The sequence below is a fragment of the Chlorocebus sabaeus genome, chromosome 8 (assembly GCF_047675955.1).
Source record: "Chlorocebus sabaeus isolate Y175 chromosome 8, mChlSab1.0.hap1, whole genome shotgun sequence".
In the NCBI taxonomy this organism is placed as follows: domain Eukaryota; kingdom Metazoa; phylum Chordata; class Mammalia; order Primates; family Cercopithecidae; genus Chlorocebus; species Chlorocebus sabaeus.
Window position 1 is genome coordinate 69,693,123 of NC_132911.1, and position 72,089 is coordinate 69,765,211.

At 40.6% G+C, this 72,089-nt stretch overlaps 1 long non-coding RNA gene across 1 annotated transcript; it reads right to left on the bottom strand.

Moving 5' to 3' along the window:
• Positions 1 to 22,177: 22,177 nt before the first annotated feature.
• Positions 22,178 to 58,757, bottom strand: LOC140712313 (uncharacterized). Its single transcript, XR_012093840.1, has 6 exons — positions 58,714 to 58,757; positions 30,355 to 30,491; positions 27,145 to 28,846; positions 26,313 to 26,332; positions 23,253 to 23,266; positions 22,178 to 22,801 (listed from the first exon to the last, which is right to left on the bottom strand). It is a non-coding gene; the product is annotated as an uncharacterized lncRNA (long non-coding RNA).
• Positions 58,758 to 72,089: the final 13,332 nt, after the last annotated feature.

Genomic DNA, 72,089 nt, shown 5'->3' on the forward strand with positions numbered 1-72,089 from the left:
TACCAGGATTTGTTTCAAGATTTAGGGCTCCTTTTAGCAGTTCCTGTAGTGGTGGCTTGGTAATGGAGAATTCTCTCAGCATTTGTTTGTCTGAAAAAGACTGTATCTTTCCTTCAAATATGATGCTTAGTTTCACTGGATACAAAATTCTTGGATGATAATTGTTCTGTTTGAGGAGGCTGAAGATAGGGCCCCAATCCCTTCTAGCTTATAGGGTTTCTGCCAAGAAATCTGCTCTTAATCTGATAGATTTTCCTTTAGAGGTTACCTGGTGCTTGTGTCTTACAGCTCTTAAGATTCTTTTCTTCATCTTAATTTTGGATAACCTGGTGACAATGTGCTTACATGAAGATCTTTTTGTGATGAATTTCCCAGTTGTTCTTTGTGCTTCTTGTATTTGGATGTCTAGGTCTCTAGCAAGGCCAGGGAAGTTTTCCTCAATTGTTCCCCCAAATAAGTTTTCTAAGCTTTCAGAATTTTCTTCTTCCTCAGGAACACCAATTATTCTTAGGTTTGGTCATTTAACATAATCCCAGATTTCTTGGAGGCTTTGTTTATATTTTCTGGGTTTTTTTCTTTTCTTTTTTCTTTTTTTTTTTTTTTTTTTTTTTTTGAGATGCTCTTGCTCTGTCACCCAGGCTGGAGTGCAGTGACATGATCTCGACTCACTGCAACCTCCACCTCCCAGGTTCAAGCAATTCTTCTGCCTCAGTCTCCCAAGTACCTGGGACTACAGGTGCACGCCCCCATGCCTGGGTAATTTTTGTATTTTTAGTAAAGATGGGATTTCACCATATTGGCCAGGTGGGTCTCAAACTCCTGGCCTCATGATCTGTCCGCCTCAGCCTCCCAAAGTGCTGGGATTACAGGTGTGAGCCACTGCACCTAGCCCCTGTTTATATTGTCTTATTCTTTTTTCTTTGTCTTTGTTGGATTGGGTTAATTCGAAGACCTTGTCTTTGAACTCTGAATTTCTTTCTTCTACTTGTTCAATTCTATTGCTGAGACATCCCAGAGCATTTCATATTGCTAAAAGTATGTCCAAAATTTCCTGAATTTTTTACTGTTTTATCTTTAAGTTATCTATTTCCTTCAATATTTCTCCCTTCACTTCTTTTATCATTTTTTGGATTTCCTTGCATTGGGCTTTGCCTTTCTCTGGTCCCTCCCTGATTAGCTTAATAGCTAACCTCCTGAATTTTTCTTTCTTTCTTTTTTTTTTTTTTTTTTTTCCCAGGTAAATCAGAGATTTCTTCTTGGTTTGGATCCATTGCTGGTGAACTAGTGTGATTTTTGGGGGGTGTTGAAGAGCCTTATTTTGTCATATTACCACAATTGGTTTTCTAGTTCCTTCTCATTTGGGTAGGCTCTGTCAGAGGGAAAGTCTAGGGCTGAAGGCTGTTGTTCAGATTCTTTCGTCTCACGAGGTGTTCCCTTGATGTAGTACTCTCTCCCTTGTCCTATGGATGTGGCTTCCTGTGAGCCTAACTGCAGTGATTGTTGTCTCTCTTCTGAGTCTAGTCACCCAGCAAGTCTACCCAGCTCCAGGCTGGTACTAGGGGTTGTCTGCACAGAGTCCTATGATGTGAACTGTCTATGGGTCTCTCAGCCATGGAAGCCCTCCTCCCAGCTGCGATGCCAGTGCCTGTTCCAGTGGAGGGGAGCGCACATGTAATGGACGCTGTGAGGTTTCTTAGCTTTGGTGGTTTAATGCTCCATTTTTGTGCTGATTGGCCTCCTGCCAGAAGATGGAACTTTCTAGAGAGCATCAGTTGTGGTAATATGAGGAGGAACCAGCGGTGGGCAGTGCCCTAAAACTCCTAAGATTATATGCTCTTTTTCTTCTGCTACCAGAGTGCGTAGGGAAGGACCATCAGGTGGGGGCAGGGCTAGCCATGTCTGAACTCAGACTCTACTTGGGCAGGTCTTGCTGGGGCAGCTGTGGGGGATGGGGCTGAGATTCGCAAGTCACTGGAGTTGTGTACCTAAGAGAATTATGACTGCCTCTGCTGAGTCATGCAGGTTGACAGGGAAGTGGGAGAAAGCCAGCAGTCACAGGCCTCATCCAGCTCCCACACAAACCAAAGGGCTGGTCTCACTCCCAACATGCTGCCCCCAGTCCATTTCCAGTTGTAGGGCAGACAGTGGAGAGCCATACAGGCTTGAAAACCTGCCCCAGGCTACCCTCCTCCCAGCTGCGAAAGAAAGGGCTTGGTTCTCCCCGGCCTGTGGAGTCTGCACACCAGATTTGCACTCTCCCCCGAGTTCTAGCCAGGAGGCTTCTCACCCCGTTCAAATTGTTAGAGTTCAGCTAGAGATTTCCTTCTCCCTGTGGAGTTTTACCCCCTGCTCCTCTCCTGTTGGATCCCTGTGGTGCCAGGCAGGAATGGGCTGCTTAGGGAGCCAGCGAGCTCTCAGGACCTTTCTGCTACTTCCTCTACCCCTGTATTTCACTCCACACTCCAAATTGACTCAGCTCCAGGTAAAGATGGAAAATTCTCCCGCTAACAGACCTTCAGCTTCTCCAGTGGGAGTGGGTGTTCAGGAGAGGAGGGTCTCCCTTTCCACTTCCACAGTTGGGGCACTCACAGTTTTGCGGGGTTTGTGGGGGAGTCTCCCGGGTCCTGCAGGAGCAGTCTGCTTCTTTCAGAGGGTTTGTGGGTCCCCTCAGATTGCTGATTTGTTCTTGCAGTTGATCTGGAGCTAAAATTGACAATGCGAGCCCCGCAAGCTGCTCTGTCTAGAGCTGCAATCTAGTCCTGCCTCCCGTCCGCCATGACGATCTGAACAGTCAGAAAAGAAAGCTGGTCTTAAATTTTTCTACAGGATTTATCTAATATATAATTCTATAAACATTTACAAATATATTAATAATTAAATTATTCACCCTACCGCTACTAATAGAATATTTGTTGGGATTTTAGTTCTTAAAATTAAATGCCTTCATTTATCCTTTCTTCCTTCTTTTCCTTCTTCACCATGTATTTACTTTAGCTGCATAGACAGTTTGGCAACAACCTTAGAACAAATGTGAATCTGGCGGGTATAAGAGAAAGTCACACAGTTTTGTGACCAAGCCCTACCTAAGACAAACCCATGAAAAAGAAATGAAATATACGTGAGGTGTACAGAAGGCTCCTAAAGAACCAGCCCATCTGCCTTTTCGGACACCCAGTCTCAGTTGCAAAATCACTGTGAGACTCATTGGTTCAGGGATGACAGTTTACTTGGCACTAGGCAGGATTCTGAGGACACAGTGCCTGCCTAGTAGAAGATCAGAGGCTGGACAGAAGACAGACATGGAACCAACAATTACAGAGCCATTTGACTAGAGTTGTAGTATGCACCAGATGCAGTGGCTATGAAAGAGTGTTCGCCCTTGAATTAAAAGGCTCTCTTATTCTGGTGTATTAACATGTACCGCATATAAATATTTGCTGGCAGGCTGGGTGCGGTGGCTCACGCCTGTAATTCCAGCACTTTGGGAGGCCAAGGCAGGAGGGTCATGAGGTCAAGAGATCGAGACCATTCTGGCCAACATGATGAAATCCCATCTCTACTAAAAAATACAAAAATTAGCTAGGTGTGGTGGCACATGCCTATAGTCCCAGCTACTCGGGAGGCTGAGGCAGGAGAATCGCTTGAACCTGGGAGGTAGAGGTTGCAGTGAGCTGAGATCGCACCACTGCACTCCAGCCTGGCGACAGAGTGAGATTCCGTCTCTAAATAAATAAATAAATAAATAAATAAATATTTGCTGGCATAACGTACAGATGACAAAAGATCCATATGATATACCCAGACCATCTTTTCCACCATTGTATCCCAGTGAGCTTTAACTTATCAAATCCTCACATCAGCGCCAAGTTGCAGATCACTACCATTCCATGTCCTCTAATATTTAATCTCATTACCTTTAGTTTCCAAACCAACATGGACTTTGTCAGACACCTTCCAGTTTAGGTTGAAGGTCATCACCTGGTCATTTAGATTGCTGTGTTCTCAATAAAATAGAGGCATATGGCTAATGTGTCCTTAATTGTGTTATTTTGTTGTGCTCTGTTACTATCACATCTCCTGAATTTTCTTCAGCCAATTGCTGTCAAGTGCATTTAATGTCTTCTATCTCATTTTAGCTCATTGCCAATATTTACCTCCCCATACAGTCAATATTCTGCTGTAGAAATATTTTACACTGGTACAAAGATTCACTCTGTGATAGTTTCTTGAAAGTGAAGTTATTCCTTTCTGGAAGGCCTGCACAGCCATTGGAAGAGCTGATTTCTTGTAGCTTTTCAGTGTACAGCAACATTCTTTATTCAGTATGTCACTGTTCCCATGTTACACTTAATTACATGATAATGTACACAGTGCCACTGTATTCTGGGAAAATAGGTTACTGTAGATGTCAGCAACAAGTGGCAGAGCCCACAGACAATGTCATTTACTCACCCTCCAGTCAATAAAAAATACACCTAAGATCTTAATAGAAAGATCTTAAGGTATGAATGAAAGATCCAAAATCTCTGTACTCATGTATAATGAGATGCTTTTTCCCTGAATGCACTATATTTCCTGTAGTTTCAAGTGTCCTCTTCCTTCTCACAAAATGGGGTAAGAACCATTTTTAATATCCTTGGTCTATAATACAATTGAAATGCTTCATATAGAAATTAGAAAACACTGTGATTGTACTTAGTGTATACTTTTCTAATTTTTTACATTATGAAATTGGTTATATGGTTTTACAAAATCAGTTGTATGGTTATATGGTTTTTTTTACCATAGAAACTGAACAGGTTACCTCGTACCTCCTGGACACAATTTACCTTTTTTTTATTTCTTTAATTTTTTTGAGTGTATTGTTTCCACACGTTTCAAACATTGGTTTTAAGATAGAATTTGTGATTTGAATCTTTTAGGTTAGATAACATCTATATTTTCAGTGAAAATCCTAAATGTACTAAGAAGTGAAGCATTTTTCAAAACTTGATATAGCTTACTCCAGATCATGATTTTTATAATTTTAGCTATTCAGGGAAAACAATACCAACTTACAAAAAAATAGCACAGCGTTTCATTATGAAATTTGTAGTGCATCAATACCAAATTTCTCCACTAAGATTTTTCAAAGGTGTGTAGGCACCAAATTTCTCCACAAAGGTTTTAAAGAGGATATTAGAAGTGGACTTAGAATGCAGGGTGGCAGCTGGTCAGACATGACAGACTTGAACAAATGTGCCAACAAAGCCCTTATGGTTTATTGGGTAATTATGGGAAGTGGCATTGGTGCCAGCCAATCAGATTCCTGGGCAGCTACTTCTAAACCCACTTACTCTTAAAGTAGATCATTAAAAATGCACTTTGGTGGAGAAGCTTTTCTCCTACTCAACATAAATAGTCTATTTGCAAAGTTAGTCATTTGGTCAAAATGCAGCACATCAGTGCTGGTACAGTGAACAACCACCTCTATATTACACAATCATCTTCCATTAAAAGCATTTCAGAGTGAAGCTTTCAAACATGAGAGAAACGAATGGACCTTCCACGGGCATGCCCCCATCCATTTCTGTCCATAAAACCACATATTGACACACAAAAGCAAGTTCATTCCATTTGTTTTCAGAGCTCTAAAAATTTCACTCCAGAGCTCCTATGTACAGTACAAGTTGAAACACATTTTTAAAATACCAAACAGAGGATAAATTTTTTAACTTGAAAAGACAAATGCTAATTCCTAGAAGCTGGTTAAGTCCATCTCCTCCTGCCAAACCACTAAACAAAGAGGTGATAACTGAAAAACCTTCCCCGCCACTAACCAAAAAAAAAAAAAAAAAATCACTCAAGAAGATTAGAACTTTTCTTTAATGACCTGGAGGTAAATATTCTTAAATACGCAATCATTCATTTCCCAAAACTTACAAAAACTGAGTTGGCTCCAAATACTGTCTTGGGGAAAAGGGGGAAACACATCAAGCATATCAAGAAGATTTTAGTCCAGGACTGGGAAATTATTTTAGAGTTACTATGGGATTTACATGGATTCAAATTTTATTTTCTAATATGATGCTTACCTTCATTTCCAGAAGTCAGTAGACATCTAATCCTGGAAGTCAAGCTTCCAACCAAATATTTTAGTCCCAGAAGAAGTATAGGCATGAAGGACTAGAAAGCTCTGCCAATAAAATCTGACTCATAACCAGGGGTGATGGTGATGTTCCAAATAGTTAATAACTAGGCACTGGCCAACCATTATGGATTCCGGATGTCACTGCCCTGGAGTAGGGTCTGAGATCCCTTTGTAGGGATTTCAAAGGAAGTCTTTGGATTAGGGGCCAAATTAGCCCGGGCAGCAGAGGGGGTACCCAGGGTCTCAAGAAAGGGACCATTTACTGATCAATTCAGACATTTTTCAATATTTTAACCATTAGTGTGGACATACCTGTGCATACTGGCTGCAAATCAGTTTTGCATCTACCTATATGGAAACATCCATTTTAAAAGGAGCATTTTAAAAGGATACTGGTGACTCACATTGAACATGTAGATGCGGGCCAGATGCAGTGGCTCACATCTGTAATCCCAGCATTTTGGGAGGCCGAGGTGGGAGGATTGCTTGAGCTCAGTAGTTCAAGACCAGCCTGGGCAATATAGCAAGACCCTGTTGCTACTTAAAAAAAAGAAGAAAGAAAGAAAGAAGAAAGAAAGAAAGAAAGAAAGAAAGAAAGAAAGAAAGAAAGAAAGAAAGAAAGAAAGAAAGAAAGAAAGAAAGAAAGAAAGAAAGAAAGAGAGAGAGAGAGAGAGAGAGGGAGGGAGGGAGGGGAGGGAGGGAGGGAGGGAGGGATAAAGAAAGAAGGAAGGAAGGAAGGAAGGGAGGGAGGGAGGGAGGGAAGGAGGGAGGGAGGGAGGGAGGTGAGGAAGAAGAAGGAAGCAGCAAAAAATTAAAAAAAGAAAAGAAGAGAAAATACAGATGCTGATCAAATACACCTGAGGTATTCCCCTCAGAACACAAGAAGGAAGGTGGGAGGGCAAGAAAGGAAAGAAAGGAAGAGACAAGTTCAGAAAGAGCCCTGACCTATCACAACAACTAAAGGATTTAGCACTGTGGACCTTAAGGAAAAGGAATCAACAGTGACTAGAGGGGAAATCTTCACCAAAAAGGGGCTCAAGGAGGTAAAAGGTAGCCTTTTCTCAAGCTGACAAGAATAACAAGTGTGCAGACCTCTGGGAGCAATGAAGTAGGTGCTGGTTTCCATCAGCATCTTAAATCCAATTTGAAACCATCATTCCGTCTTCAAAGTAACAGATGAAAAAGTTTACACTGAAGACAAAGCACCTGAAGTGGAATCACATCATCAACCTGAGACTGATGAGGCACTGCATGGATTTTCTATTACATTTCTACAGACTGAACATCTGTCTCAGAGTGAGCTTATTCAGCCTCAACCAAAAGCTTTCATATGCAGGCATAGTCATCATCACCTAAGGGCACTGAACTGAAAGATACTCTGAGGAGACAAGGCAGACCATCGGGAAATAGTTTTAACTCATGAAAGCTTATCCTGAATAAGAAAAACCACCCCAGATGAAGCAGCATGAGAAAGCAGCTATGGCCCAGCAACCAGGTTCTTTTAAAGGATGAGCCCCTTTACACCATTGCTGTGAGGAAAATGACCTTCCCCTTTCTGAAGCAAACCCAGGTACCAATGGGTAACTGACTTATTAAAAGCACAAAACACTATCATGGAGGCAGAAGAAAATTCATGTACTTCTATTTTCACACAATAGGCATCAGTAAATGTTGACCAAAAGAGTAAAAGAGCAAATATATCCAGCTCAATTTATTGTGTTATTCTGAAGGTAGGGAGTTACGACTTAAAATCCCTTCCCTGAAAACAGTGATGAGGGTAAGATCTACAGAAAATGGAGCAGGCAAAGATTCAGTATCAGCCCTGGCAGACCTTCCTTCCAGAAACCCTTAGGGAGGCCTCATAATATCCTGGAGCTCAACAGATTTGGGAAGCCATGACAGGATATATCACTCTCTTCCATTTTGAAGTGTCAGCTTTTTCTTTGGGCTCTTCTACAAAGAAACACAAATTGCAAATTACTACCTTCACCAAAACAGTTTCCCCTCAGCCTCACCATGAATAAGCAAATTGAATCCCATGTCTTAATTCTCCCCCAAGGAGATCTAAAGAAAATCTAAGCATCAAAGAAAAGACAATTTGAAGCAACCCTAACTTAAAGCTGTGCCTTCTTTCTCTGGGGAATTTTGATAGACAAGCTTCCAGATCTTAAGTTCTGAAACATTTTTGCAAATGATGTGGATGTGGAGGAAAATCTGTTGTGCTCTGTCATCTGCCCTTAAAGCTCTGCTTCTAGCCACTTGATCACAATCAGTCTCCTTGAGAGGCTGATAGACATATCTCAAAGCAGTGGCATGGTGCATTTCACAGAAAGCCTCTCCCTGGAAGGCAGAGCTCCTTGGAATGGTATCACTTTGGCCAGAAACCTTCATTTCCTGCAGTGCAGCATCCATCCAAGAAATGCTCTCTCCAGGACCAATATTGCCAAGAATAATACAGACAAACGTGTTGGCATTCACAAACTTTGAAGGTAGCCCAGAAACTGAGATGCTCAGCCCACTCACAACAGAAAAAGACATGCTCCCCTAATTTTTGGTCTAGATTAACTACCACATATCTGAGAGGTCTAGCTAGGCCACTATTGGTGAGAAAAGGCTGGCACAAGAAATAATACTTTCTTTGAGAAAAAAAAAGTGGCTCATACTTAGGAATTGGAGACTTGGACAAAATCAGATTCTACTTAGAAGTATACCTCTCAACGATGTCAACGATGGTGGTGTAGATCCTGCCAGTGTCTCTGTTCTACTTTGTGACTAAAGTGCAGCACTAAGGAAAAGGATCTCTAATAGGTCAACTGAAACTAATTGACTGCCCTCAGTCTAGATCCAGTGGAATTCATACATTTGATAAAGCTGACTTGAAGTTTATCTCAGCCAACTTCCAAATGCCCTTGGGCTACAGAGAATGGAAGTGTGACTGTCACGGTCCCCTTCCTGAACACCTGTCCCTCAGCCTTTTTAACAAGGAAAGGAAATATGCAGAAGCTACAAGAGTTTTGTTTTTTTGGTTTTTGTTTTGAGATGGAGTCTCTGTCACACAGGCTGGAGTACAGAGGTGCAATCTCCACTGTACTCTGCCTCCTCTGCCTCCCTGGTTCAAGCAATTCTCCTGCTTCAGCCTCCCGAGTAGCTGAGACTACAGGCGCACACCACCACACCCAGCTAATTTTTGTATTTTTAGTAAAGTTGGGGTTTCACCATGTCGGCCAAGGTGGTCTCAAACTCCTGACCTCAGGTGATCCACCCACCTCAGCCTCCCAAACTGTTGGGATTAGAGGTGTGAGCCACCACACCCAGCCTTACAAGAGATTTAAATATTGACAGGTACTGTTATACTCCCTCCAATTTTGTGCCAGGAAATCTTAGAATTTTCTAAATCCCTTTTCACCTTTCTAGGTAACCAGCAATCCCTAAAAATCCTAGATCTCTTTAGTGCTTACACACTCTTCTGGCTAAAATAACTTCTTACTATAAAAAGAGGGACCATTCTCTTACACGATAATTTTATTTCAGAACATTTCTGTATTTTATTCTATAAATATTCCCTAAGTTCTAAGTGCATTGATACACTGGGCTAATAGTTTAGCTTGTAAGCCTATTAGTAACTGAATTAATGCAATTTCATAAGGGACCAGTTTATATTCTAGAAATAATTCACTGTCCTGGACTACTTTAGGCAACTACATTCCCATGAACTAGGCTGAGCTTCATAAGCAAAATTTGCAGATGTTTTATAGCAAGGTTTGAGTTGAAGAAGAAGAGTGGCAGACACCCTGGAAAAAATAATGTTAGACATCGGAATCACAAGGCCATCAAGAGGCAGAGTAAAATTAAGAAAGATGGGCAAGGAGAAAATATCTAAATACCTTTTAAATGAGATTTGAAAAAGAGATGGTGGGGCAATGAGCTGTAAAGATAAGACAAAGGCAAACTTCCAGATTTCCAGATAAACAAGCAGACATCATTCACACCCAATGAACTAGTGATGCAGAGAGGCCATCAGACCTCACATGGAGCAATGCTTCCCCCTTGCACGTTAATTATAGGAGGAGGTCTAGTCCTTGTCTAGTGTATAGCTAGTTAGATTTCTAGTTTTCCATCTCACTGCTCTAAGGAATCATTTATGTTGGCTCAAGCCACCAGAGACTAATGGATATTCCCCACTCCATAAACCAGCCGCCACATTCACGTATTTCTATGGAGAGGCTGGGGAGGAGAACACGTATGTGTGGTTTTCTACATAACCAAAACTACCATCAACATTGATGGTGATACACTCCCATGTAAACCAAGTAGACACATATTTCTAAAATACTGGTCATCTTAATACGTAGGCAAATATTTGTCTGATTGGGTAGTGAGTTTTGTACAAAGCTGCACCAAGAATGAGAAAGAAACTCCAAGCTTCAGTGGGACAAATCCCTGTGTGACAGTAAATTTTTTAAAAACCTGCGTTGCTCTTTAGATCTGCTAAGGTTCCTAGAACAATGAAACATAACTGGCTTCCCAGGCCCCAGATTGGATTAGATAGTCAAAGAGATTGTTTGTGACTCCTTCTTCTACCAAAAATGCCAATTTTCAACCATATTACTATTTGCAGTAACTCCATCAAGGAAACTTTTTATTAATACTCAGACATTCTAATCTTAAAAGATTTCAAGTAACACCAAAGGAATAGACAGAGGAAAATAAGCAAAACAATCAGTTTATTTTCATCATGCTTAAAAATGTCTGAAAGAATATTGAAATTATGGATATGGTTTATTTTGACTTTGACCAGCTAAAAAGTTTAATCACTGATTAAAGCTGAGATATCATATTCAACCCAAGATACCAGGCACTCAATGACACTGTCTTCTATTTAATTAAGTAGACCATTCACATTTAAATATAAATAAAATAAAATATATTTATGAGAAAGCATGAAAAATTGAATTGAGAAAACATGAAAAATTGAATCATATTATTTTGAATTAACTCCCAAGTCCCATGAAATTAGCACCAGAATAAAAGGAATTCTTGGTAATTCTAGCTTTAATTTTAAAAAATTCACATTCCTGTCCTTGTGACTTTTTGGTTGATATGTATTTGTGGGTGGGGGGGGGTGTTTTGTTTATTTGTTTGGTTTTTCTGCCAGGACCTGGCTCTTTTGCCCAGGTTGGAGTGCAGTGTCACAGTCACATACTTCACTGCAGCCTCAGATTCCTGGGCTCAAGCAGTCCTCCCATGTCACTGTCCCAAGTAGCTGGGACTACAGGTATGTGCCAGCACATATGGATTATTTATTTATTTATTTATTTATTTATTTATTTATTTACTTTTTATAGACAGGGTCTTGCTATGTTGCCCAGGCTGGTCTCAAACTCCTGGCCTCAAATGATCCCTCGCCTTAGCTTCCCAAAGTGCCAGAATTACAGGCATGAACCACCACAGCTGTCCCTTGTTTGTCTTCTTTTGTGTGTTTTTTGTTGTTGTTGTTCTCTACTGAGCTTCAGAAAATTCAAAGATGATGATGGCTGAAAATTTTGCTCTGTAGCCTAGAACCTAGAGGTTGGCATAACCAAATTTACATGGCAAATATAAAAGTCCAGTTGCAGGGGCCCTCTGACATACTCAGGCTACTTTCGTAATTTCCAATTCAGGAATAGCAGGTTAATCTCAGTTTAAGACATTTAACTCACCTACTGTAGAGCAAACCTAAATGCTGTTATGAAATAAAATGAATCTAAACCATTTCTGTATCTGAATCAACATGAAAGGAGTTGTATCTGCCTGAACAAGTATCCTCTAAAATTCATGGAGAGTCATTTGCCCAACACTGTGGAGAAATCACCATTGTTTTGGGTGGTGAGTGGAAGTGACAGATGGCACTTAACCTTTCTGTTTTTAATAAAATTCTTTGTGAACAAGTCCTTATTTTTAAGGAGACATAATCTCTCCTTTTTCTTGTTTTTTTCCTAAAAACAATAAATGACAATTTCACTTTTTAGCCCCTCTCTAATTCTTAAAGAAAGCTGCAAGATGGAAACCGTGAGGATAAAAGCTCCATGGTAGCTGTGAAAAACAGCAATCTTGTAGCTACTGGAGGAAATAATGTGTGCTTGGAGCTCCCACAAAAGCTTCATCCCCAGACACTTGTTACTATTTGACCTTCTGAGAGCTGACTGAAAAGCTCCACTCTTGGGCTTGTCTTTATTTGACATGACTCAGAGCTCACTTTGTGCAAGCAGCCCTATCTACAAGACATTTGTCAAAAACAATCAATGCCAATGGTTTAACATTGTGGCTGCCTGAGGCAGCATGGCAACTGTGGCTAAAAAGAGGCTGACCAAGAAAACCTAAAAGGAAAAATCAGGAAATGAGATGCCCATAAAGACTTTGAAAAACCTAAAATATTCCTGAGAGTCAAGAAAGTCATGTAAATGAGCAGGGCTATGTGCATAAACCAGGACTGTGCACGTGCCCAGAAAGATGTAAGAAGACCATGATCTCTCACCCCTGCTGACCTTGAGGCCCTCCTCATGCAGAAAGTGAAGGCTAAGGTAGACTTGTAAATAACCTCTCATGGCATCAAGGGTGTTCTCCAACACAAACACAAATACACACACACACACACACACACACACACAAAGAGAGTTCTTCAGCAAAGGCTGAGAGCCTTATTGGCTCAAAGTAATTAAGTAAATCTCTGTCTAATCATTAGCTGATCACTAAGCTAATCAAGCAGAGACTTCAGTGGCCACGTATACCCTTATAGACTTTACACAGACTTTACAGAATACTAGCCCAGAAACATCACTTAATAAATAAACCAACAGGAACAACAAAAACTCTTGAGGGATGGGAGAGGAGTGAAGAGGAATGTGATTTCCAAAGCTGTCACATTATATAATTTTATTTGCCAGATTTCAACAACAACAACAAAAAAAACTACAAGATATGCAAAGAATAGGAAAGTATGACATATGTTTTTAACAATCCGTAATAGATGCTGTTCCTAAGGAAGCCCAGATGATGGACTTAATAGACCAAGAATTTAAAATACATTTTCCTGAATTACATGATAACAACGTAATTATAAGAGTTCTTAAAAGCAGGAGGGAGAACAAAAGAAGTGGTCAGAGTGATGCAATGTGAGAAGGACTCAATCTCCTGTTGTTGGCTTTGATGATGAAAGAAAGAAGCCAAAAGCCAAGGAATGTGGGCAGCCTCTAGAGGCTGAAAAAAATACAAGGAAATAGATTCTCCCATGAGCCCTGTCAGGCTGCTGACACTTTGATTACAGCCCAGTGAGACCTGTGTCAGATGCCTAACCTTCCGACCCACAGATGATAAATTCGTATTGTTTTACACCACTAAGTGTGTGGTAACCTGTTACAGCAACAACAGAAAACCTATTATGAATAAACCAGGCACAGAAAGACAAACATCACATGTTCTCACTCATGTGGGAGCTGAAAAAGCTGATCTCATGGAGGTTAAGAGTAGAATGATGGTTACCAGAGGCTGGGAAGGGTGTGAGTTGGTTAATGGGTACCAACATACAGTTAAATAAACGGCATAAATTCTATTCAATAGCACAGTAGGGTGACTATAGTTAACAATAATTTATTATATATTTCAAAATAGCTAGAAGATTTGAAATACTCCCAACTCAAAGGAATGACAAGCATTTGAGGTGATGGATATCCCAAATACCCTGATTTGATCACTACACATTACATGCATGTATCAAAAGATCATGTGCACCCCATTAATACATACAATCATTATGTATCAATAAAAAATTTTGAGTAAAAAGTAAAATTAATTTTGCTAATATATTTTATGGCAGGGCTCATACCTGTAATCCCAGCACTCTGGGAGGCTAAAGCAGGCAGATTACTTGAGCCCAGGAGTTTGAGACCAGCCTGGGCAACATGGTGAAATCCAGTCTCTACAAAAAATACAAAAATTAGCCAGACATGGTGGTGCACACCTGTGATCTCAGATACTTGGGAGGCTGAGGTGGGAGGATCACCTGAGTCAGGGAGGTTGAGGCCACAGGAAGCTATGATCTGTGCCACTGCATTCCAGCCTGGGCAACAGAGTGAGACCTCATCTCAAAAAATACATGTTTATTTTGTATTTTACCCAATATATCAAAAATATTATTTCAATAAGAAATTGATATAAAAATGATTAAAGCAATATTTTACATTTTTAAAAGCCAATCACAGCTTTTGTTTATGAGAGTGGGGCACTGATGTAACCAATACCTGAAAATGTGGAAGTGACTTTTGACTTGGGCGTGGACAAAGGCTGGAAACATTTTGAGGAGAACGATAGAAAAATGCTAGATTGCCATGAACAGACTGAGAGTCTGTTCAAGAAATAAGGACATTAATGATGCTGCTGATGAAGTCTGAGAAGGAAATAAGGGAGCATGGTAGAGAAAGCATACATCACCTTAGAAAGTTGCTCAGTAGGCTGGTCACAGTGGCTCATGCCTGTAATCCCAGCACTTTGGGAAGCGGAGGTGCGTGGATCATCTGAGGTCAGGAGTTCAAGATAGGCTTGGTTAACATGGTGAAACCCCATCTCTACAAAAATACAAAAAGTAGCCGGACATGATGGCGGGTGCCTGTAATCCCAGTTACTCAGGAGGTTGAGGCAGGAGAATCGCTTGAACCTGGCAGGCAATGGTTGCAGTGAGCCAAGATCACGCCATTGCACTCCAGCCTGGGTGACACAGCAAGACTCCATCTCAGAAAAAGAAAATAAAAGAAAGGAAAGGAAAAGAAAAGAAAAGGAAAGAGTCGCTCAGTAATCATTAACAGACTGTTGGTAGGTTTAGGGGAAAAACTGTTCAACAAAAATGTAACCAGTTAACCAGGACTTGCTGGTTTGGGGGATTCTCAGCCTTTCTGGATTGCAATTGATGCTAAAATTTAAGACTTTCACTGGCAGGAGAGGAAAAGGAGCTGAGTATGTGGATGCATAAACTTTTGCTAATACCTCAAAACCATCGAAAGGTCAAGGTATTTAGTCATATGTCACAAAAAAGATTAAGCGTGTGACTAATAAATCTCTTCAACCCTCTCATGAGAAGCCAAAAATAAAGATGAGACTGTCTAAGAAAAATTTTGAAGGACCCTCTTGTCTAATGGAGTGAGTCTCCAGTGCACGTGACGTATACTGGAGACCTACAAGGTTCTTGGGAATTTTAAATACGAGCAGAAACATTCCCATCTTGGATCTAAAAGGACAGATAGAGTAGAAAATGAAAGATGGTTGTTGGACAACCAAAAGTCTATAGGCAGGAAACTGGTAGAATGACTCAGTTGCAAAAATGTGCTACTTTTTCTGAAAAAAAAGAGGTAACTCAGAGCTGAGAGGCTAGAGAGTAGGACCCAAGCTACAGAGAGGATTCTCAGGCCTTGAAACCCAATAAAGTTTTCTCATTGAATTTTTTTTTTTTTTTTTTTTTTGAGACAGATTCTTGCTCTGTTGCCCAGGCTGGAGTGCAGTGGCTTGATCTCGGCCCACTGCAAGCTCCGCCTCCAGGGTTCAAGTGATTCTCCTGCCTCAGCCTCCCGAGTAGCTGGGACTATAGGCACCCACCGCGCATGTCTAATTTGTTGTATTTTTAGTAGAGACAGGGTTTCACGGTGTTAACCAGGAGGGTCTTGATCTCCTGACCTCATGATCCGCCCAACTTGTTGAATTTTTTAATTACTTGGGTCTACTGGCTCCTTTTTTTCATTTCATGGCTTCTGTTTTTGAACAGAAATGTCTAAAGCTGCTATCCTATGCCAGTCCCACTATTGCATCTTGTATGCAGATCATTTGTTTTCTGGTTTCACAGGTTGATAGATGGAGATTAATTTTGCCCCAGGATGGATTACACCAGAGCCTCACCCATACCTAATTTAGATTATTTAGATAATCAAATTTAGAATGGTTGAGCTAACAAGATGTAGATGAGATTGTGGAGTTTGGGGTGATGCTGTAATGCGTTGAGAATTAAAGACATATGTCTTCGCAAAAATGGGTGCAACATGTGTGAACTTTAGAAACAGTATGCTAAGTTAAAGAAGCCATACACAAAAAGTCACATAGTGTATAATTTCATTTTTGTGGAATTTCCAGCATATGCAAACACATAGAGATAGAAAGTAGATTGGTGGTTGCCAGGGACTAGGGGAAAGGAAATGACTGCTATGGCTATGGGGTTTCTTTTTGAGATTATGAAAATATTCTGGATTAGATAGAGATAATGGATGCACAGCTCTGTGAAAATACTGCAAACCATTGAATTGTATATTTAAAAGGACACACTTTTTTTTTTTTTTTTTTTGAGATGGAGTCTCACTCTGTTTCCAAGGCTCAAGTACAGTGGCACGTTCTCAGCTCACTACAACCTCTGCCTCCTGGGTTCAAGTGATTCTCCTGCCTCAGTCTCCGAAGTAGCTGGGACTACAGGCATGGGCCACCATGCCCAGCTAATTTTTGTACTTTTAGTAGAGACAGAGTTTCACTATATTGGTCAGGCTGGTCTTGAACTCCTGACCTCATGATCCGCCCTCCTTGGCCTCCCAGAGTGCTGGGATTACAGGCGTGAGCCACCGTGCCCAGCCAACATGTTTGAACAAAGCTGTTATTTTTTAAAAAGTTATTGCTTATCAAAATGTTCTTAGATGATCATAAAAACTTTTATTTCGAGAATAAAACTTTCATTATATCTTGCTAACAACTTCTAACCTTCATAAAGAAGGACGAAAAATATGAGATTTCATTTTGTTTCTTATCAGGCTTAAAATCTAATTTTTAGTTTGTGTATATTCAAAGCCATAAATATTGAGTTTTTCATTTTTATTTATTCATTCAAGAAACATTTGTTGAATGACTATTGTAAATTAGGCACGGGGCCATGCACAAAGATGCAGTGATAATCTTTGTCTTTAAGGAGGTTCATAAAGGATTTTTCTAAATAAACAGAAAGTAAACGTTAAGATGCCTTGAGATGGCTGGGCGCGGTGGCTCATGTCTGTAATCTCAGCACTTGGGAGGTGGAGGCGAGCGGATCACCTGAGCTCAGGAGTTCGAGACCAGCCAGACCAACATGGAGAAACCCTATCTCTACAAAACATACAAAATTAGCTGGGCATGGTGGCGCATACCTGTAATCCTAGCTACTCAGGAGGCTGAGGCAGAATTGCTTGAACCCGGGAGGCAGAGGCTGTGGTGAAGCGAGATCGCACCATTGCACTCCAGCCTGGGCAACAAGAGTCAAACTCAATCTCAAAAAAAAAAAAAAAAAAAAAGATGCCTTGAGGTATATGTGCAAACTGCCACTATCACATCGTCCTGCTTACCTTCATGTGTGCATATGTGCTCTAACTTCTCTCAGGTTTCTTCAAATTGCATCAGTTCCTTAAACCCAAGTTCATGTTTCATACAAAGTTATTTCTCCAGCAATTATTTCCCTCTCTCCTGCATCATCAGTGTTCCCTAGATGTTTCCTGCCAGATTATTTCCATCACCATGCAAACCTGCAGTTATTTCTCCTTTATTCTTTTAATTTCTTTTGACTTCAATTCTCTTTTTTAACTACTACTATTTTTCTTTCCTTCTATTTATAGTAAAACTTCTTGAAGTAGTTGTTGGTACTGTGAAAGTTGTCAGAATCAAAATGGAGTCACTTGTGTTACAAAAAAAAAGAAAAAAGAAAAAGAAAACCTGAAGAACAGCCAGGAAAGGTCGTGAAGGGAGAGTTCTTATGCACAAATGCCTGATAACAAAACTATCACAAAAGACTGAAAAAAAAACACAACCTTGTACAAAGTCCATCACAATCTTACACATAAAAAATACTTCTTTGAGGACATATGCCCAGCAATGGCCTGTCCAATACTGGGCTGACACCACCCATGCTATTGATCTTTGCAGCCAAAGATAATTATCTCAGAGCCATTATATAATCCTCCTCTTTTTTCTTTTGAAACGCTTTCTCTTTCTTTATCTCCCTGAATACACACGTAGTTTACTGTAGTATGCGTATGCATTGCAATGCCCATTCCCAAATAGACATTATTTTCTTTTAGAAAGTCACCCTCTCTGTTTGCTATTTCTGATGATAGTACTCTGTTTCTTCCTATTTCTCCACTCTCATTTTCTCTTGAGTACATTCTCTTGAGTACATATCAGTTTTCACTCCTACTGATTCACTGAAACTATTTAACATCACCAGTGATTCAAACACCACACGCTCTAGGTTTTACCCCTGCTTTTGACTGTTCCTTCTACATTTCTTTTGGAGATAAAAGATAAATAACAAGTGTTGGTGAGGATGTGGAGTAAAGGGAACACTGGTACGCTGTTAGTGGGAATGTAAATTAGTACAATCCTTATGGAAATCAGTAGGGAGGTTCCTCAAAAAATTGAAAACAGCACTATCATATGACCCAGCAATCCTACTACTAGGTATATGTTCAAAAACTATAAAAATCAGCATAGCAAAGAGATATCTGCACCCCTTTGTTCATTTCAGCATTATTCACAATAGCCGATATATGAAATCAGTCTAAATATCCATCAACAGATGAAAGAATAAACAAAATGTGGCACATATACACAATGGAGTACTAGTCAGCCTTCAAAAAGAAGGAAATCCTATCATCGGTGACAACACGGATAAACCTGACAGATATTATGTTAGGTGAAATAAGCCAGGCGCAGAAAGACAATTACTGCATTATCTTACTTATATGTGGACTCTAAAAATTCAAACTCATGGAAGCAGAGAATAGAATGATAGTTATCAGAGCCTGGGGGCTAGATGGATTAGGAAGATGTTAGTCAAACAATACAAAATTTCTGTTGAATGGGAGAAATAAACGCAGGAGATTTATTGTATGAATAATGACTATAATTCATAATAATGTATTATATACCTAAAAATTGCTAAGAGTAGATTTTAAATGTTCTCACCACAATAAATGAGAAACATGTGAGGTAATGGACTGTTAATTAGCTTGATTTAGCCTTTCCACAATGTATACATAAATTAAAACATCATGTAGTATACCATAAATATGTACAATTTTTATTTGTCAATTCAAAAATAAATGCAATTTAAAATTTAAAAAAATAAATAAATCTCTTTTGCCCCAGAGATTTTTTTTTTGTATTCAACTTTCCTGTTCTAAGGAAACTCTAGAGATTTCAATCTCCCCAATCTTGGAATGTTGGAAAGCCCCAGAGCTCCATTCTTGGTCTTATTCTCTCTCTATTCATTCTCTATTTTCTCTCATCTGGTCACATGATCTTAAATACATCCTTTTGCCCCAAATGTATATCTATAACCCGAACCTCTCCCCTGAACTCCAAACCTATATATCCAACTGCCTACTTGATATCAACAATTGATGCCTAATAAGCATCTCAAGGTCAGTATGTCCAAAATGAGCTCTTAAGATTCTTTCTAAAACAATTCCTTCACCTATAGTCTTCTGCATCTCATTGAAAGTAACTCTATCCTTCCAATCACTCTAGCTTAAAAACTCACCTCACCCTTTTTTTTTTTCCTCAACTCCTACATCTGGTCCCACCATCTGTGAATCCTATCAGTAGTACCTTCAAAATAAAATTAATCAAAAACTCAAGTATTTTTCATTACCCTCACTGTCCCCATTTTGATGCAACAATCGTCTCCCTTCTAGATTAGTTCAGTAACCTCCTAACTAGTCTCTCTCCTTCAGCCCCTGTCGAATCAGCCTTTCTTCAACCCAGACAGATCATATTACTTTCATGCTGGAAACCTGCAAAGTGATCCAGCTCGCTCAAAGTCTTTACCATTACTTAAAAGATCCTACATGGTATGGCTCTCCATTACCTCACGTGTCTCCTCTCCGCCACTCATCCTCCCTCCAACCACACTGGCCCTCTGCAGTTCCCTGAACCCCTCAGGCACATTTCCACATCAGGACCTCAATGCTTGCTGGATCCTCTACCTAGGATGTCCTTCTCCGAGACAGCTCCCTCACTTTATCCTTATCTTTATTCAAAATGTACCTTCTTAGTGAGGCTCCGCTGGCCACCTTATCATAGTTCAATATTCCCCAGCAATTTACATCTTTTTCCTCTTTGAGTTTTTGCAGTTATCACTAGAACTATATTTGACTCCTGTGTTTTATTCATCTTGTTTCTCCCTCACTAGAGTGTAAGCTCCATGGGGACAGAAATTTTGTCCATTTTGTTCACAGTGTACCCCCAATGCATGCATGAGAGAGTCAGGCTGTGTGCAAGTCACATAGTGCTCAGAAATGAGTTATTGAATGATTCATAAATGAAGGAATACAGATGTTTTTATGAAAACAATGAAGAGGGAGAACGGAGTTATCTTAAGGAAGAAAATGATAGCTTATTATTGGATACAATCATAATTTGTCTCTCATATTGTGAAGAATTCTACAACAATCTTGATTCCTACTGGTCTTTGAAGCTCCAACTCAAGTTTCATCTTTTTCATGAACTCTTCCATGATAGACTTAGTACTCAGGGATTCTTGCCCTTGCCCATCTCCTGAACCCTTACAGTCAGCATTAACCACTTACCACTTAAAGGTCTTGTATGGTACGTTAGCTGTACAAGTGTATGTGTGTGGGTACACTTGCAAATTCTTTTTCCCGCCCAACTGTCATCTCTTTGAGAACATGACCCTTATCTTATACTTCTATGTATCCCTCTCTTCCCTCCACTGAGAACTCTTGTAATTCTGTGTATGTCTTTTATCTGTTTTTAATGGATACGAGGGGAACCAGAGCATCAAGATGTTTTTAAAAGTCAAGATTCACCAGGGCTCAGAGTGCTGGACCCTCCTAGCAGTCTACCAGGAGATACCAGTCTGAATAACAGGGGAAGGTAAGAATGGCAACATTAGGATTGCAATTTTTCTCTTTCTTTTTTTCTTCCCCCCCCCCACCCCCGCCAATTATTATTCTTTTTTATTTTGGTAACATAACATAGATAAAATTTGCCATCTTAACTATTTTTAAGTACAGTTCAGTGGTATTAAGTGCATTCCCACGGTTGTGAACCATTATCCCCATCTCTTTCTTACATAAGCCTTTTTAGATGTCTGCTTCAGAAGCAAGTTAAAGATTTTCATATTCTTCCTTACATGGCACCACTACATCAGCGGCAACCCCTAAATTCCTGGGAGCCAAAGCTGCCCTTCATTTTTTGTTTTTGTGTTTGCTTGTCTGTTTTCTAAAGCTACCTCAGGACTTTAAGACACCATAATTACTGAAAAGGGATCCTGGCACTGGACATGCTAACTAGATAGGAATAGGCAAATATAGAAAACCATCAAAAAGTGTCAAGTAACAGCAAGCCTGGCAAATAACTTTTAAAACTGTCCCAAATAAAGTTAAAGATAACTTCAAGTAAGTTTACATTACCAAGAAAGCTTCACCGTAACAGTTTGTTTTCATTTCCCAAAGGTTATTTTATAAATTTATTACAAGTATTTCACAACAAGTAATTTTGTACAACAGAGGTTTTCCCCTCATCCTTGTCCCTTTAACAGTTGTCCTGTATGATGAGTTACCTCATTCTATGTTCCCAATAATTGCATGCCAGGTAAACCAAGTGAAGTTGCTGAACCATTATAATCAACCTCTTTACCTCTCCACTGGCTTCCAGCAAGCAGCATTTCCCCTTAATCTCCTATTCCTCTCCCTGTGAAACATTTTAATAGGTTTCTTTCGCTTTTTTGTTTCATTTTGTTTTGTTTTGTTTTGTTTTGTTTTTTTGAGACAGAGTCACTCTGTCACCCAGGCTGGAGTGCATTGGCGCGATCTCCGCTCACTGCAGCCTCCACCTCCTGGGTTCAAGCAATTCTCCTGCCTCAGCCTCCTGAGTAGCTGGGATTATAGGCGTGTGCCACCATGCCCGGCTAATTTTTATATTCTTAGCAGAGACAGGGTTTCACTATGTTGGCGGGTCTCGAACCCCTGACCTCAAGTGATCACTTGCCTCGGCCTCCCAAAGTGCTGGAATCACAGGCGTGAGCCAAGGCGCCTGGCCTCAATAGGTTTCTGTTTTTTTGTTTTTTGTTTTTTGTTTTTTGACGGAGTCTAGCTCTGTCATCAGGCTAGAGTGAAGTGGCATGATCTCGGCTCACTGCAACCTCCGCCTTCCAGGTTCAAGTGATTCTCCTGCCTCAGCCTCCTGAGTAGCTGGGATTACAGGTGCCCGCCACCACACCCAGCTAATTTTTGTATTTTTAGTGGAGACGGGGATTTCACCATGTTGGTCAGGCTGGTCTCGAACTCCTGACCTTGTGATCGGCCCACCTCAGCCTCCCAAAGTGCTGGGATTACAGGCAGGAGCCACCGCGCCCGGCCCTCAATAGGTCTTTTAAAAAACAAACTCATAAGTTATTTATTAAATACTTACACGTAAGTCCAGAAGAAGGCACTGGGAAAAGGTATTGCCTGTGTAGTTCAAATGTGCTGTCCAGGGCAGTCCTCCTCAGGAAGCCATATTTGCAGCACTTCAAAGCAAAGACTTTGAGCCATGCAGGCTTCAGTTCCCATTCTGATCCCTCCATGCATGAGCTGCACAACTTAGGAAAGACACCATATCTCTGAACTTCACCTCCAGACACTGGAAAATGGAGTGTAATAGCAGTAGTTACTTCTCATGATGTTTGTAAAGGTTAAATGCAATAGGTGCAACTGTAGCTCTAAGTTCTGTGCCCATACACAGTAAAATGTTTGATAAGAATTCATAAAGCATACTAATAAATAATGATGAGTATTATTATTATGGAAGAGAAAGAAAAAGGAGCAGCAATATAAAAATCAATCATTACTCTTGAAGTGGGGAGAATAAATTTTAAACTGCACCCCTTCACTAACAAACTGTGAGTAGGAAAAAAAACTGCTTAAAAATTTGATCACAGTCTGGGCAACACAGTGAGATTCTGTCTCTACAAAATATTTAAAAATTAGCCAGGTGTGGTGGTGCATGTCGGTAGTCCTACCTACTCAAGAGGCTAAGGTGGGAGGATCCCATGAGCCCAGGAGTTCAAAGTTGCAGTGAGCCATGATCATGCCACTGCACTCCAGCCTAGGCGACAGGGTGAGACTCTGTATCCAAAGGGGAAAACAAAAAGAAAAAAGATCATCAAGAATTTGATTTTCTTTCTCCAAAAATCAAAGCTTTTACCAGTTCTTCATATCGCATTTCCTGAGGACCAGGATAGAGAATAACCCAGCGACAGAGTTGCAAGCTATGAAAGGGGAGGCCTGGAGTTCATCTTGATTGGCAGGTTGAAATGAGCCTAGATTACTGAATGAAAGAGCAGGAATTTGGGGAGTTGCCTCTGGGTAACTCCAAGGATGCAGGGACCCTGGAAACTGAGGAGAGGGAGATGATGAGCTCTCCAGCTACTGAAGAAAGGCCAGCAATATTAAGACAGTTTAGGGCCCTTAGCCAGACTGTAGTCAGTAAAATGGGCCCCGTGATGGAAAGTGGTTAGTAAACTGTGTTTGGAGAAATCGTGTCTCCTGTCAACTTTGACTTCTTGTTCTGAGCTGTAATCATTCTATGATCCCTAGACCTTGTTCTTTTTTTTTTTTTTTTTTTTTTTTTTTGGAGACAGAGTCTGGCTCTGTTGCCCTGGCTGGAGTCCAGTGGCACAATCTTGACTCACTGCAACCTCTGCCTCCTGGGTTCAAGCAATTCTCCTGCCTCTGCCTCCTGAGTAGACGGTATTACAGGCACATGCCACCTTACCTAGCTAATTTTTTTTTTTTTTTTTTTAGTAGAGACGGTGTTTCACCATATTGGTCAGGCTGGTCTTGAACTCCTGGCCTCAGGAATTCAAGAACTCAGCCGCCCAAAGCGTTGGAATTACAGGCGTGAGCCACCATGCCCAGCCTAATTTTTGTATTTTTAGTAGAGATGAGGTTTCACCATATTGGCCAGACCGGTCTCAAACTCCTGACGTCAAGTGATCCTCCTGCCTCAGACTCCCAAAGTTCTGGGATTACAGGCATGAGCCACCACACCCAGCCCCTACAACCTTCGTAATAGTCTGTTGTGCACATTGCCTTGTCGGTGGTGCATGAGGCAATGGGGAAGCAGGTGCTGGGGCCGATCTGGGGTCATGTGGGCAGGGAAAAGCCAGGAGCCAAAGGGCAGGAGATTGGTGAGGAGAAAACGAAATAAAAGAGCTAATTTGAATTATGAGTTTGAAAGACAGGAGAGAATAGAAGCTCTAACAGGAATCCTAGAAAGTACTGGGGAGGGCACTAGACTGACAACATGTGATGGGATGAAAGCTTCAGTTACGCTGTTTGGAACAGATGTTAAAGAAAAATATGAAAGCTGGAGGACTCGGGGATACTATGATTACAATTGTTAATTCACATATCTTCTACTAACTTAAAATTTTATGTAACTGTTCACTTATATTTGGTCAGATCTAATTACAAAATGTTAGCTAAGAATCATCAGCTAGGAAGTTAAAATTTACAAGGGTATTTTACTTAAAACATGTGGACATGGTGATTATTTGATCAAAACTCTTACATTTAGATAAGTGCAAAAGTACAAATCAGTAACTATTTTAAAAGATCATATAATATATGGAAAGCATGCCAGGCATGGTGGCTCACACCTATAATCCCAGCCCTTGGGGAGGCTGAGGCTGGAGGATCACTTTAGCCCAGGAGTTCGAGACCAACTTGGGCAAGTCTCTACAAAATTTAAAAATTAGCCAGGCATGGTGGTGTGCACCTGTAGTCCCAGCTACTGAAGAGGCTGAGGCAGAAGGATCACTTGAGCCCAGGAATTCGAGGCAGTGAGTTGTGATCATGCCCCCACACTCCAGCCTGGGCAATAGAAAGACCTTGCCTCAAAAAAATAAAATAAAAACTAATATGTATCCATGTGTGTGTATATACATGTATTTTTATGTGTGTGTGTGTATGTGTGTGTGTGTGTATATATATATATATATATATATATATATAAAGAGAGAGAGAAAAAGCAAAATTCATGTAGGAATCAGCCTAAGCCAATGCAAGTTCCAGTTTTGCTGCTTTGTGTGTGTTGGAAAATTCACTTAAGTTGGCAAATTTCCATGAGTCTTATCTGTCAGTAAGGACAAGGAAGCCCCATTCTGTCAGGCTGGACATATACAACCCTCACACCTGACCCTACCATTCATTCATCAGTGGGCTCCCTCTATTACTGAAGCTGCCATCTCTCCAGCCCTCTTGGATTTTTTTGGACTCTCTAAAATCCTCTGTGGATTTTTTTTGGCTTGAACATTCCCTAAGAGTCTGGGCCTGGCTCATTCATTCAGTTTCTGCAGCTCCTTCACTCCACCCCTCCCCACTGCCTTGGACGTGGACTTCCTACTGCAGACACCATTCCTGCCACTGCACCTGCTCATGCCCAAGAAGCCCAGCCTCAGGAAGTAGACAAGATTTTGACAATAACACCCACCACTAGGTTCCCATCATAATCAAATGAAATCATGTCTACAGAAGTTTTGTATAAAAATAAGGCTTTAGAACATGATTTTGTATTAGTCGTCACAAAAAGATGCCTAAATACCCCATGTTTTATATTAAGTCCTTCCAGCTTGGATTTAAATATATATATGCTAATCTAGATAGTGTGCTTTCAGTTGCTATTTCTCTTGTGATGACATTCTCAACAGAATACTCCTTAACTGAGATTTTAGCACCTTAGTCCAGGACATAAGTTCTACTAGATGGTTCCAGGTGCCAAGTCATTTGGTAGCTGTAACTGAGCAACCCAGCATTCCTGGGGTTTGTGTAAAGTTGATGCACTGGGGTATTCTAAGTAAGAAACAGAATTTTGCCAATCACTGAAAGTTAAAATAGCTGAGTATAGTGGCTTATGCCTGTAATCCCAGCATTTTGAGAGGCTGAAGGAGGCGGATCACTTGAGCCTAAGAGTTTAAGACCAGTCTGGGAAACATGTCAAAACCCTGTCTCTATAAAAAACACAAAAATTATCAGTGCATGGTGGCACATGCCTATGGTCCCAGCTACTCAGGAGGCTGCATTAGGAGTATTATTTGAGCCCCGGGAGGCGGAGGCTATGGTGAACTGAGATCCCACCATTACACTCCTACCTGGGTGATAGAGTGAGACTCTGTCTCAAAAAAAAAAAAAAAAAAAAAAGGATTAAAATTATTTTAAGATTGTCAAGAAATTTAGTATTAAATTCATTACTGGAAAAAGAAATAGTCAACATAGCATTTGTAGAGGGCAATTGCAAGCACTTTCAGGAAACTAAGTCTATTCACACAGACTCTGGTTAGCCGGTTTCATTAAGGCTGTCTTTCCTACCCAAACACTGTCCCATCTGTCAATTACAGTCACTGGCTAACTCAGCCACAAAAGCTCCCTGTCATTTCTGGACAGGATTCCGACAGCTTCCAGAGCATCAATTCTGTCACTAACGCTTATTTCTCTCCAACCTACATAAGATTATATTAACTTAACCAGGCTAGAGACCTTCTTGTTCTGTTAAGATCAACCTTTAGGCCAGACCTGTCCTCGCTCTGAGTTTTTCTGCAGGGTCCACTTCAAGGCCTCTCCTTCCTGCTCCCTTTCAGCTGCCTCAGTCAGTGACTCAGTTCATGGTAGTCACGCTCAAGAACACACAAAAAAATGTTTCCCTCGGTTAACACTCCATTAGCTTTGGAGGTGAATGACTTTAGAGGTGTGCTTCTGCTAAATTATAACTGGCACATTCAGGTCAATTTCCCTCCTCTATCTATTCTGACATATTTCTCTCTGGGGCAGTAAGAACTGCCACTTCTGTCCCAGAACCACCCGCTGTGTAGACTTCCTCAGCCAGGTGACTGCCGGAGCTGCCCAGGTGGGGGAGCATTCCAAACTATCTCCCTTGAAGAACACTCATGCTTCCAACTGTCCCTCATGTATGTCATGAAAACTCACACAATACTGAAGGTGCGTCATGGTTATTTTCCACACAGAGGATACCCCGGAACCTTTTGCTGATTTCTGTAGAAATAACACAATATGCGTTAGTGTTTGCTAATAATAATTAAGCTCAGTGAACTAGTCCATGTAAGATATAATGCAAAATTGACTGGACTTGGAAACTAACTGGAAATGGAGGTGAGAGAGGTTTTACATAAGGTTGAGTAGAGTGAGGAGGCAGGTGGTAAAGCCTTTACATGAAAATGGAATTTCAGGAGTGGGAGCAGGATGGGAGAGGGATTGAAAGGTGGAGGAGCAGGGAATAGCAGGGAATGAAATTGATTTTAGATATGTTGTGTTTGAGATACCTACAAAATGAGAATTGAGATTTGAAATGTAAACGAAAGGTGGAGGCTGGAGAAACTGATTTGAGAATGATCATTGTAAGAGATTATTGCTGAAGCCAGGGAAGTAGTTAAGAATTGCAGAAAAAAGAAGACAGCGGAAGAAAAGAGAAAGCTAATCTGTAAGACATGTTGCCATGCTTCTTTTGTCTGTCCCCTTTTGGGCACACGTCTATTTATGGAAGAATGAGTAAGTGTTGTGACTAGAGAGAGCTTAGGATGGATGGAGAGACAGAGCACGATACAAGAACGAGACTGAGGAGGACACATTTCAGTTAAGGAAGTCCTTATTTTCTCAGCTTTATCATTAGAAGTTAAGCCATTCTCTTAACACCAACCAGGAATTCAGTAGTAAATTAATTCCCAGAATATGAATCAGTCAGCATAGCAATTGTGGAGAGAAATTGCAAGCACTTTATGCTAAATCTACTCTCATACCCAGTAAAGTACACAAGTCCTGCTAAAACTGGCTGCATCACCCAGGCCCCCACAAACTTATTTATTCACATTGGACAAGGAAGCTTAGTAATCTACTAGATAGATCCCGAAAACAAAACTCTATTCTATCTGTGGTTAGACAATAAAAACCCAATTTATTTTTTTCTACAAGATCTCAGAAAAGTCCACCTAAAATTTTGCATGCAAGCATTGATTTGTTCAATCAAAATCATTATTTTCCCCATGATAACAAAATCTAGATTAGAAATGTTAACTTTCACCTTAAAGTTATTCAACTGTACTCGATACTAGCACCAAAGAACGTGGTTTATACCTGCTATATGTCAATCATACTGTAAACTTCTAGAATTATAACAGTATTATGTCTAGGTTAAATCTGTACTTGTATTGCCCAATAAAAAACACAGATTACTGGTTCAGTTTCTGCTTCATCTCACTGGACACTCAAGGATCTCCCACATGGGACTTTTTGCCGAGCCCTACAACAATTTGGTAGAGTCTCACTGAAAATTGCTATTCTGTGCATCTCCTTTTGTTAATATGACTATAACAGAAGAGAAGAGAATGAAATACAGGCCCATGCCAGGCGCAGTGGCTCACGTCTGTTATCCCAGGACTTTGGGAGACTGAGGCGAGTGGATCACCTAAGGTCAGGAGTTCAAGTCCAGCCTGGCCAACATGGTGAAACCCCATCTCTACTAAAAATAAAAAATTAGCCAGACATGGTGGTGGGCTCCTGTAATCTCAGCTACTCAGGAGGCTGAGGTGAGAGGATCACTTGAGCCCAGGAGGCTGAGGTTGAAGTGAACCGAGATTGTGCCACTGCATTCCAGCCTGGGTGACAAAGTGAGACCCTGCCTCAAAAAAAAAGAAAAGAAAAGAAATACAGGCATCAGATATATCATCTTCTCTCTCCTTGAATCTGATCCACTCACATTCCCAGATATTCTTATTGGGCTGGTTTGTTGTTAATAGTTTCAGGCTCAGCTGTTTAGCATAGAGACTCCCAAACACAACTCTTTTTTTTTCTCTCTCTCACACAACTTGACGATGGACAGTCCTGAAAGTCAACAGCTCTGCTCCCTGAGATCATCCAGGGACCCACATTCTTTCTACCTTCTTGTCCCCACTGTATCCAAAAGCTGCTGTTTACATCCCCATTTTCAAAGCTAGCTAACCACCACCACGGCCTGCAAAAGATGGAAGTAGAAAGTGGAGGTAGCACATTTCACTTCTGCTCACCCCCCACTGGCCAGAGGTTGGGAAATATGCTCACTGAAATTAATAGGTATATAGGGGTTTTTTAACTGAAGGAAGAAGGAGAGAATGGACTTTGGGAGACAATGAGCAGTCTCTACAGCAGCTAGTTCAGATTTAGGCTTAGAAATGCCAGGCTCAGCTGGGCACGGTGGCTCACACCTGTAATCCCAGCACTTTTGGAGGCCAAGTTGGGTGGTTCACTTGAGCCCAGGAATTCGAGACCAGACTGGGCAACATGGCGAAACCCCATCTCTACAAAAAATACAAAACTTATCTGGGCACGGTGACACACACCTGTAGCCCCAAGTGAGAATCGCACCTCAGCCCCCTTACCCCTAAGAACAGGGGCCTGAGTACAGAGGACAGGGGTCCAAGTACAGGGGTCAGCGGGCCAAATACAGAAGTCAAGGGGCCGAGTACAGGGTTCAGGGGGCCAAGTACAGTGGTCAGGGGGCCGAGGTGCAAGGATCACTTGAGCCCTGGAGGCAGAGGTTACAGTGAGCTAAGATTGCACCACTGTACTCCAGCCTGGGTGACAGAGTGAGAACCTGTCTCAAAATAAAAAGAAAATGCCAGGCTCACCCAGTCAGATCACAAAGACATAGACATTTTTCATATGAGATCTCTGAGAAGCCTCAGCTATGGGTGCAGTATTAATCATGTCTCCAGGAAATATATTATGTCTCAGGTATTGTGCCAAACACTTTATATACATGAGCCCATATAACCCTCACAGCAAACATGTGATATGGATACCACCGTTCTCATTTTAGGGATATGAAAAAATGTATTTAGAGTAGTAAGGCAACTTTCCCAAGCTCAGACAGCTACGTGGCAGCATCAGTGGATAGGGTAGAGGCAGAAATAAACTAGACAATTGGGCAAAGCTTCAAGCTAATAGGAATGGGATTGAAAGTAAGGATCCATGAGGTACTGGAGTGTGGACCAGGAACCAAGGACAATGGCAGAAGTTCATTCAGCTTGGATGACCCATGATGCTAGGATTAAATAAATAAGCCCTAGACTGCTTCTCACTAGGACACTGAGCAAGGGATGTGCTTACCCTGGGGCCCACCAAACCCTGAATCTAGTAGTAACTCACCTCTTTTGCCCCAGCTCACTGGGTGGGGAAACTCCTGTATGATGCTATAATTAGTTTCCTCGTTTCAGGACCGGGAAGGGACTCTGCCCCTATTCAATCATTCAGCACATGTATTGGGTGTCATCCTTTGATCAGACCTTGGGAATGTAGAGGTAAACAAGAACAAAATCATTCCTTCTCTCACAGGATGCATGGAAGATAAAGCAAACACTAGATATTGTGCCCACAATAATGGGTAGCAAATGTTGTGGTAGGGAAAATGCCAACTGATGAGGGCCATGGCCTTCCTGATGTGAAGAGAGAGGTGCCCTCCAACAGGAGGGAGGGGCCCATTCACAACCAGGAGGGAGAAGCCCATTCATAACCAGGAGGGAGGGGTCCATTCACAACCAGGAGGGAGGGATCCTTTCACAACCAGGAGGGAGAAGCCCATTCATCACCAGGAGAGAGGGGCCCATTCACAACCAGAAGGGAGGGGCACTTCATCAGGACGGAGGGGCCATTTATAACAAGGGGGGGTGCGTTCATCCACAACCAGAGGGAAGGCCCATTTTTTCCAGAGAACTAAAGGAGAATGGTTTAAGCAACTGGCCAGGAAGACTGTGAAGACTGAGAACAAGGATGAGCTGACATAATAACCAGAGAAGTACTCTGTTGTATAGTCCACAGAACACAAGCACTGCTGCTTTAAGTCACTGTTCTATGGTTGCAAAAAGAAGATGACATAAGAGTTTTTAAAAGGACTCAATAATCAAATTATTGTACCGTTGACTTTCTTCTTGAAACTTCATTTCCAAAATCCTCACTCTGATTTATTTTAATTTGATCTTTTATCAAGGACTATCTTTTTCTGGCGACCCTTGCCTCCCTGGTATTGATGCTTTCATTTAATCCCTTCGCCTTCACTGATCTGATTCCTTTCCCCTATCACTTTTTCCTGGGACAACAAGTGCCTATGACAGACAACATCATCTAAGTAAACAGCTGCTACAAAATGTTAGTGGCAATCACTACTGCTAATGAAAGTAAACTACGAGAATATTTGTATCATCAGTCTAACTGTCAGAGACGTTTGAACAAGAGCAACTCTTGTTTGAATAGGGGCTGGATAAAATAAGGCTGAGACCTACTGGGCTACATCCCCAGAGGGTTAAACATCCTAAGTCACAGGATAAGATAGGAGGTCGGCACAAGATACAGGTCATGAAGACCTTCTGATAAAACAGGTTGCAGTAAAGAAGCTGGCCAAAACCCACCAAAAGCAAGATGGCGATGAGAGTGACCTCTGTTCTCCTCACTGCTACACTCCCACTAGCACCATGACAGTTTACAAATGCCATGGCAACATCAAGAAGTTACCCTATATGACCTAAAAAGGGAGGCATAAATAATCCACTCCTCATTTAACATATAATAAAGAAATAACCATAAAAATGGTCAACCTGGGCCGGACACAGTGGGTCACACCTGTAATCCCAGCACGTTGGGAGGCTGAGGAGGGTGGACCACCTGAGGTCAGCAGTTTCAGACCAGCCTGGCCAACACAGTGAAACCTCATCTCTACTAAAAATACAAAAATTAGCCAGGCATGGTGGTAGATGCCTGTAATCCCAGCTACTCAGGAGGCTGAGGCAGGAGAATCACTCGAACTCAGGAGGTGGAGGTTGCAGGGAGCCGAGATCACACCACTGAACTCCAGCCTGGTGACGGAGCGACACTCTGTCTCAAAAAAAAAAAAAAAAAAAAAAAAAGGGCAACCTGCAGCACTCAAGCTGCTCTGCGTACGGAGTACCCATTCTTTTATTCCTTTACTTTCTTCATAAACTTACTTTCACTTTATGGACTTGCCTGAAATTCTTTCTCGCATGAGATCCAATAACCCTCTCCTGGGGTCTGGACTGACACCTTTTTCCGGTGACACAACTATAACACTCCTTGAACACTTTCAGTTTAAAGTATCTTTCCCACATGTTCTTAGGATCAGAAACATACATTATTGTAAAGGAGAATTAAGTGACATAATGAACAGTGTTGGTGTCATTACCCACAGGAGCTAAGATTGCAGACTGTTAGGTAAAGAATGGGGAAGGCAGCCAGGCACGGTGGCTCACTCCTATAATCCCAACACTTTGGGAGGCCAAAGCGGATGGATCATTTGAGGTCAGGAATTCAAGACCAGCCTGGCCAACATGGCGAAACCCCATCTCTACTAAAAATACAAAACATTAGCCTAACGTGGTGGCGGGTGCCTGTAATCTCAGCTATTCAGGAGACTGAGACAGCAGAATCGCTTGTACCCAGGAGGCAGAGGTCGCAGTGAGCTGAGATGGCGCCACTGCACTCTAGCCTGGGCAACAGAGCAAGACTCCATCTTCGAAAAAAAAAAAGAAGAAGAAGAACGGGGAAGGCTACACAGTGTGTGTCCTGGAGCGTGGACCCTCATTATTGAGTAGGTCCAGAATTAACTCAGTTCAAAGAGCAATGACAGAACAGAAAAAATCCCTTGGCAAAAAGTGAAACACAGCAAAAAAAATTAAGAAACTGTATTTGCAGCTTCAGAGGGTGCTAAGATTTGAATATTTGTCACCTCCAAAAACTCATGTTAAAATTTAATCTCCAATTGTCAGTTTTATCAGGTTGGGCTTTTATCATGATTAAGCCATGAGGGGTCTGCTCTCATGAATGGACTTGTCCATTCATGGATTAATGGGCATCGTGGGAGTAGGACTAGTGGCTTTACAGGAAGAAGAGAGACAAGAACCAGCACTCTCAACCCCTCACCATGTGATGCTATGCACCACCTTGAGACTCTGCACAGAGTCCCCACAAGCAGAAAGCCCTCACCAGATGTAGCCCCTTCACCTTGGACTTCTCAGGCTCCATAATTGTAAGAAATAAATTTCTTTAGTTTGTAATTTACCCAGTCTCAGGTATTCTGTTATAAGCAACAGAAAATGGGCTAAAACAGAGGAGTAAGTTCTCCATTTTGGGGTACTTTATACCTCAGACTGTGTTGCTGTATACACCGCAAATACTTCATCCCACAAGTACTTGTTGAATACCTACTACGTACCACACCATCTGATGGGTACTGAAAATAACACAGAAACATATGCAGTTCTTGCCATGTGGACAGGTAGACATTCAAATAAATCTATGATCATAAACTGTGATAAAGGCTATGGAGGAAAGTTAAAGAGTTTGATGAACAGTTTGAAATGACAGTAATTTAGATTAAGAAGCCAGGGAAAGCATCTTTGGAGAAAATATTGAAGCCCAAAATAAATAGGAACAGGCCAGCAAAGTGACAGGAAGTGAGAATGGCGGAGAGCACTGAACACAGATGAACACAGAATTAGACGATCTGGGCTCCCGCAGAGGGGAGCAAGGCTCCTGTATTCTGCAGCATCTTGGCTCGCTGGGCTGCAGCAACCCAAGAGGGCTATAAAAGATCCTTTTCTAGGCCGGGCACAGTGGCTCACACCTGTAATCCCAGCACTTTGGGAGGCCAAGGCTGGTGGATTACCTGAGGTCAGGAGTTCGAGACCAGCCTGGCCAACACAGGGAAACCTCGTCTCTACTAAAAATAAAAAATAAAAAAAATTAGCTGGGCATGGTGGCGCATGCCTGTAGTCACAGGTACTCCGGAGGCTGAGGCAGGAGAATCGCTTGAACCTGAGAGAGGGAGGTTGCAGTGAGCCACGATCGCACCACTGCTCTCCAGTCTGGACGACAGAGCAAGACTCTATCTCAAAAAAAAAAAAAAAAAAAATTAGCTGGGCATGGTGGCATGCGCCTGTAGGCCTAGCTACTCAGGAGGCTGAGGCAGGAGAAACGCTTGTACCCAGGAGATGGAGGTTGCAGTGAGCCGAGAGCACGCCGCTGCACTCCAGCCTGGGCAACAGAGTGAGACTCCGTCTCAAAAGGAAAAAAGATCCAGGGTTGACCTTCTCAACCCAGGTCACCAGACCTTCAGAGGTAGGTTGTTCTCTGCCTTTAGAGCCAAGATAGGAGGGAAGAAGCTACAGACAGTTTGAATTCTGACTGTGAGGTTGTCACTAAGTCAATTCTTGAACTCTCAGGTAGAATTAATCGTTAGATATTCTGACTTCCCATAATGTTTTGACTACATTTTTCTGTCTCACTGCTGCTATATTATAATTACATCTTTACACATTTTTCCCCATTTTAGCTTTTGAGGTTATAGAGCACAGAAATATGTTACTTCTATTTATACCCCTGGAGTCTAGCACACTGCCTGGAAAAGAGTAACTGCTCTATAGATGTAAAATAAATAAATGCATGAAAAAACACATTAATTCATCAATCAGTTGTTAGTCTCTATAGAATTTTTTTATAATTTGAGTTGATATAGGTTTACATACATTATGTATTTTTATGTGAAAGTGTCTAAAGATAACAGTTTAATAAGAAATAGCTTTTATTGAATGTTTCTCAAAATCTTAATGAAAGAAAAGAAAATGGAAAAATATGCTGACCCAACAATTGGGTATGCTACTGGTTATTTTCTTTTTTTTTTTTTTTTTTTTTTTTTTTTTTTTGAGATGGAGTCTCGCTCTGTCGCCCTGGCGGGAGTGCAGTGGCCGGATCTCGGCTCACTGCAAGCTCCGCCTCCCGGGTTCACGCCATTCTCCTGCCTCAGCCTCCCAAGTAGCTGGGACTACAGGCGCCCGCCACTTCGCCCGGCTATTTTTTTGTATTTTTTAGTAGAGACGGGGTTTCACCGTGTTAGCCAGGATGGTCTTGATCTCCTGACCTCGTGATCCGCCCGTCTCGGCCTCCCAAAGTGCTGGGAGGTTATTTTCTTAAAGAAATGTCAGTGCAGACCGGGCACGGTGGCTCATGCCTGTAATCCCAGCACTTTCGGAGGCCAAGGCAGGTGGATCACTTGAGGCCAGGAGTTTGAGACCAGCCTGGCCAACATGGTGAAACCCCGTCTCCACTAAAAATACAAAAATTAGCCGGGCGTGATGGTGTACGCTTGTAATTCCAGCTACTCAGGAGGCTGAGGCAGTGGGAGGTGGAGGTTGCAGTGAGCTGAGATTGTGCCACTGCACTCCAGTCTGGGCGACAGAGCTAGACTGTGTCTCAAGAAAAAAAAGAAAAGAAAAGAAATGTCAGTGGATTATGAAGGTAAGTCAACTGAAGTTACAGAGCCCTCCACATCACCACCTGACTCCAAAAATAAGTGCATCCAGCTGCAAAAAAGCAAGTCAGCACTGAGTTCTTCTGTGCACTCATTGAAAATCTGATGATTTTGACAAGGAAAAGACTTATATTCCAAACTAATAGCCTATGAATGCAATTATTCACAAAACGTCCTATTTGGAATCATTACATTTTGCACAACAATGCCAGCCACCCACAGTTGCTGAGACACACCACCGACAATGGCTGGATATCAAGTGTAATAGGACCAGACGCAGGAAACAAATTAAAATGTGTGTCTTTGTCGAATGATACTGTTTCAAGGAGTGTAAGTGACATGGCAATTAATGTCTGTGAACAGCTGGTTTTAAAGATTAAAGAAAGTGATTATTTTGCCCAGGCAATGGACAGATACACCTAAATGTGCTGAGATGCTGGCATTTTAAGTCACTTTTCTGTGAAATACTATGGATAAAAGCATGCTGTTTAGAAAAATTTAGTCCAGTATTACAACAGAAGACCATTTTGAAATATTTCAAGAGACAACCGAAAATTTCCATATGCCAACTGGGAATTGTGTATTGCTGTTTATATGGTTCGGAGACTAACTACAGACTTCTCAAAGCAGGAAATTATTTGATTACAAAGAATGATTCAGATCCTTTTTTTTTTTCTTTTTTTTTTTTCTTTTTTTTTTTTGAGATAGTCTTGCTCTGTCACCCAGGCTGGAGTGCAGTGATGTGATCTCGGTTCACTGCAGCCTCCACCTCCCAGGTTCAAGCAGTTATCATACCTCAGCCTCCTGAGTAGCTGGAACTACAGGTACATGCCACCACACATGGCTAATTTTTGTATTTTTAGTAGAGACAGGGTTTTGCCATGTTGGCCAGGCTGGTCTCGAACTCCTGGCCTCAAGTCATCCACCCGCGTCGGCCTCCCAAAGTGCTGGGATTACAGGCATGAGCCACCACACTCGGCAGATTCAGATTCCTATTGGTTTTTAAAAGGGAGAGAGAGAGACAGAGAGAAAACATGTTTCCCCATAGCGGGAGGACTATCATCAGTTTTAACAGGAGCAACCCTCAAAATGGCTATGTAATAAAGAAGTGCCAAGGCCATGAGTATAAAGAATATCCAAGTCCAATTATCAGTATCTCTTTAAACCAAAATGTCTCCACAAGCAAACTGGCATAGTAAGCATAGTGATCAAACCCACATAGTATAGTCACAACATCCCAAGGGACACATCCTGTGAACTTCCATATCTTAAGAACATTCTAGAACAGTAGCACAGACTAGCAATTGATTGTGGGGGTTTTGGGGTGTTTTTTTTTTTTTTTTTTTTTTTTAAGACGGAGCTTTGTTCTTGTCTCCCAGGCTGGAGTAGAATGGCGCGATCTTGGCTCACTGCAACTTCTGCCTCCAGGGTTCAAGCCACTCTCCTGCCTCAGCCTCCCGAGTAGCTGGGATTACAGCCACCCACCACCACGCCTGGCTGATTTTTCGTATTTCTTAGTAGAGATGGGGTTTCACCATGTTGGCAGACTGGTCTCAAACTCCTGACCTCAGGTGATTCACCCGCTTCGGACTGTGTTTTAAAGGATAGTTTTCACAAAGCAGTCATACTCCTGTCACTTAAGAGGTTTATTCCTTGGAAAATGAGGTAAATTCATTCACATACCAAATATGTATTAAGGTCTTTCTTTTGCAACTCAGATGCCTCCAAATGACAGTTTCACAATGATCTTGACTTCACACTCCAGGAAATGTACAAACTAGAGAGTTGCTTCCACACAGCCAATGCTCATATTATGCTTTCATACACACAAACGTTTGTAGAAGATTTTTAAAGAGACGATTATACACTTTAAACTTTCCCGAATTTCATTCCTTATTTGGAAAAATGTGACAAATACATTGCCCTGAGGCCAGTCAAGACCTAATTTCAGACAGCATGCATGACCTTAACCCTCTTTCTTGCCAAGGCAGGCCCTTTTTTAATTGTTTAAAATGAGTAACCTTTGCTTCTCCTCTTCATAGAGATATTTTTATCTTAGGTCTCTCAGGGGCCCAACAGTAAGCCCACAAGCTGTCTTCACCACAGAAGACCTAGGAGACTATAGGACTCCTAGTCCTGTTATGGGAATAAGTTGTCTGCTATTCGCACTGTTATCCCAGATTTCTTAAGACATACTTGCCAATTAGGCCTCATCCATGACCTTGTTTCATAAGAAATAGCTAAAAAAATGCAAGTAAGTACATGAAGTGAATCAGTTAGAAATGATATCTTTGAGACAATAAGTCTTGACCTGGATCATGAAGAAGGTGTCAGGGCAATACCTCAAACAAAGGTGGGAATAAGCACCTCTTTGTTGTAAGCCTTGCCTGAAAAGAAGAGGCCATGACAGAGGAATGGCATGCATAGGTAGAGAGGCAATAAGCTGGTCGGTCTCCCTTCTTGTAAAGCAAAGGAACTAGGATTTGATCAGGCAGGTAAATTCTTCAGAAGAAGAATAGCAGACTAACAAATATCTGAGAAAATTTAATCTATTAACAAAAAAGATGCAAGAAAATGAAGTGAAAGGAAACCGAGCTACAGTATTATCTCGATAATTTGAACACACAGTGATGAAAACTGGAAAGGTCTACAGTTTTGCAAACAATGAGAGAGAACCCCATCTAAGTGATACTGTCCATAGTGAATCAGCAGACTCTGGAAACTGACCAGATAGAAGCCTAATATACATATGCAACAAACCTGCACGTTGCGCACATGTAACCTAGAACTTAAAGTATAATAAAAATAAAAATAAAGAAGCCTGAAGCAGGGACTAGCACCAAAATAACTCGAAAATGTTGACCCAGGAGCATACTGTAGAATTTAATACGAAAGGAGGTTGAACCAGATAACCTGTAAAGTCCAGTTCAACTCCTACTGTTATGATTCTAAAAAAGACAAAGACCTCACGTATTTAAAAAAAACAAGGAAGTCCTCAAACTTTCTTAATTCTGAAAGTATTTACTGAGCACAAACTATGTACCAGGAACTGTCCAAAGCCCCCAAAATACAATGGTACACAAGAAAGGTCTTTGTCTTATGCAGAAATATATTCTAAAGGGGGTGCACATAAAAAAATTCACTGAAGGGCTTAAACAGAGATTGATCCAATCCAATTTATGTTGTAAGATTACTTTTCTGCTGGGTAGGGATCAAAGGCTAAAGAGGGAAGATTTTTTGAAGGCAGTTAGAAGGATACGGGGGGGTCATACTGAAAATGTAAAGAAGTAAAACTTAAAAGATATTTACAGATAGAGTTTCTAATTGGACTGGATATAGTCAATGAGAATAATGATGGAATCTTGAATAATTGCTATGTTTCTGGCTGAAGTAATCAGGGGTATGTGATACCTTTTGCTGTGATGTGGAAAATTAGGGGGAAGTAGGAAGAATGGAAGTTTAGGGGGAAAACAAACCTCCTAAGGAAAACATTATTGTTGAAGAAGGTATTATTGACTGACAATGTAAGTAAGAAAATGCGTGTCAATTCATCCATCAATGGACATTCCAGTTGTTTCCTATATATCTTAACTATTGTGAATAATGCTGCAATCAATATGGGGGTACAAGTGTCTCTTCAAGATCCTGATTTTAATTATTTTGTAGAAATACCCAGAAGTGGGATTGCTGAATCATATTGTAATTCTATTTTTAATTTTGTTATATACCTTGACTGGGATATTATTCAGTCGTTAACTAAAGGAAAATCTGTGAAATGCAACAACGTGGATGAACCTTAAGGATCCTATGCTAAGTAAAATAAACAAGTCACAGAAGGACAAATACTGAATTATTCCATTTATATGACATATCTAAAGTAGTCAAGTTCACAGAAGCACAGAGCAGAATGGTGGATGCCAGGGTCTGCAGGGAGGGGAAAATGGGGAGATGTTGTTCAATGGATGTAAAGTTTCAGTTTTGCAAGATGAATAAGTTCTAGAGATCTGCTGCACAAAGATTGTGCTTGTAGTTAACAATACTGTGTTGTACATTTAAAATTTTGTTTTAAAAAAGAAAAAAATGCTGCTGGGCACAGTGGCTCATGCCTGCAATCCCAACACTTTGGAAGGTTGAGATGGTAAGATCGCCTTAGTTCAGGAGTTCAAGGCCAGCCTGGGCAACATAGGAAGACCGCGTTTTTAATAAAAATAAGAAATAAAAATTAGCACAGCATGATGGACCATGCCTGTAGTCCCAGCTGCTCAGGGGAGGCTGAGGTAGAAGCCCAGGAGATAGAGGCTGCAGTGAGTTGTGATCACGCCATTGCACTCCAGCCTGAGTGACAGAGCGAAACCTTTCTCAGATTTTAAAAAAAGAAAGAAAAATAAAAAGAAATGCTGCATTATTGATGATCTTGATAGTCCAGAGACCGATACCCTGTGAAAAAGATAGAATTTTGACATGTAATTCGGAGGGATCAAATATAAATGTGGAGTCATTTTAGGAATATTTTAACCGATTTATTGAATTTATATTTTACTTCTTTTGAATGGAAATTAAAGTTCTAAAAAATAAAAGTCTATTTCCAAGTTTTTTTTTTTTAATAAAAAGAAAAGGTGTATCAAGTGTCAGGTATTTGAGCCATGCCAAACGAGTTTCCACCTGTAGAGGACTCATCCCTCTATAGTGAGTATCAACATTTAGGGTTTGATCTGTTGGCTTTTTGAGTATCCAAGAGCAAGTATTTGGGGTTTCAGTTGGCAGGGTGAAAGTAAAGCTTGCAGATTGCAGCTGAGTAGATCTTTCATATGTAAGTCAGAAAAAAATTACAAAATATTTATGCATCATCAAGTAGCTTATTAGCACTGTCACACCACATATTGATGACAGTGAAGAGTCTAGGCAGGGATATTCTTTACTATCTTAGTGCCACAGGCAAGACTCAAAGGCAAACAGAAATATTTTGGGGGAAAAATTAAGTGACTTCCCGGTAATATGTGAGTCTTAACGACAAAGTCAATATCTTCCCCATAAGCTCATGTAATAGAAAATCTTTATTTACAATATTGGTCTCTGTTATCATTGCTTTAATTGTTATCTAAAAGTTACCATTTCCACTTTAATCTTTACTTAGAAACATCCAGTGCTGAAATATACTTATAGTTGCCAGAAGCAGCTAATCAATGTTGTAAAGATTCTTCTGACATAGAAAATCAGAACTTAACACATAAATGGACTTTCTGTCTTGTCCAATCAATAGGTCAACTGGTTCTGGCCCAAGTATTCAATATATATTTAACCTTAAAATAATAGACTCTTTTAACCTAGTTCCATGAATCTCTCTAAGTTAGTGGGCTATGTCTATTAGTTATTTTGAAAAAATGGACAGAATAATTCAAAGTAAAAAGGAAGGAAATCATTTTCATACAGCATCTTAAACACATCTCTGGTTCATTTCTTCTCTAAGTCTTACAGCTCTCAAATCTTTCCTCTCTTCTTACCCATTGCCACTCTTGGTATCTCATCCTTCAGCAGTCTTCAAACTCTGTAATACTATTTAATTAATCCATCCAACATACATTAATTGAGCAGCTACTTATGTGACAGACATTATTCTAGGTACTTCAGAACCAAGCAGATAAAACTTTCTGCCCTCGAGTTTACATTCTACTGAGGGGAGATGGGCAAACAAGAAACCTAGTAAGTAAATAAATTAAATAGTATCTTAGAAAGTGATAAGTGCTATGAAAAAAAACAAAAAACAAAAAGACAAAGTAAAGGAAGATAAGGAGGATCCGTACGGTAGTGTGAGAGGTTAGATCGTTGGACCAGGGAGTCCTCATGGAGAGGGAGAGATCTGAGCAGACTCGGAGGAGGAGGAGTTGACGAAGCAGATAGCTGTGGGAAGAGCATTCCAGGCAGGGGAAATAGCCAGAGCAAATGCCCAAAGCCAGGAACGTGCCTGGCTTTTTCCAGGAACAGCAAGGAAGCCCTCGTTGGCTATTGTGGCCAAGTGAGAGGTAGAGCTGCAGTAACAAAGTCAGTTTCTTTTCTGTTTCCCACACCAGGACTCAAGTCACAACTGTAGGTATTATCATAGACTCCTCCTTCCTCCACCATCCATTCTATCATTAAATCATGTTGGTTTTGCCTCATCCATATCTTTCTAATATCTTTTCTGGCTTATCTTATCTGGGTGATAGGAATGCCTGTAAATTTGAATTTTTTAGACATTGTTATTGCTTACTCTTTCTTTGTAAAAGTGTATATTATATTTATAAAAATAGTAAAATAATTTTATAATAAAAATGTTAATAATAAGCTCTTTCATTAGGGGAAAGCCCTGCCCTACTTATTTATTGACATGGGGAAATATATGACATTGTTTAGTGTAAAAGCAATCTATCATTTTATACCACGTCTGTCTTTAGAGAAGAGAGACTACGAGATACACAATAACATTTTAGAGATGATTTTCTCTGGACACTGTGATAACAGGTGACTTTCCATTTGCATTTTTCTACACTGTTACATGTCTTATGCATTGAATATATGTTATTTCTATAATTTTTTTTGAGATGGAGTTTTGCTCTTTCACCCAGACTGGAGTGAAATGGCTTGATCTCCGCTCACTGCAACCTCCACCTCCCGGGTTCAAACAATCCTCCTGCCTCAGCCTCCCAAGTAGCTGCAATTATAGGCACCCGCCACCAAGCCCAGCTAATCTTTGTATTTTTAGTAGGGGTGGAGTTTCTCCATGTTGGCCAGGCTGGTCTCAAACCCCCGACCTCAGGTTATCCACCCACCTCAGCCTCCCAACCTGCTGGAATTACAGGCGTGAACCACCACACCCGGCCTGTTTCTATAATTTTTAAAAACAGCAATGTTGTTTTTTATATGTTTTACATATTTTAGTAAAACTAATACTAAAAACCTGAGTAGTATCATATATTTGCATTGAAGCTACCTTTGTTAATGCTAATTAAATATTCTACCCCATTCCTCCTTCTCAATATGCACTACAACCCTACTGACTGATTGGCCACATCTAGAAATCCAAGAAAAGAAGACATTCGTGCAATTGTTTCTTGTTTATGCAGCCCTAAGATAAGTGAAAATGACTGAAAAAAATGACATTGGAGAGACTACATAGGAAGAATCTGCCATTCTTCTAAATGGCAATATGGTTAAGGGCTGGAACTATCAACATAAACTTGGGAATACTCATTACATTTTTGTTCAGATTCCCAGCACCAATAATATTGTCTATTTGTCTCAGCTGTTTAATACCGTTTAATTTCTATTTCTCTGACCTGAAAACCTGTCTTCCCTCATATTGAGAAGAGCTCATTATCATTTCCATCTCTCCCCTGGGAACTGCATTCATTTGCTCACATCCTAATCATAAAGGGTTAAACTATGGACCTCACCTTACCTTGTTCCTAGAAATCCTGTCCAGAAACGCTCTCCTCAATGAGCCCTCGGTGTCTTTATTTTATATCTAAGCCATCTTCCCAGTCAATGAGCCTCCCTAAAAGATTAATGTAGTTTGAACTTTTATAGAGGAATATCATTTGTGCACTGTCATATTTAGCACAAATGGTGCTTCAGTCACAGTTCAGTAATACTCCAGCATATTATTTCCAAGGCATTTGAGAGTTTAAAGAATTATTGAAGGGCACGCTGTACTCATTTGGTAATAAGGCAGAGAGCACTGCTTTCTACATATGATTTCAGCAAATGGAATCTCTGCTAATTTCATTGCACGTAGCAAAATAGTTGTGATAATAACCAAAGTAAAATATCCCACTGGAGGGAATAGATGAGATACATTTTTTATAAGACCTCCAAGAAGTATTGAGGAGGAAGTTCTAGAATTTGAGGGCAAGATGTTGAGAAATCATCTTCTTTCACTGAATACGTACCCTTGACACTGTGGTTTGTCAGCCCTGGGTGTGAAGTCACCGCCATTACTTGGCCATTATTTGGCTGCAGAGTCCACTGAGCTACACACGCGCCATGCAGAGGGATGGGGGCAGCACAGGCATTAAAGAGAAATAAAGCAGTTAATATCATTTAGAGAAAAAAATGTAGCTACACCAAAGCCCAGGTATTTGGTGAGAAAATTCCCTATTGTAGCTTTGTAAAGAGCATACATGAGATAAGTTTGGGTATTTTTTTAACATTTAAATTGATAGATACGTTTTAGAGGAAGGAAAGGTCTTGCTCACTGTCAGGTGTCACCAAATAGTAGTGTACAGGTTTCTGGATGTGTGTGAATCAGAAAGAAAGAGAGACACCTGCTGTCATGAAAGGACCTTTTCATATAGATCCTGTTCCAGCTCTGTCTCAGGTGTTGGCCTTATTTCTTTACCAAATTATACATTCTAAGCAATTATAGCATTTACATTAATATATCCTAGTTGTGAGAATCCCGAGAGCAGAAGTGGAACTCCCTTTTCTAGGTAAAGGAAGGCATAATTTTGCCATGTGGGGAACAAGCATATTTGAAATCCATTACAATTTCTTCTGCTTATTAAAAGTTACTCTCCGGTATTAGAATCAGCTTGCTGAGACATTTGGAGAATACTCAGTTTGTATTAGTTTGAAAATATCCAACCCTTAATTTAGAGAGCAAACAGCTGCCTGCGCTCCTCTCTCCTCCCACTGCTTCTCAACAGTGTTGAGCCCTTCTACTCCGCTGCTCTGTCTTTGCTTCCGACCAGAGGAATGTCTCCCTTTTAAGTGGACGCTTCTGGGATATTCTGTGGGCAGCCTCTTCATGTCTCTTACTAAGGTAATGTGAAATTATTTCTGCAACATTTTGGTATCACCCACCACTTAAAAAAAGTGGTCAAAAGTACAGGTAGCACATGAAGCTCTTTAGATTTTAAACCAGATATAAACCCAATAAAAACCTTACGAAGTATACAAATACCCAGAATGACTCATCTGACTACTGCTGAAGTGACAATATGCCAAAATCCTTAAAAGGATAAAAAGATGCTTTTACAGATTTTTTTTAAAATACGGAAAATTTATTGTATAGTATTTAGTGTCTTGTACATAAGACTATACATATATATCTTTTTTTTTTTTTTTTAGAGAGAGAGAATCTTGCTCTATTGCCCACGCTGGAGTGCAATGGCGCGATCTCAGCTCCCTGCCACCTCCGCCTCCTGAGTTCAAGAGATTCTCCTGCCTCAGCCTCCCGAGTAACTGGGATTATAGGCATGCACTGCCACAGCCAGCTAATTTTTGTATTTTTAATAGAGACAGGGTGTCACCATGTTGGTCAGGCTGGTCTTGAATTCCTGACCTTGTGATCTGCCCACTTTGATCTCCCAAAGTGCTGGGATTACAGGCGTTTGAGCCACCGCGCCCGGCCAAGACTACAATTCTTTTTTTCAGGTACCTTACTCCTCTCCAGGTATCCTACATTGACGTCAACAACCAACATATTCTATTTCCCTGCATAAGTCATTGTTCAGGGATGACCATGGGCCTTTACAAGAGCCAGTAAACATGAAATTCAGAATATTGGTTCAGATGTATTCTTTTCCTCATTAAAATAAATTATAAAAACACACAGCACTAAGAGTTACTGGACATTATCTTGCAAGCACTAAAGAGAATCAGACTTGGGATAAAGCTGATACCTTAAAGGGCAAAGTAGAGAGAAGAAAAACAATGGCCCCCATTGATAACATTATTGAGCCTTGACACCACATTCTGAAGCCCAACTAAGCTTTCTTTTACAACAACATAAACTAATGGGCCCCTTATAATAATAAGGCAATTTAAGATAGGTTTTCAGTTTTTTGGGTTTTTTGTTTTTTTGGTTTTTGGGGGGTTTTCCTTGAGAAGGAGTCTGGCTCTGTCGCCCAGGCTGGAGTAGTGCAGTGGTGCAGTCTCAACTCTCTGCAACTTCTACCTCCCAGGTTCAAGTGATTCTCCTGCCTCAGTCTCATGAGTAGCTGGGACTGCAGGCACCCACCACTAAGCCTGCCTAATTTTTGTATTTTTGGTAGAGACGGGGTCTTACCATGTTGGTCAGGCTGGTCTCAAACTCCTGACCTCAGGTGATCCTCCCACCTCAGCCTCCCAAAGTGCTGGGAGGACAAATATGAGCCACCATGCCTGGCCGGTTTTCAGTTATTTATAACAACAAAAAGTTCTAACTGATAAAGATCTAACAGATCCAGAAAAAAAATATTAAAACTCTAATCAAGAAGCACATTGTCAAAGACTAAATAAAGCATTTTTTGGCTTATAATTTTATATAGTACTCATCACCAGGCCACCCAGGCTCTGTGACAAATGAGCAAGCGTGATAATTTAGAACTAAACACCATACCATTTCTCAGGTTCTGCCTGCAAAAGACCTTTTTTAATTTTTTATTTTCTTCTTTTTTTTTTAAATCTCTGAACAAAACTGGAATCAGGATTAGATGCAATTCTCTCTTTCATTCAGGGCCCAGATGGCAGACTGCACGAACTTAATTTCTGGTCTCTTGGTAGAAATTTGAGGACTGTCAGCTCTTAAGATTTTAAGTAATTCAGTTAAGTGACTATAAGCTCTGAGGTTTGAGAACTGTGTTGTCTTCAGTTTTGTGGTTGTTGTTTTGTTTTGTTTTTAATCATTGTAACATATCTCAATATTCATAGGCCATCCTTGGAGAAAATTGGCAGGACTCTCCCCTGTGTCTGACAACACGGATTTGTGTACAAGCCAAAGATCCCCACGGATCTGAATTGGAGCAGCTGGAGCTTCTAAGGACTGGTGTGATAGAGCTCAGTGAACATTTGGGGAACTGCACCATGAGATGCTTCCTTGAGAGAGGCTTGAGAATAGAAGAATGATGACATAGCAGAAGCAGACCAGAGGCCAGAGGAATGTAGGTTGTCCACAGTACTTTGGAGAGGCTTTTAAAGCTCACAGATTCGATGCACCATAGGGTTGTGTGTGGGGCAGCAGGCAAGATGCTAAAACGGTCACCAAGATTTCCTGCCTCCTCCCCCCACCTCTGTACACACGCTGCAGGATCCCCAGTACTGTTAATGTGATGAATGTTTCCCCCATGATTCCATTATGCAATATGGTACAGGTGACTGTAAGAAAGAAGGATTATCGAGATGTACATGACCCAATGACCTGAAAGCCTTAAAAGCTGGGAGTTTTCTCTAGCTAGTGGCAGAAGAAAAGATTAGAGACTAGGAGCATCAGAGGGATTTGCTTCACCATTGCAGGTCTGCAAATGGAGGGGCTGCGTGGCAGGGAATGTGAGCAGGATCTGGTTGCTGAGAGCAGCCCCAGCTGACAAGCAGCAAGGAGATGGAAATCCTAGCCCTGCAACTGCAACCAAGGGAATTCTGCTAACAACAAGCATAAACTGAAAAGTTGATTTTTCTTTAGAGCCTTCAGACACCCTGATTTTGGCCTTGAGTTCATCCTGAACAGAGAACTCCACCTTGCCATGCTAGACTTTGACTTACAGAACTGTGGGCTAATAAGTGGGTGCTGCTTTAAGCCTCTAAATTTGTGGTAAGTTGTTCCACAGCAATAGATAATGAATGCATTTCTCAAATCAAAACAGTAAACAGAGGAAACTATTTTGGCAGGAACAGTGAAGAATGAATGCAAGGAGACAGAGCCACATGTAGAAAACCTACTGAAATCATCCAGGGTTTCCATGCATAATAAGAACCAGTGGCAATCAGTAACATAGTTCAGACCTGCACATTTTGATACTAATCATATTACTGAGTTGGAGAGGAAAGGTTATCAACACAGAAGATGTATAAAAATCACACGGAAAGGGATATCGTCTTCATAACTTCCAAAGCTCAGCCCTTAGGCAGTATTGGTGGCAACACCCGGAATGAATAACTGATTTATAATTGTATTTGTAACTCAGCCAAGTGAGTATAAATTTGTTGGCTACACATATATATATGTGTGTATATATGTGTGTGTATATATATGTGTGTATATATGGGGGGGTGTGTGTGTATATATATATGTGTGTGTGTTTTTGATAGATATTTACTAATGATGGGACAAATACGTAAGAAGAATCTTGAGACTTCCCGCCAGATTCCTAGCTCAGCAAATGATCCCATGCATGTGGGTTAAGAAATCAGAGGTGCTGGGAATAAACTAATTTTTATGTGTCTTGGTTTTCACATTAGCCCCTATATCAATTGTTTTCTGGTTTTGTTTTTATTTCTATTGAGTGATCTTGAACTATTTTCACCAACTAGAGATTGATAGATTAAATGACAGACAAATAGACAGACAGAGGCAGCTTTGTTGTTTACTAAAGAGTTGTACCTGATTATGTACAGCTTTCTACATGTGAATCTTCAAGCCCTATTTTCAAGAATAATGTGAAGCTATCATTCACAAAAAGTTTTTTTAATAGGCATCATTTTTTAAAGCAGTTATATACTCACAGCAAAATTGGGTGGAAAGTGCAGAGATTTTCTGTATATCCCTGCCCCAACCCATGCACAGCCTCCCCCACTATCAACATCCTCCACCAGAATGGTACATTTGTTAGAACTGATGAACCTACACTGCCACATCATTATCAACCAAGGTCTATAGTTTAGACCAGGTGTTGTGCATTCTATGAGTTTGGACAAATGTATAATGACATATATCCACCGCTGTGGTATCATAAAGAACAGCTTCACTGCCCTAAATATCCTCCGTGCTCCACCTGCTGCTCCCCCAGGCCCCTAGCACCCACAACTTTTTTGTACTGTCTCCATAGTTTCACCTTTTCAAGAATTTCATCTAATTGGAATCACACAACTCCTTTTACTTGGTAGTATGCATGTCAGTTCCCTCCATGTCTTTTCATGGTTTCATAATTCATTTCCTTTTAGCACTGAATAATATTCCATTGACTGGGTGTATATCTTGGTTGTTGCCAAGTTTTGACAATTATGAATAAAGGTTTAATAAACATCTGTGTGGAGGTTTTTGTGTGGACCTAAGTTTTCAGCTCCTTTAGGAAATACCAAGGAGTGCAATTGCTGAATCATATGGTAAGAGTGTGTTTCGTCTTGGAAGAAACTGTCAACTTGCCTTCCAAAGTTGGGGTACCATGTTGCATTCCCACCAGCAATGAATGAGAGTTCCTGTTGCTTCACATCCTCACCAGCATTTGGTGTTGTCAGTGTTCTGGATTTTGGCCATTCTGATAGGTATGAAGTGATATCTTATTGTTATTTTAGTTTGCATTTCCCTAAGGAGATGTAATGTGGAGCATCAATTCATATGTTTGTTTGCCTTCTTTGGTGAGATGTGTGTTCAGATCTGTTGCCCATTTTTTAATTGGGCTGTTTAATCAGGTTGTTTAATTGGGTTGTTAGGTTTTTAAGAGCTCTTTTTATATTTTGGATTGCAATCCTTCATCACACAGGTCTTTTGCAAATATTTTCTCCCAGTTTGTGGCTTATCTTTTCATTCTTTTGACACTGTCTACTGTCTTTTGCAGAGCAGATATTCTTTTTTTTTTTTTTTTCTTTTTGGGGATAGGGCTTCGCTCTGTCACCCAGGCTGGAGTGCAGTGATGCAATCATGGCTCAATGCAGCCTAGACCTCTGGGGCTCAAGCAATCCTCCCACCTCAGCCTCCCAAGTAGCTGGTACTACAGGCATGTGCCACCACACCTGGCTATTTTTTTATTACTATTTGTAGAGACAGGGTCCGTGATGTTTCCCAGACTAGTCTCAAACTCCTGGGCTAAAGTGATCATCTTTCCTCAGCCTCCCAAAGTATTGGGATTACAGATATGAGCCACTGCGCCCAGCCAAAATTATTCATTTTAATGAAGTCCAGCTCATCAATTCTTTCTTTCATGGATCATGCCTTTGGTGTTGTATCTAAAAAGTTTTCATCGAACCCAAGGTCATCAAGATTTTTCTGCTGTTATCTTCTGTTTTACAGTTTTGTATTGTGCATTTAGGTCTATGATACATTTTGAGTTAATTTTCATGAAGAGGTTAAGGTCTGTGTCTAGGTTCATTTTTTGGTATGTGAATGTCCAGTTGTTTCGGCACCATTTGTTGAAACACAAAACACTTTTCCTTTCACTGCCAACCCAAAGAAGACAAAAGTGGGGTGCCCTAGTGGTGGGGAGGACGCATCTGTGGACACAGTCTCAGATTTGTCATATATGAGTCAAGACTTTAGACAAGTTTACTCACATTGATTCCCCCCCTGTACATTTTGCAGAGGGATTAAATGATACACTGCACATAAAACACACAGTATTCCATGGAACAACAGATGTGGAATTGATAGGTATTTTATTCAGAGAAGCCATTTAACCTCTCTGCCTCTTTTTTTTTTTTTTTTTTAATCTTTAAAATGGTAGTGGTAATATGAGGAGTGGCCATCAATGGAAATAGAGAAAGCATGCAGGGTGTGTGGTCAGCAGTGAGCACTGCGTGAGCAGCAGACCTCCCACCTGGGACCAATATAGGAATTACTACCTGATAGAAGTTGTGTGATTCTGTGATTCTTAAAACTTACACTTTTTTTTTTTTTTTTTAAGATGGCCTGCTCTGTCGCCCAGACTGGAGTGCAGTAGTGTGATGTCAGCTCACTACAACCTCCGTCTCCCAGGTTCAAGTGATTCTCTTGCCTCAGCCTCTATGTAGTTGCGATTACAGGCACACACCACCATGCGCGGCTAATTTTTTTGTGCTTTTAGCAGAGACAGGGTTTCACCATGTTGGCCAGGCTGGTCTCGAACTCCTGACCTCAGGTGAGCTGCCCACCTCGGCCTCTCAAAGTGCTGGGATTACAGGCGTGAGCCAACGCACGCGGCCAAAACTTACTTTTATTTATGTATGTATGTATGTATGTATGTATTTATTTATTTATTTATTTGTTTGTAATATTAAGGGTCTTTAGGTACTGCTCATTCGAGTCAGTGTCCCATTTTTCACTATCTTGGTTAGAAAAATACTGTGACCTTTGTTTATTTGTGTGTGAACTGATGAATCACAAGTGAGTTTAAGATCATTGCAGTTCCCCACTCATGGACTGGTACCTCCTGATACACACATCGAAGACTTTGATGTCCAGTCAACACTGAGAAAAACTGCTGTGGAAAGTTCACATGGATTCTGAAGACACCATCCATTCCGGATTTTGACACGTGGTTTGACATAATAATTTCTACTCCACAATAAGCCAAATCCTATTCCTTCCTCCCTGAAGCCATAGGCACTTACTAGGCCATAGGTGGCCAGAAGGTACGAGGCCTCTCTAACCACAGAAAATCTCCATCAAGTCTCCTATGAGATCTGACTTGGGAGCTGAACAGGTCCAGTAGTCTAGCACAAGGCAAGACACTCATTTGACACTCAGTGTAAGTTTTTTGAATAAATGGCATTTTCAAACTTTGTGGGTTAGTTATAGATAACTCTATTTTATATATTATTGAAATTCTGACAGTGACTACATTCGAATTAGTAAGATAATCTCTGTGCTTCTTTCTCACTTCATCCTTTTGTACTATTAGAAGTAGTATTATCTAGAACCTGACCAAAATAATACCTCTAACTGGACTGGTGCTTAACAACTCCTCTCAGGGGTCTTTGAAACTTACTAAAATGAGTGACCCAATTGTATTCGTGTTCTACTGCTGTGATAGCAGGTTACCAAAAACTACATGGCGTAAAACAACCAAATGTATCATCTTACAGCTCTGGAGGTCACAAGTTTAAAATCAAGGTGTCAGCAGGGCTATGCTCCCTCTGGAGGCATCAGAGTACAATGTATTTCCTTTTCCTTGCAGGACCTCCATTCCCTGACCATGCTCCCCTTCTCACATCACTTCAACCTCTTGCTTCCATTGTCATATCTCCTCCTAAGTCCTCCTGCCTCGCTCTTATAAAGACCCTTGCAATGACATTGGCTCATCTGGATAATCCAGGATAATCTCATCTTAACACTCTTGACCATATCTGCAAAGTACCCTTTACTATATAAGATGACATATTCCTGGGTCTCAAGCATCAGGACATGAACATCTTTGGGTGGTCACTATAACAGCCTACTACACCAGTGATTTCTCAATTCATCTAAAATATGTATTGACAGATTGACTATCTCAAATGTGCAAGGCACACTTGGGCACTGTCAGGATCATAAGGATAAGACCAAGTTCCCATCTTAAAGAATTTATTACATAATAAAGCAAAATAAGATACATTCATAAATGACTCTCAGTTTAAAGATCCATATAGGCAAGCACAAAGGACAGAACAATACGGCTCTCAGAGCCAAATACAGGAAATTAAGTAGGACACTAAATTCAGAAAGTGCCAAAAGTTAAGGTTGTCATGGCAACATGAACTCAGCAACACAGCAAAACCTGTTCATCAAAAGTATACACTTAACAGCTTTTCACAATTATGATCTGCTGAAAGAGCAGCTTTCATTCAATGATCCAGAAACCCTTACAACTATGGATTAGCTCTTGTTCTGTGGCTATAAGAAAAGAAATGGTTTCACTAACCAAACTCAATATCACAAATATTTAGATGTCATCGACTATGTGTGAGATGTGTAAGACAAGAAGCTGAGGTCTGAGGCCATGCAAAGATAGAGAAGATATCATTCTTGATCCCAAGAACTTTTCATCTAGGGCTACGGGCATGCAAATGACGGTAGGGAAAGTACATTGCTAAGGAAAGTCAAAGGGGTGAGAGGGCTCAGATGGCTGGTAGTGAAGAAAATTCTCCTGGATTGGGTGGCATTTGAAATGGGCTTCCAATGATGAATGGTATATTTGCAAGGAAGTGGTGTGGTGGGAACAGCCAAATAAAAGATCCAAAGCTGGAAAGAGCAAGGCATGTAGGGAAACAGTAGCAGTCTGACTGAAATAAAGACTACAGGAAAGAGTCAAGTTGCTTGAAAAGTGAGATTCCTACTTGTCTTACAAAGCCAGGGCCTGGAATGATATATAGTAATGTACTTAGTAGACAGCAGGGTTTTTCATAAAGACATTACCAAATTTAAAAGATCAAAGGCCTCTTTCCTCTATCTACTTTCCCTGATTCCCTACGGTAAAAATTTACTTTCAGAAAACCTCATATCTGATTTTCTCAAGCCTCTTATGTCCATGCTGTTTTGTGGCCTATGTTGTTCCCCCGAAATGCAAGGCAAAAGTTATATCCATTTTCTAATAAGGAGACTGAAAATCAGAGGTAAATTTCTCAAGTTTACACATGGAAGGCAGTGGTGACGCAGCTTGTCTGTGTGACTACAAAGCCCAAGCCATTTTTTTTTTTTTTTTTACTTTGTTGATCTTATCACACTGTGCTGCAATTACTTGTTTGAATGTCTCTCTCTCCCAAGTTAAACTGTGAGGACCTTTTGGACAAGTTCATATGTTGCTCAATTTTGTATTCTTAGAATCTAATTCAACAAATGACACAGAGTCGGACCCATGTAAGTTTTGTCAAATAAGGAATTATGGATTTTAGGCAACCAGTTACTGATGGCAAAGAGTTCTTTTCTTTGGGAAAATGTAGCAGTAATGTCAGCTGTATGACCTGTTATAGCAAACACTTGGTTTTATTCATCACTTGGCTATTTATAAAAATACAAAAATAGATATGAACTTCATGGATGTCTCTTCTCTCATGTTAATTCACACTTGCATCTTTCCCTTTGTCTGTTCTGCCCAAAACTTGTTCCCAGCAATACTGAAAAAAATAAAATAATTGCCAATCCTGCTGGTATCCTTGGAGGACAAAAGTCTAGCTTCCTTGCCAATTGGGTTGCTATGGCCCATGGTCCAGAGATCCCACATCAAACTTCTCTGTAACTTGTGACACCACAAGGCACCATCGGCCTCTCAGCATCCTGTTTGAGCTGGTGCCCAGTAAAACTTTGGCCTGGATCGCAGCTTCCCTCAGCCTTTCTGTCCTCTCCCGGAAGTTTTTTATCATCTAAGAGCACTGGAATGACAATTTCCTTTTTCTAATTAGGATAAGAGAAAATCATTTGCTCTTTGGCTATTACTTCGCCTGACCCCACTAAACTCCCAATCTCCTTTATCCTGAATTTTCATCCCATGGGTTTATGTACTCTGCCTAGTGCTGTTTCTATAAGAACTGTTATATTAAGCATTTCTCAAGAGACACATTACCTACTCTTCATGCGTGGCCCTTCCCTGGTTCTAGTTTCCAAGTATTGGAAAGACTGCCAGCATCTCTTCAAAGCTACAAAGTAGAAACCTTGGAATAGTATTGAATTCATCTCCTAGCCCATACTCAGAATGCTAAATTAGTTGCCAAGTTCTGCCAATGTTTTCTGTAACAAATTTTTCATAACTACCCCTTCCCTTCTATCCCTCGCTCACTACAGCTTTGTTGAGTTTCTTATATTTTCCCAACACTCTTTGCCTTTAGACTAGCCTTATTACTGCTGAGAAGGTATTTTCTCCATGTTCTGCTATAAATTGGGGGCTATTTCACTCTTTAAACCATAATGGAGTCGCACAGGCCTTTTCATCACATCAAAAGTCTTTACCATGTGCTTCATCAAGACGCTACAAATTACTGAATTCTTAGCCTCCTCCCAAAACTTTCCCTCCCTTGACAGGATTATCTCTTTAATGATCCTACCCTACTCTGCTCTTTTAAGTTTTTATCTTCTGCTTCTCCATTCACTTAAATTGTTTTAGAAATTCTCTCCTTCCTTGGAGTCTTGCTAGGTAGATCCTGTACTATCAGGAAAAATTGATTTGGAAGGTTAGCATCACCTTCAAAACACAGGAACAATCTCTATTTCCACTGCTACCCCCTGGGACAGGCCACCGTCACCTCTTTCTAGGGCTGCAACAATCAATTCTTTAGGTCTCCCTGCCTGCCCCTCTGTCTGTCCTCAATACAGCAGCTTCAATAACCTTTTAAAAATCAAATCAGGCTGGGCGCGGTGGCTCACGCCTGTAATCCCAGCACTTTGGGAGGCCGAGCCGGGCGGATCACGAGGTTAGGAGATCGAGACCATCCTGGCTAACACGGTGAAACCCCGTCTCTACTAAAAAAATACAAAAATTAGCCGGGCGCAGTGGCGGGCGCCTGTAGTCCCAGCTATACGGGAGGCTGAGGCAGGAGAATGGCTTGAACCTGGGAGGCGGAGCTTGCAGTGAGTGGAGATCGCACCACTGCACTCCAGCCTGGGCGACAGAGCGAGACTCCGTCTCAAAAAAAAAAAAAAATCAAATCAAATCACTTTACTCCTCTACTTAAAATCCAAAATGGTTCCCCCAAGTGACTCATAGTAAAGGCAAAGTCCAGCCTACACATGCCCATGTAGTCTAGCCCTCTTCCCTCTCTGAGCTGGCATCATACTCTCTCCTGCAATCCACTCCCGCCACAAAGGCCAGACCTCATACTTGCCAGGCATTTGCCATCCGTCCTGCTTAGGGCACTGCTTTCCCTTCCATCCACTCCTTCAGGTCATTGTTCAAATGCCATCCTACTCATCCACGAGTAAGGCCTACCCTGACGTCCCACCTAACAGTGCAATTCATCCCCTTTCCATGCTTTGTTTTTCTCCTTGGCACTGATCACCACCTCATATACTAAGAATGGTTAATTCGCTTACTGTCCCTACGTACTAAAATTTGAGTGCCCTGAGGGCAAGAAGTTTTATCTCTTTTGCTCATAAAACAGTGACAAGAACAATACCTGGCACACAGCAATTTCTCAATGCAAACTTGTTGAATGAATGAACTCAAAATATTAATTTACTACAAGTTTTCTATTTGGCCATTGTTACTATTCAAACTTCATAGAGATACAGAACGTATAAAACACAGCCTTTGCAGTGCAGAGGGCACATTCAATGCTTTAATTTTCCAATGTTTCACTCATAAGCAGCAAAACCATACTGCTTTTTTTTTTTTTCTGTAGTCACCAACAATGAATTTGCTGCCTTCATAACCTAAAGGGAGCCTCTCAAACACCAGATCCACATCTAGGAGTCCAGTCTACAAAACTAGACACAGTTCAAAATGGAGCAAGAAGAGGCAGACATTATTGTAAAAGAATAATGAGGGCCAGGTTTGATGGCTCACACCTGTAATCCCAGCACGTTGGGAGGCTGAAGCAGGCGGATCATGAGGTCAAGAGTTCAAGATCAGCCTGGCCAAAATCGTGAAACCCCGTCTCTACCAAAAATACAAAAATTAGCCGGGCATGGTGGCACTTGCCTGCAGTCCCAGCTACTCAGGAGGCTGAGGCAGGAGAATCCCTTGAACCTGGGAGACGGACGTTGCAGTGAGCAGAGATCAAGCCACTGCACTCCAGCTTGAGCAATAGAGTGAGAGGTCGTCTCAAAAAAAATAAAAAATAGAAATAATGAGAAAATGGCTGCCTTATATGGTAAGAAAAAGTTGTGTCTAATGGTCTTGTTTACAAATCCTAGGACCTTACAAATGGAAGAGTCCGGATCTTTTTCAAGATCCTCGTTACCCAGGATCTTTTTAAATATCACCTAGTTGATAAAGGTTGAGATCACCCATTGCTGCAATCCCAGAGACACCCTCCAGGCCCCAAAAAAGACCAGATACTCAGTTTATAGAACCACTGGGATACAAAATTCGATTAAAAAATACTCATGGGACTTGAAAAGGAGTTCTGAATGTGAAATATTACACCTGTTGTCTTATATTTGAATTTCCATTATTTGTATAAAATGTTTTCCTTCCTTTTCATGAAATAAATAAGAGCCTGAATCCCTTGGCTGAGAAATCCTGTCATAAAACAATACTTTGCCAGCGTTCGCCCCTCCGTGTGAAGTGGCAGAGATGATGAGATGATCTCCGTAGCTCGGCGGGCCTGCGGGTGAGGGGGCCGCCATAAGGCGACCATTCAGGAAAACGCTGGAGCAAACAGATGGGGCCTCCGCTGTGCCCCGAAGGCAAACAGCCCCGGCTCTGCCGGACCCGGGTGGAGCGCATTCCAGAGTCCTCAGTGCCTCCTTGACAATGCCCTGCCCCTGGCTTCCCATACTTCAGACCTTCCCCTCCTTGATCTCTGGCACCGTGGAGGAATCGAAGAGAAGGAGGGTCCCGAGGGACAGCGCATTTCAATCCTGCCTGGCTGTGTAGATAAAAGCCAACACCTGCTGGCGAGGCGAGGTGCGCCTGGAGCCGGTACTATCGGGGCCTCACAGGTGTGAAGACCGCAGCGGGGGGCCGAGCACGGGGGAAGCCGTGGCCACGGAGTGCGTGGTGCAAGCTGAGAGCCGGGCGCGCGCTGCCGCGGTTCACACACAGGCTTCATCCCAGTGCTCTCAAAAAGAAGAGAGCTTCACCAGTGTGTTCCCACGTGTAATGTACCAGCTCTGCCCATGTGGGTGTCATCACAGGATTTGTATTACTAATTTCAACTGTGGTGTTCCAGTTCTGAAAATGCTATTTGGTCAAAAGTTTAGATTTTAAATACTCACAGAGAAGCACACAATATTGCTCCGTGCAGCATTGTAATTATAAAAACAAAAAACATGGAAAACAATATCCATCAATAGAGTTAGTTTAAAACATTATGTCAGGAACATGTAATGAAATCATCTGTGGCTTATAAAAACCGAACATGGAAAGATGTCCATGATAGAGTAAATCTGAAACCTAAGTTGCAACGTAGTATCAGAGCTGTATGATCTCATTTGTTAAAATATGTAAATGTGTTCATCTTTCCTTAGAGAAATATCTGCAAGAATATTCACAAACTACCTCAAGGGATTGTGGGACTCTTCATTTTCTATTTCATATATTCCTGTATTATTTAAAAGTTTGCAACAAGCATGTCCTATTTATATAAACAAAAAGCACATTCAAGCATGCATATGTGTGTTGTGTGTGTGTGTACTTGTGTGTGTGCTTATGTGTGTGCACGCGTGTGTGTGTAATTAAGTTTCCAAGCTTCAGGCATAATGAAATCCAAAGTAATAAATGATACAGAGTAATGATAATTAATTTGTTATTAATTATATCTATAGAACAGACTTATATTGTGCCTTTTATCACTTCATAAGAAATACATGACACTAAAATTAGAAAATTGAGGTCATTTATAGGAAAACAATTTCTTTTCTTCTGAATAAAAAGCACCTGCAACGATCTATTGTTAACTCCAATTACTCCCTCTAACAAATAGGTGAAAACGTAGCTGATAATATAACTGCAGTCTCTATGGAAATATCCTTTTTCCCCCACACACTCCCTCTCTTCTTACCCCACTCACCACCCACTCCCCCACCTAAACTCAGGCTCCAATACCTGAAAACCATCTCTTTCACTTTCTTGTTTGTTCCTAAAGGATGGTGGCATCAGGTTGTAAATCACCACAAAGAACACTCTTAGTGATGTCCCAAAATTTATTGTTCCCAGCTTTGCTAAGATTACTTATGAGAATGCTCACTGTGAAAGAAAAACATAGCTCGGCAAGTACATTTCCAGGCATTTAGACCTGGTTCTTGCTGCAAAATGTAAAGAGCAAGGAAAACAACTTTAAGACCAATAAAAAATAAAATAAAATAAAACCCTCATTACGTCTCTCATAAAAGACATGAGAAATGACTTAAAAATTCTAACTGGCTACTCTATGTTTAGAAAGGACCAAATTACAAAGGTTAGTCTATTTTTTGTTAAAGTGCACTTGTAACAACCTCTCCATAGATGATACATTTAAATGAACATTTCTCTGCTGCCATCTCGTGGATTATTTAGGTAATGTGGTCAAAGGCAAAGGCAAATCTAAAGTCCTTCCCACTAAAATTTTACTGCATGTGAAAAGTCATATTGATTACTTAGTCATTTATTTGACAGAACAAAACATAACTTAATGTATATAGCATGCTACATATAACGTAGTAATCCTCATCCTAAGAACAAGGTTTAAGATCCTTTCCCTTTTAAATGTTGTTAACCTTGATAGAGAAAACAACAAAATGCTTTTTGCCGTTGCATAAGCAATAATTACTACAAAAGACATTATATCTCTATTCAATAATCACTAAAAGTAACGAGATCACACCAGTGCACTCCAGCCCAGGCAACAAGAGTGAAACTCCGTCTCAAAAAACAAAAAGGCAGGGAGTGGAAAGCAGGGCATTGCTGCTGCGTGCTCTCAGTTGGATATTTCTTTACCTTTGGTTATAATTTAGATGGCTCTATGGGAAGAGACGGGTGTTGTCCTAACAGATCATGCCTTCTGAACTAGATCCTGGCCTCCAAGATTCTACTTCTCCATTAGATTCTAGAACCTAAAAGGCTTCAATATAGAATATTAAATACTCCAGGAGTAGAGCCTGGGATTGGTAGATTTAGGGGGGAAAAATAGAACACCCAGTTAAATTAAAATTTCAGAAACACAATGAACAATTGGGACATACTTACCCTAAAAAGATCCTTGTTGTTTACCTGAAAGTCAAATTTCTAATGGACATCCTGAATTTTATCTAGTTACCCCATATAAATGTTCTCCTTCCCCAAAGTACTATTGATGCCAGTTAAAGAACATGGATATTGCAACTAGAGAAAAATAAACTGCTTCTCTTTTTAACATAAAGTTATTTTTTAATCATTGAGATAAAATAGCAGCATGGTGGCTCACACCTGTAATCCCGCACTTTGGGAGGCCCAGGCAGGAGGATTGCTTGAGCTTAGAAGTTTGAGACCAGCCTGGGCAAATCCTGTCTTTACAAAAAAAATTTTTAATTAAATTATAAAAAGATAAAATAGCATAAGAATACTCTGAGTAAGAGGTTTTCCAAATATTATGGGGATAAAATAAGGCAAATTATATCAAGGTTATAATTTAAAGGTAGAATGGAAGGTTGGTGGAATTATCCAGTTTAGTCATTCAGATATTTGGTAAGCACCACATTAGATAAGCACCATCTATGCTGGACACGGGGAAGAAGATGAAAAAGACACAGCCCCTGTTCCCAAGAAGCTTACAGTCTAGTAGAGGAAAGAGACAAAAAGAGATGATAAACCTGTGATATAAATAAGAATATAAAGGAAATGGGGATTTCATGCCTGTCCTCTCCCTTCTCCCCTGCCCCCCAGCAAAGCCTACAGTGCCTGGTCTCATCACTAATGAGATGTGACTATCACATGAAGAGATTTATTTACAAGAAATAGACTAGAACTGTCTGCACTGATTCTTGATAAACATCAAAACCTATACATTGTCTACCAGATAATAAAATGTCAAAGCTGGTAATAACCTTGGCGATCTCATCCAGCATGTGCGTTTTATGAACAGAAGCCTGCCATCCCCCAGCCAGCAGGCATCAAAGCAGCTTACCAACTTTATCCAGAGTTTTTCCTGGCTGCTGCTTCCTTAGGTGAGGTCTGGCCATGAAGATGGTTTGGCCCATATCTATTTCCAAATAATTTATTAATTCACGCTTCCAGGGACCAAAACTATTAAAGCAGAAAGAATTATCAAAAGAGTTACAAGAAAGCCTGCTGCCCACATTGGAACTAACACTCCAACCAGAGTAACATGCACAGGGAGCTTAGGAAAGTAAAGGAAAAAAGTTATTAACATCAGAGGTGATGCTTCCACCTTATTCAGCAAATAATATCTACTCATCCCATCCTTTGCCCTCATATAGTTGCTTCAAAAGGTTCATCTCTGAACTTTGATACAAACTGACCAGGAAAATTCACATTGTGTTGACAACTGGTTCACAGAAGCAGGTAGAGGGTAGACAACGACTGATAAACTACTCATGTTAGCTCTTTATGCTGAAAGTCCTAGTTGTTACGTTAACTTAAAAGAATAAAGAGGGGGAAGAAGAAAGAAGAATAGAGCTGAGATCCAGTCCCTGAGAAAAGGAGAAAATGGCATCAAAGTAGTAGAGAATATGTCTTCATTTTCCTCTAACTTCCAGTTCTTCCAATCTCTCCTTCCCTAGGACATCTTCCTCTTCGAAGTCCTTGATGTCATGTTGAGAAAGTCTCCTCTCCCTCTCCCATGTTCCCATATATGCAAGTGTAATATAGGCTGATCTCTTCTAGAAATAGGAAAATTGATTAAGATCATTCTCAATAAAACGTGAGTGATCAATAGTTTTCAACCTTCTCAATCCACCCAGTAGCACCTCCCTGTTCTAACAAAACTGGTGAAATTTCAGATAGAAACACAGAGATACTTTTAATCATCAAGGGTTTAGGTTGGGTGCCGAAGCTCACACCTGTAATCTCAGCACTTTGGGAGGCTGAGATGGGAGGATGGTTTGAGCCCAGGAGATCAAGGCTCCAGTGAGCTGTGTTTGCACCACTGCACTCCAGCCTGGGCAACAGAGAACGACACTGTCTCAAACACATACACACACACACATGCAAGGTTTATTTCTCTGCCCACCCCTCCACACATGCTCACATACATCTGTAACAGTGAGATATAAGGGATCTCTGGACAATTTTTATGGTACATACTTACCACTCCCCAGTTTACTACCCTCCATCTCAGTAAAATGCCCAATACTCATTTACATTTTGCACCTACTTATTCAAAACACTCAATATTTATATATATTTTATTATTGCGGAAAGTATTTGTTATGTATTATGGCTAGGACTCCCTGTCCTGAGGTTGGCTCATTTTGCTCTGTTGGGCCATATCCTGCTGCAGTCAGCCTTTGTGTTTGAATCTACTCTGTGACCTAGGCCAAAACTCTATGGTCAGACAGGCTCTTTCCTAATGGAAGAAAGGACTATGGCTGCACTAGTGTACACCTGCCCACTTCCATTCCCACAGCCACTGGAATTTGTTCAGGAACGTGTCCAGTCAAAGACAACATGCTGCAATGAGATCCCTGCTGGGAACTCTAGGAAAAGGACTTCACTCATTCTCATGGAACATTAGCTTGTGTGGGTTGAGTCTACTGCTGTCTATTGCTACCATGAAGGGAGAGTGAGAATAGAGCTACAACAAGGAAAGGTAAGATGAAAATGGAAATCAGGTCCTTGTGACATCATTTAAGCTCATATGTCAAACTAAACTATACTCAAAATAAGCCCTACTACTGAACTTTTTAGTTTTGTGAGCATTAAGTTCCTCCTTTCCTTATGCAGTTTAGATTTGATTTTCTATCACTTGCAATCAAACGAAGTTGATATCATTAGTATACTTAGGAATATCTGAGACAATAGGTGAGCTATGCCTCTCTAAAAGCAGGGCCGAGTGCCAGAAAGATTCCTTAAAATCAAAACTATAATTTCCTTAATTAAAATTTCAATAAAAGGTCTAGAAGAGAAAGTTGAGAAAATGTCTCAGAATGTAAACCAGAAAGATGAAACCATGAAAATACAAGAAAAAAGTTGGAGAATGGAGATGAACTGAGGAAGCCCAGTATTAGTCAATAGTCATTACAGGAGAAAAAAAGAGACAACTAACTGGGAGAAAATAGAAGAAAATTCATAGAGCTAAAAAGATGAAAGTGTACAGCACAGAATGCCATTAGGATAAATAAAAAGATTTATACCGAAGTGTATCCTTATAGACCTACAGGACTCCAAGGAAAAGGTGAATATCCTAAAGCTTCTAGAGTTATAAACAGGTTCCCTACAAAAGAATGGAATTTTACATAATATTAGATTTCTCAACAGGGTCCCTGAATATTAGAAGACAATGTCTTTCAAATTTGGAAGAAAAAAAAAACGGTATGGACCTACAATTCTATACTACATAGTACTGTACGTTCTGACCAATGCGATAAGAAAAATATAACGACTGGAAGGAAAAAGATCAAACTGATTATTTGTAGATGCTTTCATCTCCAAAGCAGTTAACTCTTAGACCTCATAAGAGAGTTGAGAAAAGTTCCCAACTAAAAGATCAACTCATCAGTAGTGTTGTTCTGCACTCACCATTTAGAAAAGATAATTGAAAGTAAGCTACCGTTCACAGCAGCAACAAAATCAAGTGTGAGGAAAAAAAGCTTTATAGATATAAAAGTACTATTTTGACACACCCTTCTGGAAAAATTACATAGTATCCGAAAAAAATGACACCAACCCAGGGAGTGCAATAAAAAGAAATTCCCGGATGGCAGCTCTGTGACTGGAACACAAAGTTAGAAGGTATGAAAAAGAACACTTTCAATGTCGGAATGGACTTCATTCTACAAATCATAGATTAGGAGGCTGAAAGAACTTACTGAGATGGCCAAGAAGCATTATTTTTTTCTCAACAAGAATTTTAAAAGCCACTCTAGAACTCTGAGAAAAAAATTGAGAAATTACAAAAAAGTCATCAGCCAAATAGGAAGCATTCTCCTTCAAAGGCACAGGTTTAGTGAAGCAGGAGTATATTTCCTTCTCTGCTGTTCCAATCCTACTGACTCAGTGGTAAATAATATTACATGTTTACATAATAAGACTCTATATTTAAATCTCATAATGCTAATAATTTAAATGCTGCATTTATTTCTAACTTGTTTATTTGTTTGTTTTAGAAATGGGATCTCACTGTGTCGCCCATGCTGTGTCACCCACACAGTGGTGTCATCATAGCTCACTGCAGTTTCCAACTTCTGGGCTCAAGCAATCCTCCTGCCTCAACCTACTAGGTAGCTGGCATTACAGGTACTGGCTGTACCTGGCTTATTTATTTTATTTTTGTTTTTTGAAACAGTGTCTCACTGTCACACAGGTTGGAGTACAGTGGCACAATCTTGGCTCACTGCAGCCTCGACCTCCTGGGCTCAGGCGACCTTCTCACTTCAGTCTCTCAAGTAGCTGGGATTGCAGGCTCACTCTATCATGCCTGGCTAATTTTGTGTAGAGACAAGGTTTTGCCATGTTGCCCAGGCTGGTCCCGAACTCTGGGCTCAAGCTATTCTCCCGCCTAGACCTCCCAAAGTGCTAGGATTAAAGGTGTGAGCCACTATGCCCGGTTTATTTTTTATTGATACATAATATTTAAAAATCAATGGGGTACATGTGATGTTTTGTAACATGCATAGAATGTGTAATTATCAGGTCAGGTGAGGGTATTGAGGTGTCATTCATCACTTTGAGCATTTATCATTTCTACATATTGAGAACAACTCAAGTCCTCTCTTCTAGCTACATTGAAGTATACCATACACTGATATTAATGATAATCACTCTTCTCTGCTATGAAAAAATAGAACTTCTACCTTTTATCTAACTGTATGTGTATACCCCTTAACTTACCTCTTTTCATACGCCAATCCCACCCACCCACCTTTGATACCTATCATTCTACTCTCTATCTGTATGAGACCAACTATTTTAGCTCCCACAAATGAGTAAGAACATGCAATATTTGTCTTTCTAGGCCTGGCTTATTTCATTCAACATGATGACCTCCAGTTCCACCATGGTTTTTTTGTTTTGTTTTGTTTTGTTTTTTTGAGACAGCATCTTGCTCTGTTGCCCAGGCTGAAGTGCAGTGGCACAATCTTGGCTTGCTGCAACCTCCACTTCCTAGGCTCAAGCAATTATTGTGCTTCTTGGTCTCCTGAGTAGCTGGGACTACAGGTGCCCGCCACCACATCTGGCTAAGTTTTACATTTTTAGTAGAGATGGGGTTTCACCATGTTGGCCAGGCTGATGTCGAACTCCCAGGCTCAAGTGAGCCTCCTGCCTTGACCTCCCAAAGTGCTGAGATTACAGGTGTGAGCCACCAAGCCCAGCCTTATTTCATGATTTTTTAATGGTTTAATAGTATTTCATTGTGTATATATACCACATTTTCTTTATCCAGTTATCCATTGACGGACATTTAGGTTGATTATATATCTTTGCTATTGTGAATAGTATTGCAATAAACAGGCAAGTGCAGGTCCCTTTGATACATTAATTCCTTTTCCTTTGGGTAGGTACCCAGGAGTGGGATTGATGGATACTATGGTAGTTCTATTTTTAGTTTTCTGAGAAATTTCCATACTGTTTATCATAGAGGTTGTACTAATTTACATTCCCACCAACAGTGCATGAGAATGCCCTTTTCTCCACATCCTTACCACCATCTGTTATTTTTTGACTTTTTAGTAATAGCCATTCTAGCAGGATAAGTTGATATCTCATGGTGGTTTTGACTTGAATTTCCCTGATGACTAGTGATGTTGAACATTTTTTCATATACCTGTTGGCCATTTGTATGTCTTCTTTTGACAATTGTCTATTCATGTATTTGCCCGCTTTTTAATGGGATATTATTATTATTATTGAGTTCCTTGAATTCCTTGTATATTCTGGATATTAATCCCTTATCAAATGAATAGTTTGCAAATATTTTCTCCCATTCTGCAGGTTGTCTGTTCATTCTGTTGACTGTTACCTTTGCTGGCAGAAGCGTTTTAGTTTAATTAAGTCCCATTTGTCTATTTTTGTTTTAGGTGTCTGTGTTTTGTCTTTTTTTGTCTTAACCACAAAATCTTTGCATAGGCCAGTATCCTGAAGTGCTTTCCCTATGTTTTCTTGTATTCGTTTTATAGGTTCAAGTCTTATATTTAAGTCTTAAATCCATCTTGAGTAGATTTTTTTTTGTATATGGTGAGAGATAGGGGTCTAGTTTTATTCATTTGCATATGGATATCCAGTTTTTCCAGCACCATTTATTGAAGAGGGTGTCATTTCCCCAGTGTATGTTCCTGGTGCTTTTGTCAAAAATCAGTTGACTGTAAATACGTGGCTTTATTTCTGGGTTCTCTATTCTGCTCTATGTGTCTATTTTTATACTGATAACATACTGTTTTGGTTACTGTAGCCTTGTAATGTATTTTTGAAGTAAGGTAGTATGATGTTCCAGCTTTGTTCTTTTTGCTCAGGATTGCTTTCGTTATTTGGGCTCTTTCTGTTGTTGTTGTTCCATATGAATTTTCTAGTTTTTTTTTCTAATTCTGTGAAAAGTGACTTTGGTATTTTCATAGGGATTGCATCGAATCTGTAGATTGTTTGAGGCAATGTAGTCATTTTATTAATTGGTCAACTTGGTAATTTCCAATCCACGAACCTGGAATGTCTTTCCATTTGCTTGTGTCCTCTTTAATTTCTTTCATCAGTATTTTGTAGTTCTCCTTGTAGAGGGCTTTCACCTTCTTGGTTAAATTTACTTTTAGGTTTTTTTTGTAGCTATTTTAAATGAGATTGCCTTCTTGATTCCTTTTTTGGCTATTTCGTTATTGGTGTATAGAAGTACTACTGATGTCTCTAAAACAACCATTAGATTTTTTAGAATTTTAAAAATAAAGAAATGCTATTGATTTTTGTAATGTTGACTTCATCTGCAACTCCTAGCCTCAAGCGCTTCTCTCACTTCAGCCTCCCAAGTAACTGGAATTACAGACACACTATATGTTGATTTTGTTCACTGAAACTTTTCTGTATTTGTTCATCAGTTCTAAGAGGTTTTTGGTGGAGTCTTTTGGTTTTTCTGAATGTAAAATCATGTCACTACAAAGAGGAGCGGTATGACTTCCTTTTTTTTTTTTCTTTTGAGACGGGGTCTCACTCCATTTTGCCCAGGCTAGAGTGCAGTGGTGCGATTGCGGCTCACTGCAACCTCCATCTCCTGGGTTCAAGTGACTCTCCTGCCTCAGCCTCCCCACTAACTGGGACTACAGGCACACAACACACCTCCACGTCTGGCAAATTTTTTGTATTTTTCATAGAGACAGTGTTTCATCATGTTAGCCAGGATGGTCTTGATCTCCTGACCTCATGATTTGCCCACCTTGGCCTCCCAAAGTGCTGGGATTACAGGCGTGAGCCACTGCACCTGGCTCATTTCCTCTTTCCGAATTTGGATGCTGATATGGTTTGGATGTTTGTCCATATCTAAAGTTGAAATATAATCCCCAATGTTGTAGGTGAGGCCTGGTGGAAGGTGTTTGGATCGTGGAGGCAGATCCCTCATGAATGGCTTAGCACCATCCCCTTGGTGATGAGTGAGTTCTTGCTCAGTTAGTTCACATGAGATCTAGTAGCTTAAAAGTCTGAGATCTCCCTCTTCTTCTTGCTTCTTGTCTCACCATGTGATACATCTGCTCCCGCTTCGCCTTCCACCAATATTGAAAGCTTCCTAAGACCCTCACTGGGAGCAGATGTTAGCACCATGCTTCCTGTACAGCCTGCAAGCCATGACTTAATTCAACCTCTTTTCTTTATCAATTACCCAGCCTCAGATATTTCTTTATAGCAGTGAAAGAATGGACTAACATAGATGCCTTTTATTTCTTTCTCTTGCTGATTGCTCTGGCTAAGACTTCCGGAACGATGCTGAATAGGGTTGGTGAAAGTAAGCATCTTTGTCTTGTTCCAGTTCTTACAGGAAAGGCTTTCAACTTTACCCCATTCACTAAGACATTAGCTGTGGGTTTGTCATACATGGCCTTTTTCAGTTTGAGGTATGTTCCTCCTATACCTACATTGTGGAGCATTTTATCATGAAATAATGTTAAATTTTACTAAATGCTTTTTCTGCATCTATTGAAATGATTATACAGTTTTTCTTTGATTCTGTTGATGTGATGTATCATATTTATTTATTTGCACCTGTGCATGGTAGCTCACACCCAGCACTTTAGGAGGCCAAGGTATGAGGAATTCTTGAGTCCTGGAGTTCAAGACCAGCCTGAGCAACAGAGCAAGACCCGGTCTCTACAATAATTTTTTTTTTAATTAGCTGGGCATGGTGGTGTGCATCTGTAGTCTCAGCTACTCAGGAGGCTGAGGCAGAAGGATCACTTGAGTTCAAGAGGTTGAAGCTAAAGTGAGCCATGATCATGCCATTCTACTCCAGCCTGGGCAAAAGAGAGAGATCCTGCCTCTAAAAACATTTTTTAATTAAAAATCTAAAAAAATAATCCCAGCACTTTGGGAGGCCGAGACGGGTGGATCACGAGGTCAGGAGATCGAGACCATCCTGGCTAACACGGTGAAACCCCGTCTCTACTAAAAAATACAAAAAACTAGCCGGGCGAGGTGGCGGGAGCCTGTAGTCCCAGCTACTCGGGAGGCTGAGGCAGGAGAATGGCATAAACCCGAGAGGCAGAGCTTGCAGTGAGCTGAGATCCGGCCACTGCACTCCAGCCGGGGCGACAGAGCAAGACTCCGTCTCAAAAAAAAAAAAAAAAAATCTAAATAAAAAAAAAAATAGTGATTTGTATATGTTAAGCCATGTTTGCATCCCTGGCATAAATCCCAAATTGTCTTGATGCATTATCTTTTTACATGCGGTTGAATTTGGTTTGACAGCTTGTTTTTTGTTTCTTGTGTTTTTGTTTTGTTTTGGTTTGGTTTTTTGAGACAGAGTCTCACTGTCACCCAGGCTGGAGTGAAGTGGCGTAATCTCAGCTCACTGCAACCTCTGCCTCCTGGATTCAAGTGATTCTCCTGCCCCAGCCTCGCAAGTAGCTGGGATTACAGGCATGCATCACCATGCCCTGCTAATTTTCGTATTTTTAGTAGAGACGGGGTTTCGCCATGTTGGCCAGGCTGGTCTCAAACTCCTGGCTTCAAGTGATCCGCCCGCCTTGGCCTCCCAAAGTGCTGGGATTACAGGTGTGAGCCATTGCATCTGGCCGATTTGACAGTATTTTTTGAGGATTTTTGTATCTGTGTTCATCAATGATATTGGCCTGTAGTTTTCTTCTTTTGTTGTATCCTTCTCTGGTTTGATATCAGGGTAATGCTGTCCTCACAGAATAACTTAGGGAGAATTTTCTCTTCTTCAATTTTTTGGAATAATTTTAGAAGGATTGATATTAGTTCTCTATGTTTGGTAGAATTTGGCAGTAAATTCATCCTGCCCTAGGTTTTTCTTTGCTGGGAGACTTTCTATTACTGATTCGATCTCACTACTCATTATTGGTTTATTCAGATTTTCTATGTTTTCCTCATTCAATCTAGGTAGGTTGTATGTTTCAAGGAATTTAACCATTTTCTCTAGGTTTTCCAGTTTCTTAGTGTACAGATGTTCATAATAGTATCTGGTGATCTTTTGTATTTCCATTGTGCCAATTGTAATGTCTCCTTTTCCATTTCTGATTTTGTTTATTGGGTCTTCTCTCTTCTTTCCTTGGTTTGTGTAGCTAGCAGTTTACCAATTTTACTTATCTTTTCAAAGAATCAACTTTTTTTCATTGATCCTTTGAATTTTTTTTAAGTTTCCATTTTATTTAGTTCTGATCTTTATTATTGCTTTCCTTCTGATTTTGGATTTGGTCTGTTTGCTTTTTGAGTTTCTAAGATGCATTATTAGATTGTTTATCTGAAATATTTTTACTGTTTTGATACAGGTGTTTATTGCTATAAGCTACCTTCTTAGTACTGCCTCTGCTGTGTTGCACAGATTATAGTATATTGATTTTCATTTTTAAGAAATTGTTTTATTTTCATCTTAATTTCTTTGTTGACTCAATGTTCATTCAGGAGCATGTGTTCAATTTCCATGTATTTGTATAGTTTCCAAAGATTCTCTTGGTATTGATTTCTAGTTTTATCCCACTGTGTCTAAGAAGATACTTGATATGATTTCAGTTTTTCTAAATTTGTTGAGACTTGTTTTGTGGCCTGACATATGGTCTATCCTAGAGAGTGTTCCATGTGCTGATGAAAAGAATGTGTATTTTGTAGTTGTTAAATAAAATGTTCTGTAAATGTCTGTTTAGAGCCATTTGTTCTAAAGTCCAGTTAAAATCCATTGTTTTTTTGTTGATTTTCTGCCTAGATGATCTGTCTAATGACGAAAGTGGGGTGTTGAAGTCTCCCACTATTATTGTATGGGAGTCTCTCTCTTTAGATCTAGTAATATTTGCTTTATGAATCTGGTGCTCCATTGTTGGGTGCACATATATTTAGCTTGTTATTTCCTTCTGCTGAATTGATCCATTTATTATTACATAATGACCTTCTTTGTCTGTTTTACTGTTTTAGCTTAATGTCCTGTTTACCTGATATAAGTATACTTACTACTGCTTGCTTTTGGTTTCCGCTTGCATAGAATATCTTTTTCCATCTGTTTACTTTTATTCTATACATATCTCGACAAGTAAAATCAATTTCTTCTAAACAGCATGTAGTTGGATCATTGTTTTAATCCACTCAGCCAGTGTATATCTTTTAAGTGAAGAATATAATCCATTTATATTCAAGATTATTATTGATATGTGAGGTTTTTGTCTGTTACATTGTTAATTATTCACTGGTTGTTTTGTACATTCTTTGTTCCTTTCTTTTTCTCTTATTGTCATTTTGGTTTGGTGGTTATCTGTAGTGGTACCATTTGAGTCCTTCTCTTTCTCATTTGTGTGTTTGCTTTCCTAGTGAGTTGTATACTTTTGTGTGTTTTCATGATGGTAAATGTCATCCTTTTGCTTTCAGATTTAGGAATCCCTTGAGCATTTTTGTAGGGCTAGAGTGGTGATGATTAATTCTCCTACTTTTATTTATCTAAGAAAGACTTTTTGTCCTTCATTTGTAAAGGATCATTTTGCTGTATATGTTATCTTGGCTGGCAGTTGTTTTCTTTCAGCACTTTAAATACATTATCCCATTCTCTCCTGGCCTGTAACACTTCTGCTGAGAAACCTGCTATTAGTCTGTTTGCCTTATGGGTAGTCCTTTAAAGGTAACTAGACACTTTTCTCTTGCTGTTTTTAGAATTTGTCATTGACTTTCAACATTTTGACTATAACGTGCTGTAGAGAAGATCTTTTGCATTGTATCTGTTTGGGGATTACTGGGCCTCCTGTATCTGGATGTCTAAATCTCTTGTTGTACTTGGGAAGTTCACATCTATTATTTCATTACATTGATATTTGAATGCTTTCATTCTTCATTCGCCTTCTAGGATACCAATAATTTCTTTATATGGTCACTTTATGGTCTCCTATCTATCAAGAAGGAAGGCTTTGTTCATTCCTTTTTATTGTTTTTCTTTATTTTTCTCTGACTGGGGTATTTCAAAAGATCTGTCTTTAAGTTCTGACATTTTTTTTTATTTTTTTATTTTTATTTTTTTGTAGAGACAGGACTCACCTGTCACCCAGGCTAAAGTGCACTGCAACCTTAAACTCCTGGGCTCAAGTGATCCTCCCACCTCGGCCTCCCCAAGGTTGGGAATACAGGTGTGAGCCACCATGCCCAGTGATTCTTTCTTTTGTTTGATCTACTCTATTGTTGAAGCTTTCAAATGTATTTTGTAATTAATTAAATGAATTATTCAGTTCCAGATTTTCTGTTTGGTTCTTTTTTATGATATCTATCTCCTTGGTAAATTTCTCATTCATATCCTGAATTGTTTTTCTGATTTATTTGTATGGTTTTTTCAGTTAGGTGCAAACCACCTGCTGGTCTACCCTTGTGCCTCAGCCCCTGGTGCAATGGCTTATGGTGGCTTACACCTGAGAGTCTCTTGTATCTAACTGAGTTTCTTTAGAATCAATAATTTTAATTCTTCTTCCAGGCTGTCATGAATTTCTTTTTGATTTGGATATATTTCTGGAGAATTATCGTGTTCCTTTGGAAGTATCATACTTCTCTGCTCTTCATGCTTCCTGTATCCGCATGTTAATATCTGCACATCTGGGCAGGGCGCGGTGACTCACGCCTGTAATGCCAGCACTTTGGGAGGCAGAGGTGGGCGGATCACGAGGTCAGGAGATCAAGACCATCCTGGCTAACACGGAGAAACCCCGTCTCTACTAAAAATACAAAAAAGAAATAGCCGGGTGTGGTGGCGGGCGCCTGTAGTCCAAGCTACTCCGAAGGCTGAGGCAGGAGAATGGCGTGAACCCGGAAGGAGGAGCTTGCAGTGAGCTGAGATCGCGCTACTGCACTCCAGCCTGGGCGACAGAGCGAGCCTCAGTCTCAAAAACAAAACAAAACAAAACAAAACAAAATCTATACATCTGGTGTATTAGCCGCTTCTTCCAATTTTTTGAATTTGCTTTCATATGGGGAGGACTTTCTCCTGAGGATGAATCCATGATGATAGTTGGGTAAAACACTTTGATTTTTATTCTGGGTCTGTGCAACAATGTAGTCTCTGTATGATTTCTTTGGCTATAAACAGTATCAGAGTAGTCAAGATTTCTTTGGTGGCATATAGTGTGGTATTTGTGGAGGCTGCGTGCAGTTTTATTAGGGACTGGGATGTCAGGTAGCCCAGTCTTTGGGCTCTAGTGGTGGGAGCCATGGGCTGATCATGCCTGTCCTTTGGTGGCATATGCTGGCACCAGTGTTAGCAGTGTTAGCAGGTACATGTGGATCAATTTTTGGGCCTTACTCAGATGCTGGTAGTGGCATCCATGGACCAGGCAGGTAGGCAGGTTCTCAGGCACCTGGGCAACCAGTGTGGTGTGGGTTGTGGCAGTGACAGGATGACCCTCCATGCCTCATGCCATGCAGTGTGCACTGATGTTGGTGGTGGCTGCAATGGGCTGGGCAAGCCAGTCTCCAGGCCCACAGGTGGCACACGCAGGTAAGTGCCAGCTGTGGTTTTAGTGGCCGGGTGGGTAGGCCCAATTTCAGAC